Source organism: Miscanthus floridulus, chromosome 19, assembly GCF_019320115.1.
Source record: "Miscanthus floridulus cultivar M001 chromosome 19, ASM1932011v1, whole genome shotgun sequence".
NCBI classification, from domain to species: domain Eukaryota; kingdom Viridiplantae; phylum Streptophyta; class Magnoliopsida; order Poales; family Poaceae; genus Miscanthus; species Miscanthus floridulus.
In genome coordinates this window covers 91,862,547-91,933,274 of record NC_089598.1, presented here as the reverse complement: position 1 = coordinate 91,933,274, position 70,728 = coordinate 91,862,547, and the positions used below count along the sequence as shown (strand labels likewise).

The 70,728-nt window shown below is 45.4% G+C and overlaps 5 protein-coding genes and 1 pseudogene across 6 annotated transcripts; 3 read left to right on the top strand and 3 right to left on the bottom strand.

Annotated features, from left to right (window-relative positions):
• Positions 1 to 18,144: 18,144 nt before the first annotated feature.
• Positions 18,145 to 20,217, bottom strand: LOC136529966 (uncharacterized; annotated as a pseudogene).
• Positions 20,218 to 20,414: 197 nt separating this feature from the next.
• LOC136526359 (uncharacterized) lies at positions 20,415 to 21,740 on the top strand. The gene has a single exon (XM_066519051.1). It carries the CDS (start codon positions 20,415 to 20,417, stop codon positions 21,738 to 21,740), a length of 1,326 nt encoding a protein of 441 aa, XP_066375148.1.
• A 20,891-nt stretch (positions 21,741 to 42,631) lies between these two features.
• On the bottom strand, positions 42,632 to 55,251 carry LOC136526789 (DNA-directed RNA polymerase 3, chloroplastic-like). Of its 2 annotated transcripts, XM_066519382.1 has the most exons (19): positions 54,422 to 55,251; positions 53,443 to 53,640; positions 53,220 to 53,353; positions 53,005 to 53,071; positions 52,713 to 52,771; positions 52,451 to 52,568; positions 52,024 to 52,137; positions 51,773 to 51,904; positions 51,245 to 51,661; positions 50,936 to 50,986; positions 50,234 to 50,304; positions 49,541 to 49,625; positions 49,273 to 49,425; positions 49,091 to 49,165; positions 48,852 to 48,941; positions 44,418 to 44,465; positions 44,231 to 44,345; positions 43,462 to 43,565; positions 42,632 to 43,337 (listed from the first exon to the last, which is right to left on the bottom strand). In XM_066519382.1, the coding sequence occupies exons 1-19, from the start codon at positions 55,118 to 55,120 to the stop codon at positions 43,227 to 43,229; spliced, it is 2,841 nt and encodes a 946-aa protein (XP_066375479.1). In that variant the 5' UTR covers positions 55,121 to 55,251; the 3' UTR covers positions 42,632 to 43,226. The 2 variants fall into 2 exon arrangements, 1 of the variants encoding a protein (XP_066375479.1); XR_010776582.1 differs by lacking the exons at positions 42,632 to 43,337; positions 43,462 to 43,565; positions 44,231 to 44,345 and adding an exon at positions 44,568 to 45,061 and having other exon boundaries at positions 44,442 to 44,465.
• Positions 55,252 to 55,612: 361 nt separating this feature from the next.
• LOC136526791 (uncharacterized) lies at positions 55,613 to 58,842 on the top strand. Its single transcript, XM_066519384.1, has 3 exons — positions 55,613 to 55,694; positions 57,640 to 57,973; positions 58,078 to 58,842. Exons 2-3 carry the CDS (start codon positions 57,644 to 57,646, stop codon positions 58,630 to 58,632), a joined length of 885 nt encoding a protein of 294 aa, XP_066375481.1. The 5' UTR covers positions 55,613 to 55,694; positions 57,640 to 57,643; the 3' UTR covers positions 58,633 to 58,842.
• LOC136526790 (protein ALP1-like) lies at positions 55,820 to 57,455 on the top strand. Its single transcript, XM_066519383.1, has 3 exons — positions 55,820 to 56,611; positions 56,700 to 56,925; positions 57,016 to 57,455. Exons 1-3 carry the CDS (start codon positions 56,102 to 56,104, stop codon positions 57,453 to 57,455), a joined length of 1,176 nt encoding a protein of 391 aa, XP_066375480.1. The 5' UTR covers positions 55,820 to 56,101.
• Positions 58,843 to 61,338: 2,496 nt separating the features above from the next.
• On the bottom strand, positions 61,339 to 62,248 carry LOC136529384 (salt stress-induced hydrophobic peptide ESI3-like). The gene is made up of 2 exons (XM_066522458.1): positions 61,999 to 62,248; positions 61,339 to 61,902 (listed from the first exon to the last, which is right to left on the bottom strand). Exons 1-2 carry the CDS (start codon positions 62,089 to 62,091, stop codon positions 61,765 to 61,767), a joined length of 231 nt encoding a protein of 76 aa, XP_066378555.1. The 5' UTR covers positions 62,092 to 62,248; the 3' UTR covers positions 61,339 to 61,764.
• Between the last annotated feature and the right edge of the window lie 8,480 nt (positions 62,249 to 70,728).

Below are 70,728 nucleotides of genomic sequence, written 5' to 3'. Positions count from 1 at the left end.
TGAGTGGGCTCTTTTGTCACATGTCCTTAGGGCTGCTGTCTGGAGGAGGTCTCGGAGCTGTTCCTATTTTTCATTGGGAAGTGATGTCGCTCCGAGTTCTTCTAGTGCTTCTCGGATCCTACTATAGGGTGTATTCATCGCGCGTCTTTCTTTGACTTCTTGTTCTGATTTTCTTCTGCCGTACTCAGCCAGATCTGACTCATATTTAATCCAAGCTTCCTTGCGCTGCCTAGCACGGCGCTGGCATCCTTGCTTCAATTTGTTTCTTCTTTCTCTGGCTTGCTTCTGACTCTCAGTCTCACCATCATGCTCCTGGATAAAGGGTGATATGTTGGACTCAGATTCGTCCGATGACCTGATGTCGGGTGCTTCTAGGGGGACCAGAGGTGATCGAGGACGGCGAACCATGAATACTTCTCGTGTGTGAATTATTCTGTTGTTGGTGTTGGTTCCCACACTGTCGGAGTTGTTGATGATTTTAGTAGAGGCTTCAAGGTCGCAGATCGAGTCTCCTTCTTGGTAGGGTAGAATTGTTGTAACCGCCGTGTCGTCTAGTTGGGTACCGCTATCTTCAGGAATAGAACCTAGCTAGTCGACGATGTAGTCTTGAGATGTTATAGTTAGTATGAGACCTTCCTGAGCTCCTTTTAGTGGCCTTCTTAGCATCGGATCGAGGGATCCTTCGGGCCGTGCCTGATATGATTTTGCCATGTTGTGGAGTCCGAATAGAAAAGGCCCTGACTTCTTGAAAGAATTCTGAGTATACTCCGAGTTGTATTCTTGATAGGCCGAGGCCACATTCTGGAGCCCTGTCGGCAAAGAACTCGGTTTCCCGAAAGAACTTGGGTAAGATTCCATCTCGGATGCGGAGCCTGAATTTGAGTCGGATGTGCAAAGCCATGAAATCTGAGTTGGATAGGACATCACGAGCTGCGCGAATCTTCCGGTGAGTTGATCTATCGTAGTTGCTGAAATAAAAAGGTCTTTATGGTGATTCGAATCTTCGAGGAGACGGCTTTGGAGCTTGCCATCGTCGCCTACCTCGTAGATCCATGAACCGAAGATGAAGGTTGATCCTGTTGAGAAGATTATGTTGTCGAGGTCCGTCGAGCTCTCGGATGCAAATTCACCGAAAGCCCCTACCTAGCGCGCCAGCTGTCGATGTTTCACCACAGATAGCCTACCACGAGGGTACCCGGGGCAGTATGTTCGGGCTTCGGCGTATGCAGAACTCGACGGTAAACGCAAGAGACTGTCGATTTATCCTGGTTCGGGCCCTCGACTATGATCGAGTAATAGCCCTACGTCCAGTCAACGTTAACCTTTGCGTTGGATTGATTGTAAAGTGTTGTGTTGCATTGTTTGTTATCTCTGTCTAGGAACTCCGCCCTCCTTTATATAGTCAGGAGGCCAAAGTCCTAGTCGATTTACAATGTAGAGTCATAGTAGGATTACAGGGTAGTATTACTACTAGGATTATATGGGAGGAATCTTAATCAAACTAGATCTCCTCTCTTCCTTGCGGTGTATCCTGTGGGTCCCGCATCGACAGTACTGTTTGTGCTTGGGGTACAAGCGAGGCGTGTGTTTCGAGGTATCCAGCTGGGATACATTGGTTCGCGAACCGCTGTGTAATACGATACGACTTGTCTACGATCTAGCACCGTAGTAAGAACCGAAAGATGAAAGATAGTGAAATGGATCTGATTGCTCAACTCTTGCTTGAAAGTAGAGCATGTGCTTACATAGAATGGTTAGCTAATGAACTAATCATGACTGCTACAAAAACATACATAAGGATTCACTATTAGTAATGCTTTACGCAAAAAGAAAACCTAGCAAACCATAAAGCTTATCATATCCTTTGGAGTCGGGAAATTATTCCCACTAGTCGGGTAAGTCTTGCGAGTACATTGTGTACTCAGGGTTTATTTACCCCTGTTGCAGGTGCAGCTTGAGGAATGGTTGTTGTGTGGAGGATTCTTCTGGTCGACACAGACAGATCCTTGTATCATATTGTTAGATGTTTATTTTAATTCTGCTGTTAAATTCCGCGCTCTGAACTTGGTATTGTAATAATGTATTTTCGAGAACTCTTGTTGTATGAAATGGTCTAAGTATTGTAAACTCGTTCTTATTATTGGATCTTGGATGAAAAACATGGATTGTTCGAGTTTTCCCTTGGGGTGTGCTCGACGAAACCGTCCGATGTAGCCAACTTTCGGGGTGCTTAGTGTCTGGTGGAAGACGAGCACCTCCGAAAGCGTTCTATTTCGGGTGGTTCTACCACAATCAACTCCGCTTCCTTCTCCTTTCTTGAGGTCAAAAGCACATCTATCTACACTTTGGTGTTGACATTTTCTCCAATTGCTGGAGATGCTCTTAGGATCTATTTAGATCACTAAGACTGTTGTTTGTCTAGTAGTTGCTAGACCTAATTGTTGTTGGGTGGTCAAAATTTAGCCAACTAAAATTTGACCCTGTGCGATACATGGACCAAGAGAGCTATTATAAACCACTTTAGCTTTCTCTTGCCAGCTAGTGAAAAAATATTAGTTGAGGTGTGAACTAATTAAAGAATTAGTCCATGCATTAGTCTATCTATATTTGATTGGGCAAAAATTAAACTTTAAATATATCATGAAACTAAGAACCCTTAAGAACGGTGTACTCCCTCCGTACTGTAATATAGTGCATTCTAAATATTTTAAGACAACTTTAGAAAACACTCAAATGACGTATATACCCATAGACTATTCCAATTAAGGAGTTTTTCTCCTGAATCATGGTTTCCTATATAGAGTCACTATATAGAGTATACTATATTTTAATATAAATTTTAAAAGTCACGATGTATATTTCTAGACCAAGGGAGTAGTAGCGAAACGGAGCTGAGTACACAAACTATTTATGGCGTGCTGTTCATCGACGATGATGGGCACAATCCAGGGTGGCTCACTTACAGTACTGATTATATAGTAATGCTAAGGGCACTCCACTATAGTTGTTATATCCATTTTTTTGGACGAAATCTGTTGTTATCCAACCGACAGTCCATTCGATTCAACTTGCACTCACTCTCGATCCTTGTTTCGTGGGTTCGCTCATGTGCTCACTAAGTCACGATGCTCTGCGCACTACTTTTTTCAATTTTTTTACAAGAAGCCACAACGTTCTCAACTGGATTCCTGATTTATTGCTCGCTAAAAGATAAAAAGCGGGCAAAATGCAAACGACACTGCTAGCGTCCGAACGTTTGGACGGGCGCCCATGTCAGGACGCCCACTACTGCAGTTCGTTTTCGTGCCTCCATTTTGCGTGTCCATGAGGGGGCCGTGCTTCCTAGACATCGCCCGCCCGTACCTACGTTTCGCACGCCCACACAGGGCTCGCGCCGCTCGGGCATCGCCTGCGCGGGGACCGCTTGCACCCCCTTCCACTTTCCACGCGCATCCCACATGCAACACCCAATCTACTTTTGAAACATCCAGCTGCAACACTTGTAACATTCAATAGAAGACAAATGAAACACTTGAAATATGGGTTTGAAACACTTGCAAAAACACCTGAAAACACTTGAAAACCATTACAAACATACGCAACATCCAGATAAAACACTTGCAATATATGTGTGACACATGCAACATCCAGATAAGCACACCTGCAACATACGTGTGAAAAACAGATGAAACATTGGCAACAAAAGCTTGCAACATATGTGTATAACCATTTCAACATATGCAACATCTCGATCTACTTTTACAACATCCGTATGAAACACTTGCAACATCTCTAAAACATCTGAAACACTTGAAACATACGCATGCAACATACACTTTCAGCGCAACATTTTCTTGTTACTTGAGAGAATGGAGGCTCGTCAGCGTGTGGAGTTTACCCGAGGCAGCGGCCAGGCGGTGGCGGCTCCATGACGCGGCGGGGAGGCAGTGGTCGTACGACTAGGAGAGGGCAGCCGCGCGCCGTGCCTGGCAGGGCTAGCAGCCCAGTGCCGTGACTCTGAGAGCGGCTGCGCGTCGTGCCTGGTAGGGACGACGGCCGAGCGCTGCACCTCGGAGGCGGCAGGCCACGCCGCTCCGCGCCTGGGTGGTGGAGGACGCTACGGGTGCCTCGCGCCTAGCCCTCGCGGTGGTCATTGCCCCTAGAGCAGTTAGGAGCGATTGGATGAGAGGATTTTTCTTTTTGAGAAACTCCCGAGCGGATACGAGGTGGTAGTTGGGCTGGTATCGCGGCCCAGCAACGGAGCCTCCGGGCGGGCGGACGGGCGCCCGCTTCCCAACATTACCGAAATGCAAAGCAAAATATAGAAGAATTATTCAGAGACAAAGAGATATAGAAAATGATTTTATTATTAAATGACTCTCCAAATAAGAATTTAAAAAGTGCATTTAAAAAGAATTGTTCAAGATGCTCTTGCACCTTTTCATCCTTTTTTATTCCCATGTCTTAATCTAAAGTAAATGGCTTTATTATTAGTATTTATTGTAACCAGCGGCATCAGCGTTTATGTGGGCCCAACCTGTCCAATGACTCGTAGCCTTCTGTACAATTCCCTTCTATATCTCGAATTTCATATTAGTATGGTCCGTAGATGTTTCTAATCATCACCAAATGTCAATTTCTCATTAGCACTGGTCTTACTCAGTTACGTAGTTGACATTATCAGCTCTTAACGTTTAAACCTTATCCATGATTATCTTTTAAACTCTCCTATTAAACTATATATGTTTATTTAGTATTAAACAAAATTTATACGGCAATTTTCAATCGCCTTTTTCAAGATAAGACTTAATCACTTAGCCAACGTAAAGAAGAGATTTTGTTAACAAGGCATGTGTTGGTAATAGACAAATAGATACAATAAGAGCATTCTAGGTTATTTTTGCATAATGGCAATGTTGTGTAATATATCATCTGTAGAGGGGATACTTATTTTATTTTCTCTGGTTAACATTGTAATTTATAAATCATGAGACTTAACATGCATGAAGGTTTTTTTTACCAAAATACTAAGGTAACAGAAGATGTATCCAAGTGTGCACCTACTATATATTTCATAATAACAGAGACTTTAATTTATAGGGAAAGATGGACCCATGTTGTTGATAAGTTTAGGGCTTGAGGCTGGTTCTAACCAATTGATATGCTAGCTTCTCCGAGAACGCAGCTGGTGCTCACGCGCTAAGATGCATGGTGGTTTGTTAGGTTGACAGCGATAGAAGTGCTAGCAGCCTTCATGATGGTTCTTACGGAGTACAGTGTTTCTAATCTAACAAACTTCTATATAAGAAACAATCATATAGCAACAATATTAGTTAGGTTTCCTACTATGAAAATTGCCACAAGTTAATAACTTTCCAACTCAGCATAGTAACTTGTATTTTTGGCAAATATAATAGTAATTATTATTGAGTTTGTCAACTCCGATCCACACACGGTTGAAAATCTTTTCTCCCACATCTAATTTTTTGAGTAAAAGCTAAACTTCACTCCAGTGATTCATGGCTTCCTCACCTCTCACTCAGATTTTTTTCCCAATCCAAGGATGCCACATTGTTTTCTTCCCCAATTCCACCAAGGTCAGGGTTAGGGTCTAGGGGTTCAGGAGCTTAGAAGGGTTGCCGAGGGGAGAAGGTCGGCCCAGCACCGGTGACAGGTGTGGGGCGAGGCGACAGTGACACCGCCATCCGAGTAGTGGAAGAAGGAGGGGTGGGGGCACGACGGTGATAGCCTAGCGTCCTCCACCGGATAGCATGGCGCTGCGGTCGTAAGCAGTGGTGGAGGCGGTCAAGCGCCGCTGAAACTTGACAGGAGGCGGTGCTAGCGGGGTAGCTCAACTGAGATAAAGAAGATGGCAAGGAAGAGGCACATTTGATGGACTTTAGAGCTGTACCGTGGTGGACGACAGAGCGACGGGGGCGACCGATGTGTCGGGGAGTCGGGGACTCATGGTCACACACTTGCATCCGTGTGGGTACAAGTCTCACCTTGCTCTCTATATATACCCAAATATTCTCTATAGGCCCACGTAGGGCCTCGTTGGCTTATTTCCATTAGATTAGTCTGTATCTAGATTTACATAGTGCAGTTTTTCCGTATTTTATTGTGCACATTGGCTCTTACGTAGCTTTGCACAGTGCTCAAAGTATGTCTAATATACCATTTACTAGTATGCCAAATTTGATCATATTATGTAATGCAGATTTGCACAGAGTAATGATGAACACACAATAAATATTCTAACATCCCATGCCTCTACATGGAGTTAACTACATGAAACACAACGTAAAGCTACCATAGTTTCTATGGACATTAATTGTACTGCCACCTAAAAGTTTTGCTGATGTGGTAAGGTAGTTATTGAAGAGAGAGAGCAAAAATCATAGAAACCGGGTCTAAGTTAAAAACCATGTCTACACGAGAATCGAGACATGAAGGGACATGATTGGTAGAGAATGGAGAGAGAATATATGTGATTGGATAAAAAATTATTCTGTAGAAACTATTTATTAGGACCATAGTTTCTATATGTAATGTTTATGTAAATTAATAGATGAATAGTTTCTAGCATTGGAACTGCCCTAAGCAATGCAACCAGACAGTAGTTTTGTGCTACATAAGATTGAATGCTAAGACCAATGCAAACAACCAATCACAAATATGTGTGTGTGTGTTGTGTATTGAGCTGCCATATCCACAAAAGTTCATTTTTATTACTTGATGTTTTCACACATCAAAAACCTTATTCAAGCAATTCGGAGATCAAAGTCTGAGGAAAATTCAGAGAGAAAAAATATATGACCAATCTAAGAAAAACTAGATGGATCTTCATAAATATAAAAATCAGTACATAAATTCGAGTACGAAGAGAATTTTAAACTGGACGCATGGTTAGGTGCCCAGGCCACACCTCTAGAATCTTAGATGATGTAACGAACATGCAGAGATCATAATACACTCCACCCCAACCCTCCGGGTTGTTATTCCTCTTCACTTTCAGGTGAGGCCCTCTTCGGGTGATGTCCAGACTGACTGATGGCATGCAAGTTCTTGGGTACCGGCCAGTTGGTAATCATTAGGGCCGTGTTTAGTTGCACGGAATCGGTGCGCCGAGAATACTGTAGCGTTTTGTTTTTATTTGGTAATAATTGTCCCATCGTTGACTAATTAGGCTCAAAACGTTCGTCTCGTAAAGTACAGCCAAACTGTGTAATTAGTTTTTGATTTCGTCAACATTTAATACTCCATGCATGTACCGCAAATTTGATGTGACGGGAAATCTTCTTTTTTATAGCGTCAAAGTTGGGAATTTGGTGGAACTAAACATGGCCTAGGTCTAATCTATTTGCATTGGACAGCTCATGCACACGACGCAAGGAGAGGTGCATGGGTGTCCATTTGAGCTTTGCATTGCAGGGTTTGGCTGGAAGGAATCCATCGGACGCATGTTCCACTAAAAGAACATGCCCGCCATGCTTTCCTTCGTTTTAGCCCAATCTGTATCATGGTTCCTAATTGAGCCGAACACAAGAAACAAGGCCCTCGTCACATCCACCTCACCGGCCGCCGTTGCATCCGCCGACGGCCGACGGCCATCTCTGCATGCGCGGCACGTGTGCGGTGTGCCCACTCCCATCTTGGCTTGCCGCGCCTCTCCCTTCCGTGTGCGTGTGCCGTTTGTGCACGTTGTTGCTGTACTGTACGTGCTGCTGCCCCTGGTGTGCCACTTTCGGCCGATCCCACCTGCTACGTGACGCACGCACATCGAGTGGACCGTGCGACGACACCTGTCCCTACGCCGCGCCGCCCGAACGCCCGGCGCACCTAGTCGCGACTCGCGTGCCTCTGTGGTCTCGGTTCCTGTATCCCTGTTCCTTTATTTGCTGCAAGGTGTCACCTGGGCCACACACACCAGACCAGACGGGGCAGTGGGGCCAATTCTAGTTCACGGTGTCCGGGGTCAACAAGCCCCTTCGTCGTCCCACATGTTGACCCCTCCCATCAGCCAAACAGCATTAGTCGTAGAAACCATTGTCCGAATATTTTTCTCTCACACCAAATCAGCCAACAATAATAATCCACGATCGTATACGATCGTTTCAGCCCCAGCCGAACAGGCTGACAGCCATACAGGCGCCATATCCTTGAGTTCTTGACAATGGATCTTCACGTAGTAGGATGCAATCGAGTAGTTTGTATAAGATGCAAACATCTCAAATAGGCCAATCTGCATTCTAGCAAAGCAAACATAATTATGCCTCTGTTGACCCCAAAAAAAAAAAGGATTTGCAAAGTCTGTGCACTATTCGACTTTGCGTGCGCCATGCGGCCATAAGATTGGAATGCCATGAGATTTGCGTCGCCAATTCATGGACAGAGCACAGATGGGCTATGTGCTAGCCCATTAATGGGTTTTTTTTTATAATTCGACGGGAGGGGAGAGAATCCCCCGCCTGATTGATATATTACTTGATTTGGCTCTCAAATAACCAGAGGTTTACAACATTCTGCATTTGCATTTGCAGTTTGCTAATTATTATTACATAGCGTCAGCCCAAACGGTGCACCAGATTGATCCAATAGCTGCGTCTTCTCGCGGCAGCCGAGCAGACCATAGTTGTGCTTCGGACTTGCAGGCAGCCAGGGCGCCCACCAGAGTAGTTCTTTCGCTTCTGAAGACCACATTGTTGCGCCTCTTCCAGATATGCCAGCAGCACAATAACAGGAAGGTGCCGAAATGCTTGTTTGGCATATGATTCGGCGACTGAATTTCTTTGATAGCCTGAACCTGCCACTGTTGGCTTGTTGGAATCTGCAGTGCGTTCCAGAATTGTGCAGCATGAGGATAGCCAAACAGTATATGTGCCGGGGTCTCGTCCGACGCGTTGCACACATCACAAATCGAGTTCTCCACTATACCTTTCCTCTGCAAGTTTGGTTTGCATTGTATCCGACCCTGGGACAATAACCAGGCGAAAAATTTGACACGCGGTGGTGACTTGTTGCTCCATACAAATTTTGCCCAGGCATTAGGGCTGGAGTTCGCCGTTTTGAGGGCTCTGTAAATTAGCGAACTATCCAAGTCTCCATTCTTTTTGAGAAACATACTCCTCCGCTGGTCATTTCCTGGGTTTAGTGTGTGCTGTCCCATAATCTCAGTTACCTGAAGGAGTTGTGCATGGGCCACTGCTGATCGACGCCCTACCAACGATCTCTCCAGGATCTGATCATACACTTGCCTCACTGTCAGTTCATTTCTGGTGCAGTGGACGTAAAGCTCCGGAAATCTTTCAGCTAGGGAGTCATCACCATCCCACACATCATGCCAGAAGGAAGTTGATTTCCCACACATCATACTTTAGCCGAGTGATTTGTCACCTGAACTCCTTCCACAGCAATGCTCCCGATGTTGTTTCTGTTAGATTGATCTCTAATCCTAACTGGACCTAACGGCACAGTTAGGCCTTTGATTCGCGCCCTGATCGGGGGCGCCCAGCCCACCATGGCTGGAGGGCCTCTGTCATACTGCGCTATATAAAGAGGTGGGGGCCGGCGGCTCTTATTACGAGGTTGACCTGAGCCGATCTCCCCACTGACAAACCCTAATCCGATCTAGAGGGCGCGCAGCCAGTGACGGAAGCCACCAGCTGCGCCGCCACTAGACTCCACTGCCTTCACCGTCGGTCGCCACCGCGTATCACCGACAACCTCTTCCCCGATCGTCGCTGCCCATGCGCAGACTTCACCAACGAACCCGATGACGGCCTCTGGATCATCCCCATCCGCGGTGTCAGGTTCGTCAGCCCTCATTTATCCTCTCTGTGTCTCTCTCTCAGTCTAGAACGTGTTCTAGGATTCATGATTCTATTCAATACCGAGTACCCGGCTAGATCTATGATCCTAGTGGTCCTACAACGCTAACAATGGTACCAGAGCCATCGGTTTCTAGGGTTTTTAGATCTGGAATGGGTAAACCGATTAGAAAAGGAAGTAGAAGGTTAGATCCAGTGCGGGTCTAACAAGAACAGAGGGTTCAGTTGAACCCTAACCCTAACTGGGTTAAGGAAAGGAGGAGAAGAAGAGGGTTTTGGCCTTAAGAACGTAAGAGCCGAACCCTAAACCCGTGAAGACATCACGGGGAAGATAAACAGTGAAACCCTAAAAAGAAAAGAAACCCTAACCCTAACTATCCCCAATCGGTTGAATCCGAGAACAGAAAAGAGAAGCAAATAAGAGGGGGATGTTAGGGAAGGGGAGGCCTACCTCGCCGCTGAGCAGCGCTACTGCCTCGCCGACGCGCGGGGAAAAGAAGGCCGAGCCGGGGGTGCTGCTCGCCGGGCTCTGGCCAAAGGGGCGCCGTAGCCAGGCTGCTCGACGGCGGCGCGCTCACCCGCTAGGTAGCGCGCACGCCAGCGAGGGGGGCGGCGACAGCGCCATCGCTCCACCGTTTCGCCCGCTCGACTCGCTCGGTTGCTGCTGTTGCTGCGCTGAGGAGAGAAATGAGAGCGGCGAAGAGAGAGAGAGAGAGAGAGAGAGAGAGCAAAGAACCGAATGGTCTAGGGTTTCAGGGTCAGCCACGGCCAGGGGGTTTTGATCCTGCGCCATCGACGCTCGGCCGTCGGATCGGAACGGACGATGCCGGTTGATTGGGCTACCTTTCGGCCCAAGCGGGCGAGGGCGCGAGGCTGAATTCCTGGCCCAGGCCTAGGTTGCGGCCTGGGCGCGGGGGAGAGCGTGGGAAGCGCTCTGGTGGTCGTGGGCCGTGGGCCGCTTCTACTGCTATAGGCCAAAATGGCCAAACACAGTGAAATATAATATTTTTTCGTTTTATTTTTTTTAGAAACTTTTTGATACATATTTGATGAATTTCAATTGAATTTTGATGTCCAACTCTGTACAATTTTGGTTCCAACGACAATTTTGTTTAGAGAAAAGTAAGTTCTATAAAGTTTCTGGAAAAATAATAATGAGAATATTTACGCTTTCCGCTGCGTATTTAAAGATGTTATTTTTTATTAAATTTGAACCAACGGGAGAATTTAATTTTGAAAATGAATATGTTTTAATTGATTATAATATTGTTATTATTCTGACCAACGTTGATTAATGGCAATATTATGATGTTTTGTCATGTATTAATTCTATTTCTGCCCAATGATAATATAGAATTAATGTAGAGGACAATTATATGTTTTAATTTTGACCAACGTTGGAACTAAGGCATGCAATTGTTATTGTTATTATTTATGTTCTCACTCTATATGAATTGTGTTTTCTGGCGGATACAACTTGATGGGTTGTATCAAAGAGATCCCCACTCTCAAAGGTGATAACTACACGGAGTGGAAGAAAAAGATTGACCTGGCCTTCATCTTGGCTGAGGTGGACTGGGTAGTCACCACACCATGTCCCACAGAGCCTGTGGCACCGGTGAGGGAGACAAACGAGGCTGATGCCGCTTGGACAACAAAAGAGAGGGATTTTGCATCCCAAAGGATGTCCTATGACCTTGAGCATAGGAAGTGGGTCACTGCCAACAAGAAATGTTTGACTATGATAAAGAACACGATTGAGCCTGCAATTGTGGGCTCAATTCTAGAGTGTGACACCATCACCAAGTACCTCGAAAGAATAAAGAGTCAGTTTACTGACTCTTCAAAGACATATGCTACCTAGGTGATAAAGCATCTAGTGACAGAGAGGTACTCTGGTAATGGTGGCATAAGAGAGCACATACTAAGGATGAGCAATTTAGCATCCAAGCTAAAACCAATGGATTTGGCTCTCAAGGATGAGTTCCTTATCCATCTGATTTTTGCTTCCTTGCTAAAAGAGTTTGACACTTTTGTTGTCAACTACAACATACAGCCCGAGAAGTGAGACATGGAGAGGCTCATGGCTATGTGTGTACAAGAGGAGAGAATGAAAGCTGCCAATGGTGGCACTACCAATTATCTGAAAGACAATAAGAAAAAGAATACTAATGCTAACTTCTCCTCAAAGTCAAAGGAAAAGGGACACATGCTATATTAGCCTCAGCAGAACAAGTTCACAGTAGAGAAAGACCAGTGTCTCTATCGTAAGAAGACGGAACATTATAAGAAAGATTGTCCCGATTACTTAAAAATGATCATGGCAAAGAAATGTGAGAACATTATTACGTTCATAAATGAATCCCTGTATGTACAGTATTTGAAATCTACTTGGTGGATGGACTCAGGTGCAACTGTTCATGTTGCTAATTCTTTACAGGGATTCCGTTCGACGAGGACTACGCAAAGAAGCGAAAGACACGTTAAAGTTGCAAATGGAGTCCGAGCAGAAGTTAAAGCCGTTGGCGATCTTTCTCTAGAGCTTGCTGATGGTTTCAAACTTATACTTAGAGATGTTCTTTATGTTCCCTCATTACAGAGGAACTTGATTAGTGTTTCATGTTTGGACAATGATGGATATGACTGCCATTTTAGAATGGCAAATGTAAAATAACATTTAATAATGCATGTGTTGGTCTTGCTATCTTACAAAATGAGCTTTATTTGTTATCACTTCGTGGTGATGTGAATGTTGTATGCGATGATGGGAACGTTGCGTGCGACAATGTGAATGTATCCTCGTCTACGGATGTAAACAGAAAATGAAAGAGAGCTCACGATGCGTTGTCGAAATTATGGCACTGTCGCTTAGACCATATTTCGAGGGGGAGAACAGAAAGACTAGTTAAGAATGATATTCTTTCTCCATTAGAGCTCTCAGATTTAGAACAATGCAGAGATTGCATAAAAGGAAAGTATGTAAAGAAAATTAAGAAAGATGCCAAACGAAGCGTATGAATTCTACAGATTATTCACACAGACATCTGTGATCCGTTTCCTATAAAGAGTGTGGGTGGTTATGATTCATTCATAACATTCACAGATGATTACTCCCGTTATGGCTATATTTATCCAATCAAAGAAAGAATAGAAGCATTAGATAAATTTAAGATATTTAAGGCAGAAGTTAAAAACCAACACAATTTAAAGATTAAGATAGTCAGGTCCGACCATGGGGGGAGTACTACGGTTGGCATACCCCATATGGCCAAGTTCCTAGACCTTTTGCAAGGTTCTTACAGGAGAATGGTATAGTTGTCCAGTATTCAACACCGAACGAACCTCAACAGAATGGAGTAGCTGAAAGACGCAATCGTACCCTGATGGATATAGTGCGCAGTATTATAAGTTACTCCACCTTACCTTTGAGTCTGTGGATGGAGGTGTTAAAACCGCCATTTATATTCTCAATAGAGTATCCAGTAAGTCGATGCCCAAAACACCGTATGAGTTATGGACAGGAAGAGTACCCTCACTAAAGCACTTGCGTGTGTGGGGAAGCCCTGCTGAGGCTAAAGTATTTAACCCAAACATTGGGAAGCTAGATCCCAAAACAGTAAGTTGCCATTTCATTGGCTACCCAGAAAAGTCAAAAGGTTTTCATTTCTACAGTCTAGACATACATACAAAGTTTATGGAAACGAGACATGCAGTCTTCCTAGAGGATGAAATGATGAGGGGGGCATGGTAGCTCGAGAAATTGACTTTGAAGAGAAGCGGGTGTATGCGCCCACTCCGATGATTCATGAGCCATTTTTCTCACTACCTGCTGTCGCTGCACCGACAGTACAGGATACTGTGGTGCCAGCACCTGTTGTTATTCCGTCTGTGGCAACAATGAATGATGATGAGGAACCTGTTCTTCAGGATCCTCCTATTGCCACAAATGAGGGAGAGCAACAACAGCCTCAAACAGAAGATGTGCCAAATATGGAGGCTCCTAGAAGGTCTCAAAGAGTTAGAAAATCAGCTATTCCTGCTGATTATGAAGTGTACAACACTGAGGAATTTCAAATGGAGGATGATCCCACCTTATTTGAAGAAGCCATGAGAAGTAATCATTCATCAAAGTGTCTTGAGGCCATGAAAGATGAAATGAAATCTATGAATGCCAATAAAGTTTGGGATTTGGAGATAATTCCTAAAGGAGCAAAAACAGTAGGTTATAAATGGGTCTACAAAACAAAACTTGACTCTCAAGGGAATATAGAGAGATATAAAGCACGACTTGTGGCAAAAGGCTTTACGCAAAGAGAAGGGGTTGATTACAATGAGACCTTTTCTCCAGTCTCATGTAAGGATTCCTTTAGAATTATAATGGCATTAGTGTCACATTACGATTTAGAATTACATCAGATGGATGTAAAGACGGCATTTCTCAACAGGGACTTGGAGGAAAATATTTACATGGCACAACCGAAAGGTTTTATCATGGAAGGAAAAGAACAAATATGATGCCGCCTAAAGAAATCCATTTATAGATTAAAACAAGCTTCAAGACAGTGGTACTTGAAGTTTGATCAGACAATAAAGAATTTTGGGTTTAAAGAGAATGTAGAGGACAATTATGTCTATACAAAGTTTAAGAATGGAAAGTTTATCTTCCTTGTCCTATATGTGAATGATATCTTACTTGCTAGTAGTGATGTCGGTCTACTACTGTAGACAAAGAAGTTTTTGTCCTCAAAATTTGATATGAAAGATCTTGGTGAAGCTTCATTCGTTCTAGGGATCGAGATTCACCGAGATAGAAGTAAAGGGGTATTAGGACTGTCACAAAAGGCATACGTAGAAAAGATCTTAAAGAAATTCAGTATGCACAAATGTAGTCCCTCACCTGCTCCTATAGTCAAGGGCGACAGATATGAGGATTTTCAATGCCCTAGGAACCAATATGAGATCGATCAAATGAAAGCGGTTCCATATGCTTCAGCTGTCGAAAGCTTACAATATGCTCAAGTATGCACGCATCCTGACTTAGCATTTATTATCAGGTTACTTGGCAGATTCCAGAGCAATGCTGTAACAGAACACTGGAAATTAGTAACGAAAGTCTTGCGTTATTTGCAAGGAACGAAAGGCCTCATGATGACGTATAGAAGATCTAATTCACTCCATATAGTGGGATATTCATATTCTGATTATGCGGGAGATGATAAAAAATCCACGTCTGGATATGTATTTACTCTCGTAGGGGAGCTATTTCATGGAAAAGCTCAAAGCAAAACAGCACTACATCGTCCACAATGTATGCCGAGTTTGTAGCGTGTTATGAGGCAACGGGGCAGATGAATTGGCTAAAGAAGTTCATACCCGATTTGAAGGTGGTTGACGACATCTATAGACCACTTAAGTTATACTGCGATAATAATCTGGCAGTACAATATGCTCATAACAATAAGTCAAGTGATGCTGCCAAACACATTGACATAAAGTATTATGTTGTGAAAGATAAAGTCCGGGATCAAATGATAAGTCTTGAGCATATAAGTACCGAAAAGATGTTCGCGGATCCGCTTACAAAAGGCTTACCACCCAACGTGTTCAGAGAACATGTAGCCGACATGGGTTTAAGGGAAAGCCTATAATTCCTGGACAAAAGAAGGCCTAAAGATAAGTATCTATTTCAGAACAGAGTGGTGTGTTGTAACTGTTAAATCTATCGATAATGGACCGTGACGATGAGACATGCTCTATGCGCTAATCTGTAATGGAGTGAACAAAGTAAATGATATGAAAGTAAAAGATGGAAAGAGATCAAGTGGGAGATTGTTAGATTGATCTCTAACCTTAACTGGACCCAACGGCCCAGTTGGGCATTTGATTCACGCTCTGATCGGGGGCGCCTAGCCCACCAGGCTAGAGGGCTCCTATCACACTGCGCTATATAAAGAGGTGGGGCCGGCGGCTCTTATCACGAGGTTGACCTGAGCCGAGCTCCCCACCGACAAACCCTAATTCGATCTAGAGGGCGTGTAGCCAGTGACGGGAAGCCACCAGCCGCGCCGCCACCAGACTCCACTGCCTTCACCGCCGGTCGCCACCGCGCATCACCGACAACCTCTTCCCCGATCGTCGCTGCCCGTGCGCAGACTTCACCAACGACCCCGATGGCGGCCTCTGGATCATCCCCATCCCCGATGTCAGATTCATCAGCCCTCATCTATCCTCTCTCAGTCTAGAACGTGTTCTAGGATTTATGATTCTATTTGATACCGAGTACCCGGCTAGGTCCTACAGCGCTAACAGTTTCTTCTCATTCTGGCAGTCGCATGAGCATGGAAGAAGGCTGTGTTGCTGTCCCCTTCACGAACGGCCTGGAATTTGGCGCGTTGTTTCCAGTATGCAGCTCGCTGGTTGAGTTCTAGTGCCAATCTGTCAGAGGCGCTGTGCCTGACCTGTATTTCATCCAAAGAGAGAGGGCGATCCTCTTCCAGTGTGGCCCATTAATGGTTGAACGAGAAGCCCCAGGTGAAGCCGAATAATCGTTCGCCGGTTGCCACCAGCCCAATACTCAACACATCTTCTTCCTCCTTTCTCCGACCGTTTGGAAGAGCTCCACCAAGCAGCCAAGCACAGCATCTTTTGCTCAAAAAAAAAAAAGAAAAAGAAAAACACAACATCGATTTCTCCATTTCGCTAATTTCTACATTTCACTACCTTAAGTGTTTTGCTTGAAATTGAGCTGCTAGATTTCTACAACCCTATACAACTCATGGATTTTTGCATCGTTTATGTCAGTCTGGAATTCTGAATAAGCATTGCAGCACTGAACATAGTATACCTATACCAACTACCAAGTTCTCTCACAAAAGTCATCAGCTTCTCTATAGTTCAGCCTCCAAAATGTTTCTTTCTTGGAACATCTCCTGATCTATATAACCCCAGAAACCTCCCAGTGTCAATTTCTTCGATTTTCTTCAAAAGCACTTCTCTTTGCCTCTTGCATCCCCCTCTAGTATTATTTCCTCACCCCTAAGGAATTTCCTCAAAGTATTCTTTCTTTGTAAACTGGCTACCCCAGTGACTCATTCAAGTAGAGTTAAACCTTTGTAAAAAAACTTAAACATCTCTATTGATTTCATTAAAAGCAAGATTAAACCTTTGTGTCAATAGAAAAACAGAGAAAATACAGAATGCAGACATAAGCAGTCATCATATATTGAACAAAGACAACGTTCTACCTAGAAAACCCAAAATGACTTATATTCTTGTAAGAGATGGAGTAGTGTTTATTTCTCCCTTATTTTGAAGTATTAATTAGCAAACATGCCCCTGTCTTGCAACCGAATGTACAAGTTGTTGCGCTGTTACTTGCATGATTTACGACTTAGAGATTTATGCAACAATCGTATTGTCAATTCTAATACGTCTTGGAATCGCCATACTACTCTTATATGGGGTATGGGAGGCTTAGAAATTTATCAATGATCGAAATTTATCAATGATCACCCCTCTCTTCTAACTTATACCAACACATGAGAGAGTTGCGGACTATGGAAACACTTTGTATTTTAATTTGTTTTCTATTTATACAACCATACTCCTTCCCGTGCTTTGACAAGCTAACTCATACGATGCTCTTCTCCTATTTGTGATAAGCTCGGCAATGAGAACATGAGGTGGGCACGGTTGTTTTTCTGTATTACTTGTGTGTAAGAGGGTTGCGGTGGATTAGTAGTCAGAGCTTTTGTGTTCTTAGGGGGGGGGGGGGGGGGGTCTGTGCGTCGGTAAGGTATTTAGGCCTAGTTTTTTCTTGAAAACTAGGCCAACTCTATTCTAGTTAATTAAAATGCAGAGCTGTTGCTATTACGTTAAAAAAACTCATACGAACACAGAAAATGATTGAATTCGTCGGATCCCCCATTAGATGATTGTGAGCGATAAAGGACCAAGAAACCTAGCTCATAATGTTTATTTCTCCCTTTGGATTATTAATTCATTTGGATATTTTTAAATTCTCCCAATGAAGGACAATATAGTGTATGCAGAGTAGTATCCAGAGTAGTATATATACACAGTGTATATAATACACTGATACACATGAATGCACAAGCTCTGTTTCTAGCTTGCAGCAGAACAGGCAGATCGAAGGAATTAGAAGTCATAAAGAACACAGTACGGTTTCAGCACGAAATCAACTGTAGAAGCATAAGAGTTCATTCAATTTCCAAACAGTTCACATTGTGTCTACTCAAGAGGAAGACATAAGACGAGATACAATTATTTTCTTTTAGAGAGGCAAGTAGTACTTAGAACGAGAGCAAAAAACCAGAAACCATATTAAAAGTAGCTACACTTTAGACGATCAATCGAAGACGACGAGCTTCTGGTACTCCGGCCCGGAGATGGCCTTGTCCATGATGTCCCTCGGCGTCACGATTCCGTCGCCATCAAGGAACAACTTCACCATGTTCTTGGAGAAGCCGCTCACCAGCGCCACGCCCCCTTCTGCAATGCTGTCACAGGCACAGAATCGGAGTCCCTCATGTTCCAGAAGACAACCTCCGGCACCACCGCACCGTACCCGGCCTCCGTGAACTTCCTCGTGATCGTCTCGTAGTCTGTCTCCCACGGCCTCGACGATGCGATGTCGAACTCCATGTCGCTGAACACGAAGACCCTCTTCACCATCTGCTCCGGGGTAAGCTTGCCAGCGACCGCAATGTGGAGGAGCTTGTCGAACACGGCCTGGAAGTCTGTGTTCATGTTCCACTCCATGCAACGGATGAAGTTGGTCTTCTCCATCAGGGTCCCGTCAGGGATCTGGTGCAGCTGAGGCCGCGAGCTGAAGGTGATGACGCGGTGGTGCCACGGCTCGCTGCTGAGCTCGGTGACGAGGAGGCCGAGCGAGACGCAGACGTCCATGGGGAGGCCGTCCATGCTGCCCGACACGTCGCACACGGCGATGCAATTGTTGAGCTTGCCAAGCGCCCGCAGGTCGGTGACCATGCGCTCCCACTGCAGGTCGGCGACGCCGTCGCTGTCGATGGACGCCAGGATCTCGTGGGGTAGCAGTGCGCCCGCCGCGATCTTCGCCTTGCCGGACTTGACGTCGGCAAAGTAGCTCTCGAAGCGCTCCTTGTCGCGTTTGACGAAGAGGTCCTTATAGTTCTTCATGGCCACGGACGCCACGCGCTTGTAGACCACGTCCCCCCACGCCTTCGCCGAGATGAAGATCTCGGGGAGCTTGAGGGCACGGCGAAGGGGCACGAGCACCTTGTGGAGACGTTCGCGCACTCGGTAGGCGTAGTACGCGTCCTCCAAGTCCTCGGGGAGGTCAGGCGCCGAACCCTTGGGGAAGAGGCGGCGCGCGATGGCCTCGCAGAGGAGCGTGGAGCGGTCGTAGCAGCTATCTAGCGACGGGCACCACTTCGCGGCAAGCGAGATGTCGCTGAGCTTGCCGTCGGCGAGCTTCTTCAAGTCCTCGGCGAGGAGCTTGGCGAACAGATCCGCCATGCAGTCGTGCAGGAGCCGGTACTTGGGGTCACGGGCGTACCGGTCGACGGCTCTTGCCGCGGCCTCCGCGCGCCTCTTCCTGTGCTCAACGGCCGCGTCGGCTGAAAGCTTGCGGTCGCACTCGTTGGCGGCAGCGATGCACGCCTCCCTTGTCTCGGCGCCGCGTGGCGCGTTCCCCTTGCGCCGTGGCCTCCTCTCTTGGCGGTTGTGGACGAAACGACGACGGCTGCCGTCGCAGTTACGGACGACGAAGCCTCCCAGGGCGGCGAGACAGGCCTTCTTCCCGGGGTTCCTCGTGGAGACACCACCGTGTATGACGCGGTGCAGGATCTCGGGGAGGTCCTTGAGGTAGCCGAACTCGGCGACGGGGCCCGCGTTGAGGGCGAGCGTCGTGGGGTGGCAGCCGTGCATCCAGAGCGCCGAGGCGTAGAACCCCTCGCGGTCCGACTTGCCGGTGCCGCGCACGCCGCGGAGGTTGCACGCGAGGCGGAGCGCCGTGTTGGGCTCGGTAGCCCACGCGTCGGCGAGGAGCGAGGCGACGGACGCGGCCGGAGTGCCCGGGACGACGTGGAAGAAGAAGTCGAGGCAGGGGGTCCCCCGAGGAGACGAACGTTGGCAACGCGTTCTCCGTGCGCGCCTTCTTCGGCGCGGGCGTCGGCTTCGGAGTCGGCTTGTTGAACTCGGCGTCCATCAGGTCCAGGAACGCGTCGCCGGTGGTGGGTATGACTGCGGCCGCCTTCGCCGCACTCGCTGCCGCGGCGCGGAGGCTCTCCGCTGGTGGGCCGAGGAGGGTGTAGGACACGGCATTCCGGCACGCCGGCGTCGCCATTGGGTGGTTGGCTGGTAGCTAGGGTTTGGGCACTGGGTGTTGGAAGATTTTCTTTTGGTCGATGACGGTACTCGTGATTTTCGTGATGATACGTTATATTGGAAGGGAAGGGGATGTATTTAAGCTATCTGCCTTAGTGTTAAGCTCAAGCTTTGTTCGTTGTTCTGTGTTTTTTCTCTTAAAACCACCTTTCATGTAACTATTGATCTGCTACTTGGGTGTTATCTGTTTCTGAAATGAGTCTTCTGAACTCTGGATCAAATCGTTCCCTCTCCGTTTTGTCGTGGAATGTGCGCGGCCTAGGCGACCCGGATAAATGCAATGTTGTACGTGATGCAATTTCTTCTGCTAACCCAACTGTTATGTGCGTCCAAGAATCAAAATTGCACAGCATCGATCAGTTCAAAATCAAAACCTTCCTACCCCCTCAACTTGCCTGCAGCTACAAATACATACCAGCCGTCGGGTCCAGGGGTGGCATTGTCACTGCTTGGAGCCAATCTTACTGGTCCTGCTCCGACTTCACTCTCAAAAACCACTCGCTCACTACTCTTCTCGTCAGCACGCTGTCTGACCACTCACTCACTGTCACAAATGTCTACGGTCCGTCAGACCATCGTCACTCTAGCGACTTTCTTCATGAACTTCATGACCTATCCTCCAATATCAATGGCCCCTGGGTCATCATCAGAGATTTCAATCTTATTCGGTCGGGGGATGAGAAAAACAACGTCAATGTCAACATCCCTCTTATGAACACCTTCAATGACACCATCAACTCCTTGGGGGTGATGGAAATCCCACTGCTTGGACGTAACTTCACCTGGTCCAACGGCCAGGAACCTCCAATCCTAGCCAAGCTTGATCGAGCACTGGTCAACCTCGCCCACACTACTACCTTCCCTGATACTTCACTCTCACCTAGGGCAAAGCCAACATCCGACCACACCCCGTTGTTTCTTTCCATGTCCACCTCCATTCCGAAATCCAGTGTTTTCCGCTTCAAGAATGCTTGGCTGCCCCGTCAAAATTTCCTACAAACTGTCCTTCCAGCGTGGGCTGAAGCACGTGTATGCAGCGATGCGGCGGGTCAGCTTGCAGCTTGTCTCAAGTCGGCTAGAGCCACGACAAAGGTTTGGGCACGGCGTTTTAGGGCGCCTCGCCAAATAATTTCCAACTGCAAATTTATTATCCTCTTACTTGATTCCTTTGAGGAGGAGCGGGCTCTTTCTTTTGATGAGTTACAGGCACGCAAGACTTGTATTGACTGCCTCGCCCAAGCAATCAAAGAGAAAGCAGCTTACTGGAAGCAACGTAGTAAGTTCCGGGCAATCAGGGAAGGCGATGCAAACACTGCCTTTCATCATGCCCAGGCCACCGTCCATCTACGAAACAACACCATCCGATGGGTTGAAGTGCACGGCTCGGTGATTGCCAACCATGACGGGAAAATACAAGCTCTCACCAACTTTTTCAGCTCCATCATCGACGAACCAGGGACCTCAGCCTGGAACTTTGATGTGCATGCTCTCTTCCATGACAAACAGCGGACCGTCCAGTGAGCTCATCGCTCCTTTCTCTGAATTGGAAGCCTTCGAAGCTCTGAAATCCATGGACAGATCAAGTGCACCGGGCCCCGACGGTTTTGGACCTTCTTTTTACAGGGCGGCCTGGAGCAGTATAAAGTCGTAGGTCATGGCCTTCCTGCAAGCCTTCCAACAGAGGCAAGTGCAGCTAGAGAGGATCAACCTTCTTACATGGTGCTTATCCCAAAGAAGCCTGGAGCTGTAGCTGTGGACGCATTCAGACCAATATGCCTACAAAATTGCTCCATCAAGATACTTAGCAAAATGCTCACAACAAGACTGCAGAAAGAGATTGGGAACTTGATTGACCTACACCAAACAGGCTTCTTAAAGGGTCGCTCTATCTCTGAAACTTTCGTCTTTGCAGCTGAACTGATTCAGACTTGCAACAAAAGGAGACTGCCGACCTTGGTGCTTAAGTTAGACTTTGCGAAGGCCTTTGACACAGTGATTTGGGAGAGCTTTGGACACTATTCTAAAGGCCAGGGGGTTTCATGACAGATGGTGTGCTTGGATGCGGGATATCCTATCCTCATCGAAATCGGCGGTGCTTGTTAATGGCTGCCCGGGCCCTTGGATTACATGCAAACAGGGGCCTGCGACAAGGTGATCCGTTGTCGCCCTACCTCTTTCTTCTGGTGGCTGACTCTCTTCAGGCTATGATCCGGTCAGCAGCGACAGTCAGGAGTCCGGTGGACAGTGACAGCCCCTGCGCGGTTCTTCAGTATGCGGACGATACTCTGCTGGTTCTACGGGGTGATGTTGCTGATGTCCAAGCTTTGAAGAATATCCTGCAAGCTTTCTCAGAGGCCACAGGTCTAAAAATCAACTACAGCAAGAGCACCTTAGTCCCCATTCACATGGACGCTGGCTTGGCAGCAGACTGTGTCACCATCATGGGGTGTGCCCAGCAGTCTTTCCCTCAAAACTACCTAGGCCTCCCTCTATCGGCCTCGAAACTGCCAGTCTCAGCTTTCTCAACGTATGTCGACAGGACCGACAAATTCCTCTCCTCCTGGCAAGCTTCCCTACTCAATACCATGGGCCGAGTCGTTTTGATCAACTCGGTCCTAGATGCACAGCTGGTGTACATCATGTCAGCAATGTAGATTCCTCAAGGAAACCATCTCCCAGATAGACAAACTGCCGCCGCTCCTTTCTTTGGGCCGGCAACAAAGAATTTTCAGGCGGCAAATGTCTTGTGGCCTGGACCAACGTTTGCACGACAAAAGAACTTGGGGGGCTTGGAATCAGGGACTTTGCACTCACAACATCTGCCTGCTGCTTAACCTTGTCCACCGCCTCCACTGCGCTGATGCATTGGCATGGGCACAGTGGATCAGGGGTAAGGCTGATATTGCAAACATGAAAGGGGAAAATCTTGGACATCACTGGGAGCTACTTCAGGTCACTGCTACCACTTTACCAAGCACTGACAACGGTGGAATTGGGGGATGGCCGATCAACTCTTCTCTGGACGGATGTCTGGAATGGCGACGAGGTGTTGGAAGATCGTCTTCCACGGCTCTTCTCCCATTGCACCAGGAAAGATTCAACGGTGCAGCAAGCTATTAACTACAACCTTCATGGCTGCTTTGTAAATCGAATGTCAACGCAGGCAAATGATGAGTTGCAGCAGCTTAAGGTTATCCTCCAACAAACCCAATTGACGGATCAACCGGACACACGGCTGTCGGCATTCAGTCGGACGAAGGACAAGCTCGACACCTCGGCCATCTACAGGCTACTCAAAGCCCAAGGACATCAAGATGACCCCTCTTCGGCTTTTATCTGGAAGAACGCGGCGCCACCTCGGGTTCAGATGTTCTTCTGGCTACTCCTCAGAGGCAAATCCAATGCAGGGCAAACCTATACCGCAAGAACATCGTGGACCTACCAAACTGCCTGATCTGCGGAATGGACGATGAGACGCCTGATCACCTAATCTTTGAATGCCCAATCGGTGCACAGTTCTGGTGGGTGCTCGGAATACAGCCTGATGGCCTACATTGCAGAAACTGGCACCATATTCAGAGAGTGTCTGGAATCCCCGATGACCAATATAGTGCCTTCATCATGATGTGCTGCTGGGTGCTTTGGAAACGCCGAAATGCGTTTGTTTTCAGAGATGAAGTGATCCCTATCAGAACCATTTTTCTACAATGCAAATCTGAATCAGCAAACTAGAAAGCTCAGTATGCCAAAGAGAAGCAAGCGAGTTGCTGAGGATTGGAGCACGGTTCTCCAAATGGCAATCAACTCGGTCCCTATGTAATATGTCTTATGCAATCTGTCTAGATGCTCTGAAATCCTAGCGAAAACCCCCTGTACAAAGTCCATGTAATCATGTTACTTGAGCTTTACTCAATAAATCAGGTGTGGATCAATCCCCCCGTTGAAGTGTTCAAAAAAAAATATAGTAAACTATAGCCGTCTATTTGGATAGATCGGATAGCTGTCAAATAAGAAGGCAGTGCAGAGGAACTTAAGTCAGTCTGGAACTTGAAACATGTGGTTCGGAACCAAACATATATGAGCAAAGAATTATTTTTAAAATAAATTTAAAGGGTAGAACAGTACTTTCGCTGCCCATCCCTGTTCAATCTCTATCTCCGCTAAATACGCGCTCCGCGCCGGCCGGCCTTCCACTCGCCGCAACGCGCCGCCCACCGCCCAGGGAGTTGAGCCGTCCTGCACTCGTGGCCGCCGCCGGAGGATCTGAGCCGTCCTGTGCCCGCAGCCCAGCACAGACGCCAGGACGCTGTCCAACAGTGCCGACCTCGGAACACCGTCGTCCGTCGAGGAGCACTGCACAGACCTGCATCCTCCGTAGAGACTCCGTGGAGCTTTGCAGCTGCAGGCTGCAGCACGTCATCAAGGAGAGCGACCCTCGGAGTTGCCTCACCAACTTGCAACAGGTTCAAAACAGAACCCTTCCTAGCTTCCTTTCAGATTGTGGCGACGCGCGAGAGAGCTTGGCGCGGGAGGCCTATGGCGGCGCGACGTGATGCGAGATTCTGGCCGCGGTGTGACATTGGAGGCCGACGGAGGTTCGTCGTTGTTGCAGGCCCTATCACCCTACGGAGGCGCGTGGTGGTACGTGAGGGCGGCGACCACGCGATTGGCGCCAACCCAGAGAGGCAGCAAGGCGTGCGACGAGGTGGTGAGGCGGCGAGCCGGTGACCTGGAGGCAGCGACACACAGAGCAGCGAGATCCCGCGACGCAGGCAGCAGCGACTCCATCCCGTTCGTGGAATTGGGTTAGGGAGTCAAGTACTAAACTACCCTTAAGTACAAATAATTAATTTTCTTAATTAATAGGTGCGGTAGATAATTTCCAAGTGAGGAATCACCGGTTTCTCCCAAGCACTGTAATAAAGCTCTTTATTTAGAGGTCAGGTGAGTCGGTGGATTGAGGGCCAAGTCGGTGCTTTGAACCGACTCTGTTGTTCCGGCTTCCATGTATGCTATTTTTCCTTATTTCAATTCATCATCAACTGATTAGTACCGACTCTATTGTTCGGTTGTTCCGGCTTCCATGTATGCTATTTTTCCTTATTTCATTCAACTCATCATCAACTGACTTGGTACCGACTCTAGCTTGCAAAGTTGCAATGTGCCTATATAAAGGTGTTTAAAGTTGCAAATAATCAATTTCTAGTATCACCTTTAGTTAAACTAAATTAAGTTTGAGAAACTTCGTAATAAAATGTAACAATATCCGTGAGACCAAATATGTATATTGCAAAAATATATTTCATGATAATGTGATGATACTACTTTTGTGTCATAAATATTGATGCTCTTTTCTATTTCTATAAATTTAGTCACACTTTAGATAGTTTGACTTAGGACAGCAAAAAGAAGAAAAAAACTCTAGGCCTCACCCTATGTGAGGACAAATTTGCTATTAAAAATTCGTCGAACTCTTGACAGTCAAATGTATAAGTGGCATGGTTTTTTCTTCTCTCTACCTTGTCATTTGATCATCCTCAGCGCGTCGTACATGGTGGGTGTGATTTTATTTTTATGAAGCCACAACTAGAGAGAGTTAAAAGTTAAGATTCGTACCTATTTTGTTCAATTGATATAATTATTGATTTAGCGAGTCGTTTTTCTACCATTTTTCAGTGATGAACCTGACAGGAACACTGTTAAGCATGATAGTCGTTTTCCTAGTTTCCAGACTAATCAGCAACGCACAGACATTTTGTAATTACTGTAAAAAGAAAAAAAAAATACCAATGTAATTTGCTCCACTTCGAACAAAGACAAAAAGGAAAGAACACTACCAGTATGTGATTACTCCATATTTATGACAGGGCGATCCTGCAAAATAGTGTGATATGCTATGTCCCTCTACTGTACAACAAACAGTCAAACACCAATTAATAATCTTAAAAACGTCAAAAGTTTACATGTGTTATTCTGTACTTTATGAAATTATTATTATTCCAACAAATATAATATAATATAATATAATATAATATAATATAATATAATATAATATAATATAATATAATATAATATAATATAATATAATATAATATAATATAATATTAGATTTGTGTTTCAGTACTAATTTTCTAGCTATAAGTGATGGTGAAAAATAATGGTCAAAATATAATGTTTCAGAAACAGAATTGGATAACAATTTCAAAATGCACAGCAACGAAGTCATTTTTTTTAGCATAACAGCAACGAAGTCATAGCAGGAAGATAATACGCACAATGCTCTTCTTACAGAATTACAGAGGACAAACTTAACTACTTGAAATTTCTGAATCAATATAGAGAACACAAGTTCCAGCACGAAATCAATAAAAACTCCATTTCCAAACAGTCCATAGTTTCTCCAATTTTATTGTACGTACCACTGACTAAAACCAAGAGACACAAACTAGAGAAAACTGGACGTAGGACTGACTAAAACCAAGAGCTTTCAGTGAGGTAGCAGCAAGTTCATATAGAACGACACAAAGAACAAAAACTTGCAACCCTTCAGCCCATCAATCGAAGACGACGAGCTTCTCGTACTCCGGCCAAGAGATGGCCTTATCCATCACTTCCCTCGGTGTCAGGATCTTGTGCGGCACGACCTCCTCACCATACCTCGGTGTCAAGATCTTGTCTGGCACGACCTCCTCACCATCCAGGAACAGCTTAACCATGTTCTTAGAGTAGCCGCTCACCAGCGCCACCCCCTTCTGCTCTGAGGTCACAGGCACGGACCTTGAGTTGCGCAGGTTCCAGAACACTATCTGCGGGATTGCTGCGCCGTACCCGGCCTCCGTGAACTTCCTCGTGATCGCCTCGTAGTCTGTCTCCCACGGCCTCAACGACGCTTGATCGAACTCCATGTCGCTGAACACGAACACCTTCTTCACCATCTGCTCCGGAGACAGCTTGCCAGCGACAGCAACGCTGAGGAGTTTGTCGAACACGGCCTGGAAGTCGGTGTTCATGTTCCAGTCCATCTGACGGATAAACTGTGTCTTCTCGAAGAGGGACTCGCCGGTGACCTGGTGAAGCTGAGGCCACCTGCTGAAGGTGATGAGCCGGTGGTGCCAAGGCTCGTCGCTTAGCTCGGAGATGAGGAGGCCGAGTGCGATTCTGACGCCCATGGGGAGGCCAGACATGCTGCCCGACACGTCGCTGATGGCTATGCAGTTGTTGAGCTTGCCGAGTGCCGCATATCAGACACCATGCTGCCCGGGATGCATGCAAGGAAGGGTGGAGGGTGAAGCTAGATTTTTCCAACTTCTCAGTCTCGTTTGGTCGAGCTCGTACCGGCTCCAGCTTCTCTGACACACGTATTGTTCACATGTTCATAGGAGCTCCTTTTCTCTCTCCTCTTTCCTTCTCTCACAGATCCGGTGACGAGATCCTAGCATATAGGTATGTTAAGCCTCGGGATCTATGGTTCCCGATCAAAAAGACCCATGGCCGATCCCTACAGGATCGCCCGGGGGCTCGGGGGCTATACACATCGGGTACGCTCGTGCGCACCCTCAGACTAAGGAACTTGCCCGAGCCCGAGCACGTCAGGGCCTCTGCTTAGGGCTCGGGGGCTCACCTGAGCCTCAGGCTCCCGATCGATGGGAAAACCTGAGCCCGGCCCTCGGCTGCTGCCCGGTCTATGACGCCAGCCAAGGCCTGGGCACAAGAAGACATGCCCTGAGACATCGAGCCTCGGGGGCTCCTCGACGCAGCACCTTGAGCGCGGCCTTGCCGGCCGCTCCCCCGACAGGGTCACGCTCGTGGGCTCCTGGGCACGCGCATCAGCCCCTGAAGCCGACCTCTTTTGCCACCAAGAAGACTCCAGAAGGTCCACCTGGGGAGGCCAGTCCAAGCCGACGGAGCCTGACACGCAGAGTGTCAGAACAGAGCAGCTAGACGACGTCCAAGGCTTCTTCGGCTCCACGACATCGCCACGGTCTACATAGCGCCGCTGCAAGACCTTCCTGGACTCCGGCACATGTAGACCATAGGCTCAACCCCCAAACCGACATGTACCCAACATATCTCGATATATAAGTGGTAAGGTCGGATCCTAGAGGGGGAAGGACGATCCCAGACAGATCATTCCGTTCCTCATCCATCCGCTCCTGCTCGGCACCGAGAGCAGAGCAACCTAGAGAGAGGGGTACCGAGAGCTCCTCCACCGCACCCATCGTCTTCCTCCTTTCCGACGAGGGGAAGACTCCACCGACAGCGAGGCAACCTCAGGATTAGCACCGAGCTAACCCCCTACCAAATCTCTTCCTTCCTCCTGTACACTTTGTTGTAACCCCCGATTTTGGGTGCTCTTGAATATAAGGATCATCAGCTGCTAGACGTAGGGCATCGATCGGCCCGAACCAGGATAAACCGTTGCGTCCTCTCTGCGATTCTTGTGTTCTTGAGTCCACCGGAGACACACACTCTGACACCAACACAAACAACAATGCTTGTCGCAGTTCCGACCCCACGGCAGTCGGTGCGTCAGAGAAGCTAGAGCTGGCAGAAGGTCTACCAAAGATGCTGGAGCCGGTGCCTTCCTCTCCTCCCTGCCGCTCTAGTCAACGCAATTCAAGGAGCTCTGGACGTAGAGTTGTTTCCACCAAATTAGTATCACTAGATACATAATAATAAATAGGATTAAGTCCACTTTTGGCCCCTTAACTATTGGGTTCATCTAAATTTGACCCTCAACTACAAAACCGTCTAATGCTAGTACCCCAACTATCAAAACCGTTCACTTTTAGCACCTGGGCGCGGGTGAGGCTGTTTTGTCCATTGTGGAGCGGTTTTGACCATCTCAATGACCTATGGGGCCCACGCATCATCGACTCAACCCCTCCCTCTCCATCCTCACGGCCACTCCCCCGACGCCTCCTCTCTCTACGTGCGGTAGGGCGGGCGATACTCCCTCGCATGGTGGGTGTGCAGCACCCCGGCGAGCACGACAGCAAAGGGAGCTCTTCCCGCTGGCCCCGCCGTGCGAGCTCACTGCGGTTGGGAGGAGGAACTGCCATGCGAGCCCACCCTTCGGCTACGCTGGGAGGAGGAACTGCCGAGCACGGCGAGCACAACAGCATGGCACCTCGGCGAGCTCGGCAGCACGGCTTCACCTTCGACAGCGATGCGACATTGAAAGTGCATCTAGCCCTTTAGTGGGTTTTGGATGATTGAATGACAACATGATTAAAGGTCTAACCCGTTTGCTAAGTGTGAACAGGTAATAGGTTATCTCACAGATACTTAATGAAAAGCCAAAATGATGTGTTGTTGTATAAACAATCTAGTTCAAGCACAAGACAACAATGCAAATGAAACTCATACAAAGGCTTATCTATTGTGGGATTCCATGTACTATGTGAAAGAAAGCTCGTTAGGATTAATTAATGAGACATGAGGGATTGCATATGGAATGGTCTCTTAAGTGAAGCTTGCTAAATTGAAATGAAAAAGATGACAATACATGAATGGATGATTCAACACAAGATGTGACTTGATGGCTTGAGATGGTGAAGATAGCAAGGAAAGGCTTTGAGGTACTAAGCAAGGGTGAAGGGCAAGCGACGGCTTGGCGGCAGAAGAACCTAGCTAGGGTGAAGAAGGAAGTACTTGCATTTAGTTGAGGTACTAATCAAGCTATGATGGCCATGTTTATGTGGAGGATCAAATCACTATTGGAATGTTTGATGGAAGTGACTTGATACATTTTGGAGTTATTCATATTTGATGAATGGAATCAAGTCACGTGCTCAAGATGGCTATGCTCAAGTGACAAGATCAATATTGACATGTTGGCACCCTCACTTGATGAAGATTGAAAGACACGGCATCAATTTTCAAGAAGATCAACTCAAAAGGTTTAATTTCGTATCTTTTGATCTTGAGTTAATAGGTATGCCGTACTATTAAGAGGGATGCAAGTTTCGGTGGTCTGAGGAAGATAGAGTGCTCAAGCATAATAATTAAATTCAAAGAGAGACACTCTAGCACTTCACGAGCACATAGAATAATTTTTCTGTGACTGTCGGTGTCGGAAGTCCCGACGTAAGCCGGAACTCCCGACAGTCGGAAGTCTTGACTCTTGCCGGAAGCGCTGACTCCCAGTCACAGCCTGCGCGGTGACTGTGGACGTCGGAAGTCCCGACGTGAGTCGGAACTCCCGACAGTCGGAAGTCCCGACCCAAGCTGGGAGTCCCGGCATCGATGGTTCTACTGACCTGCTGTCTGTGCCCGTCGGATGTCCCAACGATCGTCGGAAGTCCCGACGTTTGTCGGGAGTTCCGACACTGACTTGCACCCGTGGACTTTTGACCTCGTGTGAACAGTGTTTTCTTCATACGTCGGAAGTCCCGAGATCTGCGTTGGAACTACCGACGTAGATCTGAACGGTTAGATTTTGCCTTGGGGTATAAATACCCGTCTCCTCCATTCTAACCGTTGCCCACTCATTTCATTACGATGAACACTCGGCCAAAATAGCCCCCAAGCATTCTAGGCTCCCCTCTCTTCACTCCTTTGCTTCCAACTTCGATTCCCAAAGGGTTTGAGTGATTGGAGAGTGGATTGAGTGAGAAAAACACTTTAAGCAAGCTTGAGCACTTGATTTCTTCGTCAAGCCGGTTTGATTTGCATTTGTTACTCTTGGGGATTTTCCCCTAGCCGGCTAGGCGTCGCCCAAGAGCTTCCATCTTGTGGAAGAGCCTTGGGAAGTTTGTATTACCCTTGTTTTCTAGTGAAGAAACTCAAGTGACCTTTGTGGTATCCTTGAGTGAGGAAAGGAGGTGGAAAAGACTCCGACCTAAGTGGTCACCTCAACAACGAGGACGTAGGAGCTCCTTTGTGGGGCTGCCGAACCTCGGGATAAATTCTTGTCTCCCGCGTGCTTGTTGTTGTGATTTGCTCGAAATTACTTGTATTTGGTTGTCTCCCTCTCTCTAGCTATTTCTTAGGGTTTGGGACTCGATTTACGGAGTGGTGGCTTATCAACGTCAAGAGAGTGACCCAACACCTTACCTTACCACTAGGAAGTGGGTTTGTAAGTTATCGGCATCACAAAGTTCATTTTAGCACTTGCAGTTCATTTCCCATAGGGGTCGGAAGTGCTGACAGTTTGCGTCGGAAGTTCTGACCCAAACTGTCGGGACTTCTGACACGTCGGAACTTCCGACCCAAACGTCGGGACTTCCGACATTAACTGACTAGTGCATTTTGATTTAACTCTTTGGTTGTAACTATTTGGCTCCCTAGGTTTATCTAGTATCTTTATATACTTTGTGGCTAACTTGTGAGGGGTGGTATTATTCTGATTTGGAGTTTCCATTTTGGAAACTCCTTTTACTAATCGTTTCCGTTTTTAAAGGTGTTGATTTTTCAGAAACGCCTATTCACCCCCCCTCTAGGCGGCATCCTAGGTCCTTTCAATTGGTATCAGAGCAAGGTTCTCACCTAAAGCTTCACCGCCGTGAGAAAAGGATGTCGACGCCTATTGAGTTGGAGCTGATGCTTCTCCAAAATGATGGTTCAAACTTTCTACCTTGGTCAATTCATGTACTCAATGCTTTTAGAGATATTAGTCCTCTTGTTGAGCATATTGTGTTTGCAAGCATACCTCTTCCTATAGTTGATTGGAGCAACTATAAGAATTTATCAAAAGAGGAAGAGATATGCGTGCAACTCAATGCTCAAGCTATTAATATCATTTTGAGTACATTGAGTGCAGAGGTTCAAGATGAGGCAATATTCAATGGACAACCACCTCCGGAGAGTGCTCATCTCATTTGGACCAAACTCGTTGAGTTATATGGGAAATCCAAATGCGATGATGCACTTGAGGTCGAGTCAATGGAAAACATGTCCATTATGTCTTCATGCAGCGAAGAAGCCTCACAAGACCTCAAGAGCGCTGAGCCGGAGCAAGAGGTGCAAGCCGAGGCGACTGCGCTGTCTACAAGCACATACCTAACGTGTCCGGTATCCCTGCCAGACGTGTCCGGTATGGCTGAGGCAGCCGGACAGCAGGTAGTCTGTGATGATGAGGCTCAAGCCCGGTGGCGGCCAAGTGATGAGTCAACCTCAGTATCTCATGATACTCATCACTTGTGTCTCATGACCAAGAAAAGCAAGAAGAAGGCTAGCAAGAAAGATCAAGCCAAGGAGATAGCACGAGTAGATGATCAAGAAGAGAGTGATATTGAAATTGAAGATAGCTACACTCTTGATCATTTAAGCAACAAAGACAAGCTCATTCTCATGAAGCTAGTTGAGAAGAATGATGAGCTAGAGGAAGAGAATGAGAAACAAGAGCAATCACTTTAAAATCAAGAAAAGTTTCTCATCTCCAAATTGCAAGAGCTAAAGACCATAAATGAGAGGTATGAAAAATTATCAATTGAGCATGCTTTAGTTACTAACTCCTCTTCTAGTGTTTCACAACTAGAGAAGGAAAACTTTGAGCTCAAGACAAAATTAGATGAACTCTCAAGCAAATATAATGTGCTACAAGCAAACTATGTTCATCTCAAGTGCTCTCATGAAGAATTAGTAGAATCAAGCATCATGCTTGAGGTGGCTCATGAGGTTGTGATTACAACGGTAAAATCATCTCAACCTCCCACTCACACACTCACTTGTACACAATCTAAATTGAATATTTCTTGTACTAATGAGTGTGCTTCTCAAGCAAGCCAATCTTCGATTGAGCAAAAATTTATAGAAAATGTAGAGCTTAAGGAAGAAGTGGAAAGGCTAAGAAATGATGTGATTCGATTGAAGGGTAAGGAGAGAGCACAACCTTCTCAAGATAACCGTGTTAACATGGTGAAGAAGCTTGAGAAGGGTTCAAACCTTGCTTCCTCTAAATCCCAACAAAAGAATCACATTTCAAGCAAGGCCAACACAACCAAGAGCAAGAAACATGAAAAAAGACTATGCTATGGTTGTGGAGTGAATGGACATGAGATTACCATGTGTCCACACAAGAGTTGGGCCGACAAGTGTGAAGTGGCCGATCAAATGGCCTTAAACAAGTTGGCCAACCAAAGGAAAAGTGATGGACAAAGCACTTGTCTCATGTGGAAGAAGTTGTGGCATCCAACCAAGAAATGCCCAATGTACAAGGAGGCAAGAAAGGAAGCCCAAGTTGCAACAAGAAGATGCTATGGATGCAATGAGATGGGCCACAAGGTTGATGGATGTCCATACAAGCAAAACAAGCATAGAGCAAACAAAGGTCGCATATGCTATGCTTGTGGAAGAAAGGGGCATCTAAGCTATGATTGCCCAAATGGTAACATCCCTAAGCTGAACACATTTGTTTATGATAATATGCTTAGGAAGACCATAAATGGAATTAGAACTAGCAAGGTGATGTGTTCACCACAAACTAGTACTAAGGCCATTTGGGTGCCTAAGCACTTGTTGACTAACCCAAAAGGACCCAACAAGAGTTGGGTACCAAAATGTGCTTAGGTTGATAATGTAGGTACTTGGTGGTGAGATGAAAGCTTCGGGGTGGTTGAGCAAGCAAATTGAAAATATTCACTCAATCTATCAATCAATTCTTATCATAATCTCATATATGGTTGACCCGAAGATAAATCAATGACCATATCGTTTACTTCATCTCTACCATTGGTAACAAGTACCTAAAGACCTTATAGGATAGCCACTTTGTATTTAGTGCTCAATGGCTCACAAATAAGCATATTTGTGAAATAATTGGAAGTGACTAATTAGTTTTATTTAATCATTATCATATTTGCCATGTGATGCTTTTAATGGCTCCCTAGTAGAGCAATGCATTTGTTCAGATGCAGGCATACAAGAAGTACTAGAGCTAAAACGAAGAATCACAAGCAGCGCTTCAATTGTTTCTAGCCTGCGCCTACTAGACATGTCCGGTATGGCTAGGGCAGAAAGGAAAAGTGTTTATGTTCTTCACATGCCGGACGTGTTCGGTATGTCTACAGGACGTGTCTGGTATGGCAGGAACCAGAGCACTAATTGGAATGCAATTGAGGTTTGATCCATATGATTTCATATATCCTTAATTTGCTCAGAAGCTTGTGATCTATCAAACCTAAGTGGGTTGTGAGTATGTCTCAACGAAATTTAAATATGGCAAATTACTTTGTGTTGGTCAAAATAGAAAATTGACTCCCAAATTCTTAAAAGAATAAAGTGCTTGTTGAAAGTCATTCAAATTACTTGTGGTACTTATTTAGGGGGAGCTCAGTTTCTATTTTGCACCATTGTGGACTAACAAATTTATCTAGTATTATTTGTAGTCCTTTGGATGAAAATTGATTTCATATATGGTATGATTATTTGACAAGTGAGGTCAACATGATGTTGTCATGCCATGTATTATCTCAGTGGTGATATTGTGGGCTCAAGACAAAGGTATATATTTACATACATGCATTGTAAGTGCATCTAAGGCCCTTTATATGCTAGTGTGTGCATTTGTGTGATATAGGATAGATGTTTTACAAAATCCCTAACTAGCATGTGTAGGTGGTGTGGTTTTTGAAAATCATGTGGTTTTTGGGTCTTTGTGACCTAGTCATGTCATTTTGTGATTGTTGCTACCCTTGGTTGATTATTTGCCTAATCACATGTGACATGGTTCTCTCAAGTCTATAAATATCCCTATGTCCCACTAAAATCTCTCTCAAGTTTTGAAAATCATAAATTTGCCAAATATTCGAAAAAGAGAAAATCAATTCTTGGCTAATTGATGTCCCCTAAGTGAGAATCCTAAGCCTATTTCAATTGATGCAAATATTATGCCTAGGAAGGTTTGTTATGGTACCCTCTTGGTTAGTATTGCAAAAATATTCCGCTATTCATACTAAGGCTATGCCTAAGTATGTTGCGTCTAACATGGGAGGACCCAAACTAGTTTGGGTACCATAAAAAAGTGGATGATCGTTTGTAGGTACCATGGCATTGGAGACTTGATTCAATGGAATTCTTATTGTTCATCTTATGTTGAGTCAAGTATTGAAGCCTAGTGCAATTCTATCCCAATGCCAAGTCAAAATTGAGTGAAGTCCATATGCTATCAACATACAAGTGTCATATTCAAGTTGTGGGAATTTATTGATATATTTGAAGGCATGCAAATAAGTGGAGTTGAAGCTTGCAAAGATGATCATAAGCTATCAAGGTATATCTCTTGTTGATCAAAGTTTATTTGGATGCATATGAGTTAATTGAATTGGATATATATGCATATGTTGCTTGCTATGAGATGTTTGAATGGATTAAATGCTTAAGTAATCAAGTTTGAAGTTGGTTTGATTGGATATGTTCATAAGATTTCTTCTAGTAAGTGGTTTGAATGGACATATGTCTTGTGAGAGTATTCAAACAAGTTGATTTCAAGTTTGGTTCAATTTGGAGAAAAATGGCTCAATTATTGAAATCTGTCCAATATTGAAAATCTGAGCTAGCAGTGATCATAGACATGTTTGAGTAATCAAATCTATTTGTATTGGCTTAAAATTTGGTCTGCATGCTCTACACTTATGGTATTAGTTGCTGTGCAAATTTCATGAGATTTGGATAAGTGATACTTTGGATTTGGAGTAGATCTTGTCAGCTATAGTGCAGCAGTTTTCAGCATGTACCTGTGTGGAAAGATATGAAATCTAGTAGCAATATAGAAGTCCAAAGAAGCTCAAATTTTTACAGCTACTAGAAGACTTAGTGTGTCACATCTTCACTAAATTTCGTGGTTTTTGGATATGTACTTTGGGAGATATGATTTATTCTTTGAAGAGTACAGAATCTACCAGGAAAGTGACAATTATCGGATTGATCAAAAGTCGCTTAGATTCAAAGGTCCGCAAATTAGAATCATATCTATAAGTGATTGAGGTACCTATGTTTTGGTTTTGGTTTGAGATAGAAGCATGACAAATAATGAGTACAAGACAATTTATTTGAAGAGTGTATCTAGTACACATTTGGTACTCAAGCTAGAGATCAAGACCAAGATCAAGATGAAGATGGAGTTTAAATTCTAGTGATAATTGGAGATCTTTTGATAGAAAGAAAAGGACTTAAACAAGTAGAAAGAAAAGGACTTAAAGAATGATTTAAAGTTATTCATCAAATTAAGTCCAACAATATGGATCAATCAAACAAAATCTTTCAAGTGGATCAAGTGATTTTCTTTCAAGTTATTTCAAGTGAGTATCAAGGATGGTTCTTTGGAGAGAGGTCACTTCGCTCTAGGCTTGGATGGCTAAAATCTAAGTGGTAATCTAAAGGGACATTTGAGGTACTTGGTTGAAAAAAAATCAAGAGATTGGTCTAAAAAGCAAGCAACACCCAAAAGAAAACAAGTCATAAAATTTCAAGTGGTATCATGAAATTTCAAGTGGTATTACAAGTGGTGCATCTTTCAGTTCTCTCAAGCAAGCAATGATCAAAGAAGAAGCAAGCCAACCACAACAAGAAAAGTGCACTTGATCATTAGTGATTCTCAATTCATATGGGTGAAGAATAGGAATTCATAGAATTGGTATCTATTGGTCTTCACCAAGCTTATAATTGGACTTTATGGTGCTATTGGAGAAATGAATTGAAATCTATATGACTATCTTCCTCTCCAACATAGCAAAGGTATCATTGTATTGTGCATGATCATTTTTCATCCCTTACTAGTATGCGGTTAGTGCATATAGTACATGCTTATAGGATCATGTATTACAAATGAAAATTTTTAGATTCATAGACTACCACTATTGCTTGAATGATTATATAATCTAGTGGTTAGTGTATGAGTTTGTTCATGAGCTAGTAAACCCATGTACTTGATCTATTTTGAATTGCAAACAAGTGACAAGTAAAACCTCTTTAAGATCACAAAGGGGGAGAGTTTAATACAAAGGGAGAGATTTGTACAAAGTTTGAACCTTAAGCACCCTTTGTGCTTTGTGTGACAGCTTGTAGCCCTTTGTCCTTAGTATGTCATTGTTGGACCTTTGTGGTGATAGATGACAAAGGGGGAGAGATATGATTAAAGCTTAAGGAGGAGAGAGATGAAAGCTTAAGGGGGAGAGATATGTTTAAAGCTTCAAGAGTGCAACCTTGTGTCTAGCTATGAAAGGGGAGAGTAGCTATGATAAAGGGAGAGATATGACTTGAGAAATTTGTGTAATGAGTGCTATGTGTGACATACATGTGTTATATTTATTTTCATAAGGACTCTACATGCTAGAATGAAAATACTTGATGTGATGCCTTTATATTTATTCTTGTGTGATATATCTTGTCATATGCATCACGGTTTTACTTTGTCACACACACATGCACCCCACGGATGCAATGATTTAGGGGGAGTCTCCTATATGTTTTAGTATGTGCAATTGACATTTGAGGTCATTTTGTGAATTCTAATCATAAGCACATATTAAGGGGGAGCCTCTCATAAATCATTGAACCCAAAAGTTTAACTGTTTATATCATTTTGTAAGCTTTAATCAAGTTGTCATCAATCACCAAAAAGGGGGAGATTGAAAGTGCATCTAGCCCTTTAGTGGGTTTTGGATGATTGAATGACAACATGATTAAAGGTCTAACCCGTTTGCTAAGTGTGAACAGGTAATAGGTTATCTCACAGATACTTAATGAAAAGCCAAAATGATGTGTTGTTGTATAAACAATCTAGTTCAAGCACAAGACAACAATGCAAATGAAACTCATACAAAGGCTTATCTATTGTGGGATTCCATGTACTATGTGAAAGAAAGCTCGTTAGGATTAATTAATGAGACATGAGGGATTGCATATGGAATGGTCTCTTAAGTGAAGCTTGCTAAATTGAAATGAAAAAGATGACAATACATGAATGGATGATTCAACACAAGATGTGACTTGATGGCTTGAGATGGTGAAGATAGCAAGGAAAGGCTTTGAGGTACTAAGCAAGGGTGAAGGGCAAGCGACGGCTTGGCGGCCGAAGAACCTAGCTAGGGTGAAGAAGGAAGTACTTGCATTTAGTTGAGGTACTAATCAAGCTATGATGGCCATGTTTATGTGGAGGATCAAATCACTATTGGAATGTTTGATGGAAGTGACTTGATACATTTTGGAGTTATTCATATTTGATGAATGGAATCAAGTCACGTGCTCAAGATGGCTATGCTCAAGTGACAAGATCAATATTGACATGTTGGCACCCTCACTTGATGAAGATTGAAAGACACGGCATCAATTTTCAAGAAGATCAACTCAAAAGGTTTAATTTCGTATCTTTTGATCTTGAGTTAATAGGTATGCCGTACTATTAAGAGGGATGCAAGTTTCGGTGGTCTGAGGAAGATAGAGTGCTCAAGCATAATAATTAAATTCAAAGAGAGACACTCTAGCACTTCACGAGCACATAGAATAATTTTTCTGTGACTGTCGGTGTCGGAAGTCCCGACGTAAGCCGGAACTCCCGACAGTCGGAAGTCTTGACTCTTGCCGGAAGCGCTGACTCCCAGTCACAGCCTGCGCGGTGACTGTGGACGTCGGAAGTCCCGACGTGAGTCGGAACTCCCGACAGTCGGAAGTCCCGACCCAAGCCGGGAGTCCCGGCATCGATGGTTCTACTGACCTGCTGTCTGTGCCCGTCGGATGTCCCAACGATCGTCGGAAGTCCCGACGTTTGTCGGGAGTTCCGACACTGACTTGCACCCGTGGACTTTTGACCTCGTGTGAACAGTGTTTTCTTCATACGTCGGAAGTCCCGAGATCTGCGTCGGAACTCCCGACGTAGATCTGAACGGTTAGATTTTGCCTTGGGGTATAAATACACGTCTCCTCCATTCTAACCGTTGCCCACTCATTTCATTGCGACGAACACTCGGCCAAAACAGCCCCCAAGCATTCTAGGCTCCCCTCTCTTCACTCCTTTGCTTCCAACTTCGATTCCCAAAGGGTTTGAGTGATTGGAGAGTGGATTGAGTGAGAAAAACACTTTGAGCAAGCTTGAGCACTTGATTTCTTCGTCAAGCCGGTTTGATTTGCATTTGTTACTCTTGGGGATTTTCCCCTAGCCGGCTAGGCGTCGCCCAAGAGCTTCCATCTTGTGGAAGAGCCTTGGGAAGTTTGTATTACCCTTGTTTTCTAGTGAAGAAACTCAAGTGACCTTTGTGGTATCCTTGAGTGAGGAAAGGAGGTGGAAAAGACTCCGACCTAAGTGGTCACCTCAACAACGAGGACGTAGGAGCTCCTTTGTGGGGCTGCCGAACCTCGGGATAAATTCTTGTCTCCCGCGTGCTTGTTGTTGTGATTTGCTCGAAATTACTTGTATTTGGTTGTCTCCCTCTCTCTAGCTATTTCTTAGGGTTTGGGACTCGATTTACGGAGTGGTGGCTTATCAACGTCAAGAGAGTGACCCAACACCTTACCTTACCACTAGGAAGTGGGTTTGTAAGTTATCGGCATCACAAAGTTCATTTTAGCACTTGCAGTTCATTTCCCGTAGGGGTCGGAAGTGCTGACAGTTTGCGTCGGAAGTTCTGACCCAAACTGTCGGGACTTCTGACACGTCGGAACTTCCGACCCAAACGTCGGGACTTCCGACATTAACTGACTAGTGCATTTTGATTTAACTCTTTGGTTGTAGCTATTTGGCTCCCTAGGTTTATCCAGTATCTTTATATACTTTGTGGCTAACTTGTGAGGGGTGGTATTATTCTGATTTGGAGTTTCCATTTTGGAAACTCCTTTTACTAATCGTTTCCATTTTTAAAGGTGTTGATTTTTCAGAAACGCCTATTCACCCCCCCTCTAGGCGGCATCCTAGGTCCTTTCAATCCATGCCAGGAGGCCCTATGCGGACCAGCAGGACATCAGCGAGCACCTTAGCGGGCACCCCAACGAGCACGATGAGCTCCTCAGCGGGCACCCCAACGATCAGGGCGAGCACCTCGGCGGGCACCCCAACGAGCACGGCAAGCTCCTCAGCGGGCACCCCCAACGATCACGGCAAGCACCTCGGCGGGCACCCCAACGAGCACGGCGAGCACCTCGGCGAGCACCTCAACTAGCACGCGCGAACCGCTCCTCCGCGATGCGCATGCCACGCCCTGCGCCGCTCCAGCCCACCGATAGCCATCAGGAGGCCGCGGGCACCAGCGGGAGTAGCAGCGGCAACGGCGGGGCCAGGGATTGGCTCCGGCTTGGTTCATCTCGATTCCATGCTGTCCGGCGCCGAGGTGGCATGGTCCGCTGTCCGCTGCTGCTACGGGCGCAACCACGAATTCGCCCGCACGCGAGCACGAGGTGGAAGAAGGGAGTGGGCGCGAGCACGAGGTGGGTCGCCGGAGACGGTGTGGGGACGATCGCTGGGGAGGGCCGTCGGAGACAACGCTCGTCCCCGGCCCGCGTCGACGGGAGCTCAATGATGAACTGGCGCAGCAGGAGGGGCTGCTGCTGCGCGTCTGCGCCTGGCACGGCCGTCTCGAACACGCCCTGCGCCGGGGATGGCGACTGCGATGTCGGCGCCCGGGAGGCACACCTCCGGCACACGTACGGTGGTCTTGCGCAGAACTCCGGCCGCTGCACCACCACCTTGCAGCTCGCCAGCAGGAAACCGCCGTGCGCACGCGCACAGCTCCGCCAGATGCCAGCAGCGCCATGGCCAGCTCCGTCACCTTCCGTCCACGCACAGCTCGTGCACATGGCTATCGGCGACCAGCGCTGGAGCACATCGACGTACGAAAGACAACTGCTCGCCGCTGACAAGCTCGGGCAGGAACATGTCCCTGTCGTCCAGCACTGCCACGGCAGCGTCACAAGCCGCCGCGGGCGTTCAGGCACCGTCCAGCTGCGTGACTGCTGGCACGGGCGCGAGCTTGGTCCGCGCCGCGTCAAAGCCTATGAGCCCGCCGGGTGTTGCGGCTGCGGTTCCGTGTACGCGGCCTGCGTCAAAACCGCTCCACAAAACATCCTCGCCCGCGTCGAGGTGTTAAAAGTGAACGGTTTTGATAGTTAGGGTACTAGCATTAGACGGTTTTATAGTTGAAGGTCAAAATTAGACGAACCCAATAGTGGAGGGGCCAAAAGTAGACTTAATCCTAATAAATATGCTTTTATAATATACTATTTGAATAGATTTTGTCACTATTTTCTATAAAATTTATAAAACTTGAAATAGTTTTGACTCGCGGGATAGAGAAATTGCTGTCTTGAGGACAGTCTAGCCTTCTTGGCGTCAGGAGCACCGTCAATGAATGTTGAGGACTACTGATGCGCCTTCTTGGGGTCAGTAATGGCAACTTAGGGCGCGTTTGCCACCCTGCAGCCTGGCTCCCAGGAAACGACTAGGGGGTTCGTTTCTTGGCGGCCCGGCTCGGCGGAGCGAGACGGAGCACATGGTGCGCGAGCTCGTCACCTCCCGGCCTCACCTCCTCTCTTCTCCGTTCGCCTCTCCTTCACCGTCGCGCGGCTTCCTCCTTTCGCCTGCCGGTGACGTGCCCACCGCCCCACCACACACCTCCTCTTCTGTGCCGCCGTCCTCACGGCCTCCCCAGAGTACCTCGACGCGGACTCCTCGGCGGCGCCGCGGCAGCAGCAGCAGCTGGAAGAGGTGGTGGGATGCCATGCGATGGGGCCAAGGACGCGAACCAATTCGAGCGGCTCCACGACGCGGTGCTGCTCGTCGTCCTCAACCGCGAGGCCGGTAAGGAGGACCTGAGCGCGCGGCCGGCAAGGAGGACCTGGGTGTCGGAGCTCGTGGCCGCCGCTCTGCCTCGTCCAAGCAGACCCGCAGTGTGTTCGATGAAATGACTACAAGGATAGAGAAGGGAAGGATTGTGTGGTAATGCTACCACTTCTTGGATGCAAGGTGAGCATAACACGTGGTACAGGGAAACAAACACAATCCCTGTTTGGCCTGGCTCATTTGATTCAATGGAGCAAACAAGAGTGCTTGCACCATGTCAGCCGGGCCTAGGCTGGCCACGACCAGGCCAGCCGGCCATGCCGGGCAGAGACAGGTGAGCAAACACGCCCTTACTGACGCCTGGCGTGTAATGTTTAACGTATAACGACAACTTACTGACATCTGGCGTGGAATGTTTAACGCCGGTCGCCGATTGACATCACCGGTGTGCCGTTGCCAACCTTTCAAAGCAAATGCAATTTACAGCTCCGATGTATTTCAAATAGCATGCTATTCGCAACAAATAAACATGGAAACTAGAACGTCGTCCTAAATGGATAATCCAAAACTATTAGTTTATAGGATTAGAAAATCTCAACAATTAGCAAGACCAAAATAAGGGAAAGGTACTACGATTATTTCAGGAAGAGATCAGAACAGGTGTAGTCTGTCTGATTCATGTGCCTCTTTTCAAAACTTGCTGTCAACAGCAACTGCAGTTCTCGTATACATTTCTCTTTGACTATTGTGTATTTTACACATTTATTACAGGGCGATGCCGCAACATTATGCGATCATCAACTACAAAGTCCTAAGACAACAAAACATGATGGTACAACGTACACGTATATACAGCGGAACTTTGTGTTCCTCTGTCGTCTATGATCAATGAGGTCAGCACGATCAGGACTACTACCAGTCAGTATTCAGAAGTTGGTTCTGGCATGTCATAATTTACCTTTGCACTCCAGGGCGGACGGAGTATACCATGAGTTCTCATGGCAACCAATGACCAACCTGAACATCCAAGTAGATTCTGCATCAACCTAAAAATTCAGCAGGAACTACTTTAGGCTTGTTCATTTCAAATTCCTTGGAACCACTTGGCTTGGTCTGGAGCGCAGGTCATTGATTGACTCTTGTTTCTTGCTTATGCTAAAAGCCCTCCGAGAATTAGTTCGGTATCAACTCCTATATATGGCTCAAGCATAGAATGATTTCACGATCTGGCTACTCCAAACATCCAAGGACACTGAACTTCTCACCGTGTTTCATGTGCAGAACTTCCCATGTTAAGCTTAGTTAAAGAAGTATGTCGAAGTCAGAACTTCCCTCACGTCAAAGTTACCTTGCGGTGGGCAGGGTGGAAATTCTAGTGTCGGGAATGCCGTTTGGAACTCCTCCAGCAGCTGAATCACCAAACATATGCAAAATGCATATAAATAAAACATTAAGCATAGGCAATTATTGTTGTACAGTTGTAGAATGAAGTAACTTTAAGAATATGTGGAGACAATAGTTCCGGTGGCATACATTTTCAAGAATCGGCATGCTGTAAAGCTCCACAAATTGTTGTCTCAATATCTGATTCATTTGATCAACATCACACGCATGCACCCAAAATGAGTCATGAACCCCTGCATCCGAAGTATGTTGACAAAACACAATATTAGTAACAAAATTGAACATAAATCGAAGATAGAAAATGCAAATATGTTTCTACTTCATACAGGAAGCCAGATGTAGATACGAGCTCTTAAGGAAAAGGAAGAGATGCTTGTGGACAATTGGGCAAACATCAGAAAAAGCAATGGCTCTCAAGTCAGAATTCAGAATAGATTCAACATGAGACCTTTTCAATTGGTCATTTGGCAATGCAGGACTGCCCAGGATTCATTGCACATGAAAGCTACATAAAACGAACAACTAATAGTGAAATTTGCAGCTTCACTGCTTCAGAGCCATCAGGTTTTGACAGTAAGTTGTTTCAAGACTTCATGCTATGGGGAAATCTAACAAGCATTAAAAAACAACTCCATCTGAAATTTAGGGCCTAAAACAGTTTCAGCAGTTTTTGGCGGTTCTAAGAACTATGCTCCTGCTCTCGTCTACCCCGTGCTAAATGCAGCAGCAGAGCTAGCGCCTAACACAGCAGAAGTGTGACATCAAGAACACAAGGTAATCTTTTGATTGATATCAAGCCAGATGATTAGTCGAACCATATAATGGACTTCTGATGCAGCGTACTGCTCATTATATGTGCCTTGCAACAAGAGCTAGTCGATCCAACTAAGAAACGAACCTGCAAAATGAAGACCAGCCTCCTTGCAAGCAATCGCTGTCATCATCATATGTGAACTATCCAGTGAGTGCACAAAATTCGGTGGAAAAGCTGCCTTTTGCCTTTGGATTGCAATCTGAAATTATCTCAATTAATTAGCTATAAGAATGAAAAAACAGGAAAAAGTTATTGAAATAGCTTAACTCACCGCATCACCCTCCCGCCGTAAAGCCAGACATTGCAAAGAAGTTCGTATCTGTATCATAGTTGAAGCAAATAGTGTTCAAAAAATGAAAATGTATTAACTAAAAAGATAGCTGTGGTTAGAGGGGAAAGGTTAAATCTAGTGTCCCCAAACCTTGTCAAACTATAATAATATCAAATCATGTACTCCCTCTGCCCCAAAAAGAATGCCATTCTCAGTTTACAAGGAGTCGATCCATCTCAGTTTTGACCAATTATATACAAAGAGAAGTATTAATATATATTTTTCTTAAACACGCAATAGAGTTGTGTATCATTATATTAAGATGAAAGAGGGCGGGGGGTAAGAACACCACACATACCTCCAACACACTTAGGTTCCTAACTAAAACATGTGCGCCACAAAAACACATAGACCGACCACAACCTCTAACACCAACAAATTAACTTTCAGGAAGCGCTAGGGCAAGGAGGTGAGTAATACCTCGCGCCCCAGCCAAATCCCAAAAGTGTAACTCCCCTACAGCTAACATCAACGCATGAGCAACACTAGGAGAAAAGAAGTATTAATATTTATAATGCGTAATAAGTATTAACTCCGCCTATGGTGGGGCGTCTTTGGTGTCCCAGCATAGCAGGTCCCAAGCCCTGGTAAAGGAGGAGGGTTGTGTTAGGGGCGACCAGCCAATGTAAAAACTTAGCCACTTTAATGGAGATGAAACCCAAAAGAATCCCGTTGGGGCGTAACCCTCTTAGCGACGCGCCATGTCGGAACCCGGGTATGGTGTTAAATGAGCAAGGCCGGGTTGTCACCCCCGTGACGCGTCGTGTCGCGATCTGGACACGGTGTCAAGTGAGCAAGGATCGGGTCGTTGCATCCTTAGTGGCGCGCCACATCGGCGCCCGGGTGTGGTGCAAAATGAGCAAGGGTCTTCACACCTACCTCGGCGGGTGCGAAGGGTAAGGAAGCTAGTCGAGCCAATTAGGATCCGTTTAGGTAGCTAGAATGTAGGGTCCCTTACAGGTAAGTTAAGAGAGTTAGTGGACACAGTGGTTATGAGACGTGTAAATATCTTATGCGTCCAAGAGACTAAATGGAAGGGGCAGAAGGCGAAGGAGGTGGACAATACCGGCTTCAAGCTCTAGTACACAGGGACAACTTCAAATAAAAATGGAGTAGGAGTTTTGATTGATAAGAGCCTCAAGGATGGTGTGGTGGAGGTGAGAAGGCAAGGGGATAGAATCATCTTAGTTAAACTTGTCATTAGTGATATGGTCTTAAACGTAATTAGTGCGTATGCCCCCCAAGTAGGCCATGATGAGAGTGCTAAGCGGCTTTTCTGGGAAGACTTAGACCGCTTGGTTAGAGTTGTTCTTAGTAGCGAGAATCTCTTTATAGGAGGTGATCTTAATGGCCATGTAGGTACATCAAGTGCAGGTTTCGAGGCGGTTCATGGGGGTTTCTGATATGGTAGTAGGAACCAGGAGGGAGAGGAAGTCTTAGACTTCGCCATAGCTTTTGATCTGATGATAGCTAACACTTTCTTCCATAAGAGACAGCCCCATTTAGTGACCTTTAGTAGCGGCCAGTACTTTAGTCAAATCCATTTTGTCCTTACAAGGAAGGATAAACGAACATGCGTGGACTGTAAGGTGATACCTGGAGAATGTGTGGTCGCTCAACACAAGCTGGTGGTGGCTGACTTCCGCTTTCTGGTGCAAGCTCGTGGGAACAAACAAGCTAGGGTTGCTAAAATGAAGTGGTGGAAATTAGAAGAGGAGGCATCAAAGGTCTTTAAGGAAAAGGTCATTGAAGAGGGCCCTTGGAATGATGAAGGCGATGCAAACAGCATGTAGGAGAAGATGGCAACATGCGTTCGGAAGGTTGCTTCAGAGGTGCTTGGAGTGACCAAAGGGAGCGGATGCGACTCGAAAGACACTTGGTGGTGAAATGAAGATGTGCAAAAGGCTATTAAGGAAAATGAGTGCTATTAGCGCTTGTATCATGACAGGTGTGCAAACAACATAGAGAAGTACAAGGTGGCAAAAAAGACTGCAAAACGAGCAGTGAGGTAAAGGGGCAGGCCTATGAGGACCTTTTACCGACGTTTGAGTACGAAGGAAGGAGAGACGGACATTTATAGGATGGCTAGGGCTCGCGATAGGAAAAAAGGGACTTCAACCAAGTCAAGTGCATAAAGGATGAGAGGGAGCAGCTCTTGGTGAAGGAGGATGAGATCAAACATAGATGACAAGTGTAAAAGGGGCGTATCCAGTGCAGAGAGCTCCCGCTCTGTGCGGGGTCTGGGAAAGGGTGTTAGTGGCAAACCTTACCCTCGCCTGTGCAATGCGAGGAGACCGCGACTCGAACCCGGGACCTTTCGGTCACAGGCGGTAAGACTCTACCACTTGCACCAGGCCCGTCCTTCCTAGATGGCAAGTGTATTTTGATAAATTGTTTAATGGTGAGAACGAGAACACCACCGTTCAGCTGAACGACTCGTTTAATGACACTAACAGGCGCTTTGCGCGGAGGATTCAAGAATCGAAGGTCAGAGAAGGCTTGAAAAGGATGAAAGGGGGCAAAGCGATGGGCCCTGATGGTATCCCAATCAAGATGTGGAGATGTCTCGGGGATATAGTTATAGTATGGCTAACCAAGATGTTCAACAATATCTTTCGATCGAACAAGATACCTGAGAAGTGGAGAAGAAGCATATTGGTACCAATCTACAAGAACAAGAGAGATATCCAAAGGTGTACTAATTATCGGGGAATTAAGTTGATGAGCCACACTATGAAGTTATGGGAGAGAGTCATCGAGCAGCGTCTACGAGGAACAACGCAGATATCAACAAACCAATTTGATTTCGTGCCCGGAAGGTCAACCACATAAGCAATCTTCTTAATAAGACTGGTTATGGAGCGGTTTAGAAAGCAGAAGGACCTCCACTTGGTTTTCATTAACTTGGAGAAGGCTATGACAAGATACCAAGAAATGTTATGTGGTGGTCTTTGGACAAACATAAAGTCTCATCAAAGTACGTGACCCTCATCAAGGACATGTACAACAATGTTGTGACTGGTGTTCGAACAAACGATGGTAACACAGATTACTTCCCGATTAAAATTGGACTTCATCAACGGTCAGCCTGAAGCTCGTATCTCTTTGCCTTGGTAATGGATGAGGTTACCAGGAACATACAAGGGGATATCCCTTGGTGTATGTTGTTCGCTGAAGATGTAGTGTTAGTGGACGAAAGCCAGGCGGGAGTAAATAGAAAACTAGAGTTATGGCGGCAGACCCTTGAGTCTAAAGGTTTTAGATTGAGCAGAACTAAAACCGAATACATGAGATGCGACTTTGGCAGAGTTGTACAGGAGAAGGGAGATGTGAGTTTGGAAGGTCAAGTAGTGCCTAAGAAGGATACATTTCGGTATCTAGGATCGATGCTACAGAGGGATAGAGATATTGATGCGGACGTTAGCCATAGAATCAAGGCAGGGTGGATCAAGTGGCGACAAGCTTCTAGCATTCTCTGTGACAAGAGGGTACCACAAAAGCTAAAAGGCAAGTTCTATAGAACGGCGATTAGACCGGTTATGTTGTATGGAGCAGAATGTTGGCCTACAAAGATTCGACATGTTCAACAACTGAGTATTGCAGAAATGCGTATGTTGCGATGGATTTGCGGTCACACAAGAATGGACCGAGTTCGGAACGATGATATACGTGATCGCCTAGAGGTAGCACCAATTGAAGAAAAGCTTGTTCAACATCGGTTGAGGTGGTTTGGCCATGTCCAAAGAAGACCTCCAGAGGCACCAGTGCATTGTGGAGTTCTAAGCCAAGCTAATAATACGAGGAGAGGTAGAGGAACACCGAAATTGACATGGGGGGAGGCAATAAAAAGAGATTTAAAAGCTTGGGATATAATTAGAGATCTATGTTTGAATAGGAGTACTTGGAAAGCAGCTGTTGAAGTGCCTGAACCGTGACTTTGGGCTCTTGGTGGGTTTCAACTCTAGCCTACCCTAACTTGCTTGAGACTGAAAGGCTATGTTGTTGTTGTAATGCGTAATAAGTATCATTATTACATATATAATGAAATACATTTTTATAGTAGACTTCTTTGGAGGTACAAATGTTGATACTACTTTTTATAAACATAGTCAAACTTAAGAAAGTGTGACTTAGTCCAAAATCTAGAATGACATTCTTTTTGGGACGGAGGGAGTAATGATTAATCAGGTTGTTCATAAGGTATTAAAAGGAATGGAACCGATCACAGAATATTTTTTCACTAATTCTCAAACACAGCTCGGGCGTCCTTATGCTGGGTACAACTTTTCGAAAGGAATATGATGCATCATGGTGTTGCAAAAATCCAGGTAATACTGCAAATTTAAAGAACAAAAAGACTGCTGAGTAGCTGACCATATAATTCTTATATTTCTTGTAGGGCTGAACAACTGGGAGACCAACAGGACTTGTCCACTTGACTGGTTGATTTTTTGAAGCAATCATCTGTACGGAATTGAATGCAATTATCAAATGCTCAACAACCAAAAATTGCTGTGCCACAAGTGTCAAAAACTGGATGTCCATGTCAAGAACTTCTATAAACAAAAACAAATGGAATCACTTCATATATATGAGAAAAGCTGGGAGTGTACCTTCGCACAATCACCAAGCCAGGCCATTATACCACGGGCAGATTGGAACATTTGTCCCAGTGCATCCAAAGTTACCTTCATCAGAAATTCAGAGTCATATCATGCCTTTGCCTCTCTAAAGGTGTCAACCTGAAATCACAGATACACCATAATACACTAAATACTACAAGTAAATCACTTACTCGAGTAGCGTAACACGATACATCATACAGCAATTTATCATCTGTGATCAGCCCTTTCTCTTGCAGTCTCTTTGTAATCTGCTGACGAGCACCAATGTATGTAACACCATAGACTGATGTCATGACTGTCTGCTTGACAAGCTTCCTATCCACCTGTAAGCTACCAATGCCCATGTCCTCAACTGTTTTGTTTGATGACATAGAGTGTGCAAGAATATTTCTTACTAGAATTTAGGAATGCAAAGGAAGGATGGGAGAGAAGGCTAACCTGATCAACTAAAACGCTTGCTAATGAAGCAGTTGGGTTAGTAGCAGGATCCTTCATCGAGTCTTCATGTACAGCATTCAGTACCCTTCAGTCGATTTCACCAAAAATTATTATTAATTCATATAGTGGATACCTGCTGGAGTGAACCTAACACTAGGATAATATTTGTATAAAATTGATCATCTATAACTACAGAGTTGATCACCCAATAAAGAAGGTACACAGTTGACAAGTTGGACGTTTTGGACAAATTCTGAACACAAGCTATGCTGTTCCACCAATCAATGCATGAACATCAAGCTACTTAACTTTTTAAAGAGACACATATGTAAATTCAGGTATCCTTCCTTCTACAAAGTTAGCCAGAATGTATGTACAGAAAAAATTATTTTGGTATCTGCTCTTTAGAAAGATAACTTTGTGTGAATTATGAAATGTAAATTGTTCACTTTCACATGTGAATCATGTTTGTGAGCAGTTAATTTTTTTTAAAAAAAATCCAGATAAGATACAGTAAGTTAAATACATTCAGTACAGAACTGAAATAAGAACAAAAATGTTTTGTAAGTTGTACATACTCAAAGTACATCAATAACCAATAAACAGGCGAAATTAACAAGCAACCACCCTGGACTGTAGTGCTTACAAGAGATGTGATAGGAGCAACAAGGGAACCAGCAAGAAGAAACCCACCTAGCAGCTATTTCTGAGTAGATATCTGCAGGTTTCTCTCCGGGAACAAGGTTGACAGCAACCGCGCCCATCTATAGCAGAGCATATATTAGTGTAAGAAACAACTTATCCATAGTGTATAACTGCATATCTGGGTAATTGCACTTTAGATTCTAGAATTTCATGAAATCGCAAGAAAATGATAGCTTTGTAAGCTGAGGTTTCAAAGGTACAATCCAGAAAGTGTTTTCTGTTGCACATAGCAAGAACCAAGATATGATCATACTGGGGAAATGGATCGACACACTTCAAGGCTGACTCTAGCATATTGAATATCATCATCAATATATCAACCATGCACATATGAGGATTTTAAGGCAGTCGGTATGCTAATCAACTAACAGGATGACAACAACTTAGTGCTCTCACTTGAACAATGCTTGCGGAAATCCGACTACTTACTGCTTTCAAGAATTCTTAAAAGTTAACAGAAGATTCAATGCAATGCAACTATTTATAACTAAGAAAAATAAAGCCAAACTAATAGTGAAACTAAAAGTTAAGTCATTTTTACTCCGATGATTTTCAGGATGCTGTTGGGGTAATCAGACTGTACGGCAATAGATAAGCACCAAGTGCTAATTCTACTCAAACCACATCATGAGGTGCGTAATAATAAAAGGATCAAAGGCTGAACAGAATTCTAAAGTTGAACACACTTACATAGTCCCTTCCAAGAGCGGCATAGTGTTGTAAACCATTGCATGAACCATCCTGACAACAAAAACAATGATAACTGACAAATTAGCAGTTTCATGGAAATGTAGGCTATGCAGAATGCTCAGAGTATCAACAAATGTGCTTTCTAGGCATATGACATTAACTATAAAATAGACTAGGGTATCCTTCGACTTATCCACATAAGTGATTAATTAATACCAAAATCCTAGATTGTGTGTCTCACTTCCGAAGCCAAGAAAAATAATAATATTGTGAAAGGCTAGTCCAAGAACATACAAAACAAATCAATACCTGATGAATAGGCAGGTGAGAGACAGCACGGCAAGGTGATGGACTTTTTAAGGCATCAGAAAGGTCCATGCATGCAGCTAAACACTGAAAAGGATCCTCAGCATTTGTCCACCAGCAGTTCCCATCAACAGGATTTGCTGCTGAATCAAATATATCAAGCAGTTGGTTCTCCACAAAAGCTAGCTTGCCCTCATGAGAAAGCTTTTCAACGCCTCCACCATATTTGTTAGCCAAATGTATCTTCAACCAGCACAACCCGGACTTTCCTAGTGGCCGCCCTTCAGCATACTCTAGAACACCCCGACAAAGATCTGAACCTAGGTGACTCAAATGAGGATGCATAGGGTATGCACGACCACGAAAATCTAAATTGTGAGCGTAATAAAATCCATCCTCCTCTCTCATTTTACGAGCAACCTGTTTACAGAAAAGGAATAAGTATAGTTCCAGCAATGCGATAGACGATAGCATGTAAACTGCACCACAGTATCTCAGCAAGAATGACCAGTAATTATTTATACTGCATACCGAGAGTTTGAGCTCAGTGTCACATCTCTCAGCATGCAGTTCACGGTTAGTTTTCTTTGCCTTCTTTAAACTCCACTTCCATTTCTGGATTTCATCTGGGTCCTCTGATTCTGGTCTTTCAGGCAGAGGAATCTATAAACAAAAGAGAAGAATAAATAGACAGTAAGCGAGGAGAATGAACAGAATGGGAAAGAAAACAAAGTACAAATAATTTCAAGATCCAGAAATATTAATCATACGCATGAACTCACATTTGCCTTGTCCACCAGCCCTGCAATGCCTCCACCTCGACTCCAGATAGTCTCAACAACATCATGAACTCTTCTATTCACCCTCCATTTAGTACTCCCAAGGATATCTAATGCCTGGCAACATGCTAATACTTAAGCAAGCATGAAAAAATAATGGTCAAAGGGATATGATCATGTCAAATATCATGTGAAGCATGGAGTGCATCTATAGACCTGATGGTTTTATCTTTTGAACAAAATTAAAAAGGGTTTGGTAAAGGTAACTATGGTTATCGTGGTTTAAATTAAAAGTTAAAACACCTCATATTATCAGGCTTATATTCAGTAGAGCAACAGAAAACCCATGTGAAGTATTTTTTTTATGCCAAGGACAACAACAATAAGAAATATAAATGCACATTGTGGCATAGATGGGAGATCAGTAAACCTCAAATACTTTTCGCAGCTGTTTTCTAGGAACACTATTAATGGCATCCTTTTGGTCCTTCACACCATGTGTCCTCATAATGTATGAGGGCAGAAAAAGGTGACCACCTTTATTATAACTGCAGCAAATTATGGTCGGCGTATTCAAATCACCAGCAACAAGAAGCAGTAAGTTCTATGAATCAATACAATCATACACAGTCTCAATAAGTCAATATATAATGAACTTGCTGGAAAGGTACAAAAATTGAACACCAACATACCCTTTCCATTTCTTCGGAGGTACCAGCATAGGAAGGTAGGGTATATCAACATGCCTAGCCTGCAAGTTAGAATTAAAATAATCCTAAAACTCCCTTTATGCAAACAAATAAAAGGTGTCGAGCAGAAAAAGAAATTTGCAATTTGTCATCCCCACTTTTGACGTGTGAGACAATGCCCACAGAAAGGAAGGTGAGTAGAATTGTTCTCCATTTAATATTTTGGTTGTCATGATCAACAAAAATATTTTATATCAGAAAAACTGATGTGGTTGGCAGTGCAAAATAAACTTACAGTGCTTTCAAACCCCTCATGCACAAGATGGTCACACTCTATCACCCAATGTTTCTTCTTTAGCCTCCTGCAGGTTGAAGAGAAATATCACAAAAAAACTCTTCATACATCAGCACATGCCTAAACAAGCATAGGATGGTGATGTAACAAGGCATGCTAGTGCAACCACACATGGAACAGTGCAACACGATTGTAAAGAAAAAACACAGCCCTACCCATTTTCTATTATTGGCTGCCGTAGCACATGCTTAAATGCAGGTCGAATATCTGGAGAACTATCTGGTGTTTGATCAGCTGGTGGCTGCACAAATGCTGAATCCAGTAATAACTCAATCAGGCGACTTCCCAACTGTATACATGAAATGAGTGTTAGGATTAGAAATTTAGAATGTGAGTGACAAGGCTCGTGTTTCTGTTTGCACGGTACAAAAAACGAACCTTCACTTGGGCTTCTGTGCCCCATTCCTCCAATTCCAACTCCTGTTGAACTAGCTTCTGTGCTTCACTCATCTTCTGCCTCTTAACTAAACTCTTAACACGTTTACGGCATTTAGCTTGCTCCTTCTCCAATGTTGGATCATTTTCACCTTGGTCTTTCTTCTTCCTACTTTTCTGAAAGAATGACTGGACTTTGAACTGTAAAGAAAGGAAGGGGAAACACCAGCTTTCAGTGGACTACCAAATCAATTTCCAACGGGGAACACTAAAAGGAATCAGAATGAGCTGAAAAGTAAGGAACCAAAAATAGCATTAAGTTACTTCCAAATTTGATGTAATCAAATTTCAGAACTCTACAAAAAAAAAGTACGGAAGCTGCACTCTAGTGCACAAGATGGGTAACTGATTCTACAAGAAGACAAATTTTAAATCTCACTTTAATAGTTCCAAACTTGTAACTCTCCACTGCTTTGTGATGTACAGACACATATAATGTCAAGTAAGCTATAAAATTGCCATTATCATTCAGTGATCAAATTACAGGCTACAGGGCATGTATGCAGGTTTTTTATGGATAAGTAGGTCAAAATCTCAGATCATTACAACACAATTATAAGATTATATCATTGCACAGTTGAAATCTAAACTGCAGATCTTGCCTAATGCCTTCATCAGTTCCTACAACTTCAATTAGCTCTCCAAGCCTGATTAACCCTCTTGTTTGACTTTGGCACTTAGCAGAACTGTAATCTAAACAGATGGAATCATGTCCACTACCACCAAACATTGCAATCCATCTAGTGTTAGGTTCTCTGAGACTACGAATAATCATTCATCAACCAAAGATATTGTTTGCAGACAATGAGACAATGGCAAGTCCCACATTGCTGTCCACAAGCAGCTCAGGAGTCCTGATCGGCATCAAAATGGTCGAGTATTGCTCCAAACCTCCTAAAATAGCAGCGAACAAGCAACTCACCTCGCGCTCAACAGCCTCGCCGATGCAGTGCGCGGCCTGGACAACGCGGACACTGCCAGTACCGTCCTTGCTGGACATGAGCAGGCCCATCATCTTGTGCATGACGATGACGGCCACCTTGTCAGCGGGGAGCAGAAGCAGGTACTTGGCGTAGACGTGCTTGACCCTCTTCCGTCGCTGCACGTCCTGGTCCCTGGCGATGGCGTCCCGCAGCGGCTCGAACCAACCCACGAAGAGCGACTTGACGTAGGGCAGCGCGGGAGCGAGCCTGCGGTCGAGCATCTCGCGCTCGATCTCGCGGTACTCCTCGGCGGCGCGCGCCCAGGCCTCCGTCTCCGCCTTGACCTGCCGCTGCCGCAGCCGCCGGTGCTGCGCCCTCCGCGCCCGCTCCCGCTGCCTCTCCAGCTCCAGCTCCAGCCCCGCCTCCCGCTCCTCCTCCTCCTCGTCCTGCGGCTGCGGGGGGATCTGGTGGTAGGTGTCGGCGGGGGAGTTGAGGAACGCGAATAGGTCGAGCCAGTGGAAGTCGTCCGTGGGCGGGGGCGGGAGAGCCGGAAGGTCGAGCGTTCCCACCGAGGGAAGTATGCGGACGGCGGGAGGCGGCGGAGCGACGGCCGCCATGGGCGGCGGCGGCGACAGGCGGCGGAGCAGCGCCCGCGGCGGCGGCACGCACGCGGAGAAGGGGTAGAGGAGGAGCGGCATGCGCGTCTAGGGTCCCGCTTCGGGTTCCGGCTCCAGTGGCGAGGGCCGGATTGGATTGAAGGTGTTGAGGGGGGAGAGGTGTGGGTAGGAGATAGGAGGGGGAGCGAGGAGGCGAGAAACCTCGGCAAAACCTTGCCGTCTGTTTGGTTGGAGTGCTGGAGCCAACCCGAATGGGTTCGACCCATTTTCTGGTTGTTTGGATGGAGGTTTGGGATGGGTTGGGTTCGATCCCAGGAGAATATTCTTTCAATATGCGGGTTCGATTGTTCCGTCGAAATCTGGCGGACGGAGCCGCTCCGCTCGGGTTGAGAACCCCAAACCTTATCCCTTCACCTCCCCTCCACTCGACCGCTCCATCAGACCACCGCCGCCCAGCGCCGAGCCCCGCATCTCCGCCAGGGTTGCGCAGCGCCGGCCTCGCCCAGCGCCGGCCCCGCCTGGTCCGCCGCGCCCGAGGAGCCGCCCCGCCGCGCCCGAGGTGCCGTCCCGCCCGCCTCCAGGTCCGCCCGAGGAGCCGCCCGCCCGCCGGCCTCTGCCCTGGACCGGCGCCGCCCTCTGCCCCGGATCCCTGCAGGTGAGTACTAGTTTAGTCTGGTTCTGTTGTTACTTTTTCATAGCGATTTCATAGCGATTTCATTGATGCGATTGATGAAATGCCGAGAGCCCTGAAACCCGCGAGGGGGCGTCCCCCCCCTCGACCCCCCGCCCGCTGACCGGCCAGCGGGGCCGCCGTTTGCGTACAACGCCTAGATGGTTAGGAGCACCCTTTTCCTATGAATAGAAACAAACTATGGATGGTCTTTCAGTAGTATATTGTGCTCAGACTTAAATTGTAAGTAACTTTGAATCAAACTACATGAATTTTAAGACCATGTTACCTCTTATATGGAATTGGATGGGGTCTGCTTCTGAATATTTGCTTTTTACCTACCTGATCTATATTGATTGTGCTGCTGTGCTTGATTGTGCTGCTGTATGTAGATGAATAACAGGCTCAAGGCATTTGTTTTTGCTGCTGCTGCACATTGGTTGTTGTGTGTCATGGCAATTGTTGTTCGGTCTAGGAAAAGAAAACGAGTTGCAAGAAGGGAAGGGATTACTTATGCACCAATATATGAAAGGGATAGGAAGAGAATGGAATACCTCAATGACAAAATCTGGAAGGATGACACAACTTGTGTAAACATGCTGAGAATGAACAAAGCACGTTTCTTTAGGTTTTGTAAGTTGTTTAGAGATCGTGGTTTACTTGAAGATACCGTTCATATGTGTGTTGAGGAGCAAGTGGCAATGTTTTTGCATACTGTGGGGCACAATGTTAGGAATAGAGTAATTGCAACCAATTTTGGTAGATCCGGAGAAACGGTCAGTCGTTATTTTAACAAAGTACTTCATGCTATTGGTGAGCTACGAGATGATTATATTAGGCCCCCTTCATTGGACACTCCAGCTAAAATTGAAGGAGACCCAAGGTGGTATCCATACTTTAAGGTGTGAAGCTCAACCTTATGTCATATTCTAAGTTTATTTTTTGCCAAACCTAATTGACCTAATCTTGACTTCTTTGAACATCACGTAGGATTGTATAGGAGCACTTGATGGTACACATATAAGAGCCACTATTCCAAAGGAAATGCAGCATGCTTTTCGTGGTAGATACAAGCATTGTACTCAAAATGTACTGGCAGCCGTAGATTTTGACCAAAAGTTCACCTATGTGTTGGCCGGATGGGAGGGGACAGCACATGACGCACTAGTTTTACGTGATGCTTTAACACGTGAGGGTGGCCTTCGTGTGCCACAAGGTAATACAAGAACCTATGTCTTGTCCATAAATTTGTTCATCAAAATTAATAGATCATTGAGATGTAACCTAACTATGCATCATATGTTAGGTAAATATTACCTAGTTGATGCTGGATATGGAACCAAACCAGGATTTTTACCCCCTTTTCGGGGTGTACGATACCACTTGAATGAATGGGGGAGGAATCCGGTGCAAAATGAGAAGGAATTGTTCAACCGTAGGCACTGCTCATTGAGAATCATAGTAGAGCAAGCATTTGGAGCACTAAAAAGGAGATTCAAAGTACTTGATGATGCCTCTCCTTTTTTTCCTTATGAAACTCAAGTTGATATTGTTGTTGCTTGCTGCATCATTCATAATTGGGTGATTGAAGATGGGAGTGATGAATTCAATATACCAAGTGACAACGATGAGGACACCCAGCACACCACATATGCTGGGACAGCAAGTGAGAATGCCATTATGCTAGCTTTTAGGGAAGGCCTGGCTGCCCAAATGTGGGCAGATCGTCAAAGCCATGGAAACTAGTATCGGTCAATGTAATTTGTGTTGTATTTTTTTCTTGGACAATATAATAATTGTATTTGAGGGCTGAAATTATATTTGAGGACATATTTCTACAGATATTTGATTGCCACGTTGTTTGCTACTTTGTTTGCTACTTTGTTGGCATTATTATTTGAGGACATATATTGCATTGTTTATTTTGTAGGGGAATGGAAGCAGAGGGTAGTGCAGGGACTGGTGGACATGCTACTTGGACTTCAACTTGGTCAGCCTGCATGCTCGAATACCTTGCCAATTTAGTGGTTAATGGCACCAAGACTTCATCCACCTTCAAGATGGTTCACTACAATGGGTGTGCAAAGGCTCTTCAAGAGAAATTTGGCATTGTGCGCAGTGGTGAGCAGGTTAAGAATCACCTTAAGACATGGCAAAAGAAGTTTCGTAAAATATGTGACCTTCGTGGTTTGAGTGCTGCTGGTTGGGATGAAGATACCTTCACTATAACTCTTGATGATGAGCACTACAACAATCATATTAAGGTATTTGCTGAATTATTAGTTCTCACATATAATAATCTAATAATAGTTGCTGAATTATTAGTTGTCACATAATAGTAGTTGCTAAAATTGTACATATATTGCAGGATCACAAGTCTGATGCTGATTTTCTAAACAAGCCTATTCAACACTTTGAGGAGATGCACACAATATTTGGAAGTACCATGGCTACAGGCAAGTTTGCAAAGGACTCGGGTGTGCCTCTAGGTACACAGGAAGACAGTACAGATGACTGGGACAATGAGGTACAGAGGATGGAGGTACAGAGTGATAGGAATGCAAATGAAGACAACAATGCGGCAACTTCATCGGCTACCAAGGCCACCAATCCTAAGAAGAGGGACAAGGGCAAGAAGAGGGCCATGACTGACCAAGATCCATTGGTTGCTGCAATTAAATGGGGAAGTACCAAGTTAGCCAAGGCGATAAAGGAAGCGGGGAAACCTGACAATGATGTGCCGGATGATTTGTATGACAACTTGATGGCTATGAGTGGTAGTTTCAATTCGACTCACTTATCCTTCTACCATTCCTACTTGGTCCAACATCCTCACATAGCTAGAGCTTTCAACTCCTTGCCTTTTGAACATAAATTCAATTGGGTTGCAAAGCACATTGCTGACAACTACCCTGGGCAGTAAGGGTAAGTTGTAGTCATGGGATGGTTCTTTTGTTAGTACCATATAGAACTTTATATTTGTGGTCTAAGTAAGCTTGTGTCTTGCTATGTGGAAGCCTTGAACTTGCTATATATTGTGTAAGGCTTGAACTTGATGCATCGTGCAAGCATCAGACTTGATATTAGTGTGTAATGTGCCTATGGATATGGCCTAAGACTTTTATTTGTAATATGGCCAAGACTTTTATATGTGCCTGTTATATTATTTTGTGTGCTGATCTTTGATGCATGGTGCAAGCATATGAAATATTGCTATGTGTTGAGCACAAATATTGCTATGTGTTGCATAAATTGAGGAGGGTAACCTCACCATTTCAGTGCAAAGGTGACCATATGCAGGTTCTGTTTGAATCCATCCAACCAAACAGAAAATGGGATGGATCCGACCCCATCTCAATCCTCCAACCAAACAGAAGACGGATCGAACCCATTCTCGCAACCAAACAAAACAAGGGTTGGAGCCGTCCCCAAAACATGGGTTGGAGCCACTCCAACCCACTGATCCCACAACCAAACAGACGGTTGGAGAGCCGGAGCACACGAGCGAGGCGGAGCCGCGGAGGCGAAGGCGATAAGGGGGAAGGAAAAAAAAATTCCGTTCACGTACTCTTAAATCTGACTTAATTCGTTTTTTTATTTAAAATAGTATTTTTTTTCTTATAAATTCTTCTAAATTTATTTAGATTTTTTTAAATTTCTCCAGAATTTCTTCGAACGAACTGGGCTAATATCGGAGGTAGGACACCGTTTCTCCAGACCGCGGCCGTTGGATCGCCTTCGCGTGCTCATATCGGACGGTGAGGCTTCGTGTCAACGAGCTGGCGCTGGGTCAGGCGGTCAGGCCACGAGGCCACAAGGTTCCTTCCATTCCAAATTACGTTGTCTAAGTTTTAGTCCCTAGCTTGAGTTTTGAAAAAATATATGAATATTTGGAATGTAGAGTGGCTTCGGTTGACAACTTACGTTGTCTAAGATCCTGTTTAGTTTCGCCCTAAAATGTCAAATTTTTTAAGATTTTTCGTCACATCGAATCTTTGGACGCATGCATGAAGCATTAAATATAGATAAAAAATAAAACTAATTACACAGTTTAGACGAAATTCACGAGACGAATCTTTTAAGCCTAATTAGACCATGATTGGACACTAATTGCCAAGTAACAGCGAAAATGCTACAGTGTCATTTGCAAAAAATTTCGCCATCCAAACTGGCCCTAAGTTTTAGTCACACAAGATTGAGTTAATGGTGTACCGTACCCTGTTTTAGATTTTAGGAACTTCCAAACAAATCATCTCATGACTTTCATATATGCACAAAAGGCCCAGCTGGAAGTCAACAGTGCCACTACAAAATCAAATTTCGTCTTACTCTAAAATAAATAAATAAACAAATTTCGTCGCGCATGCAAGCAGCGTGCAGCGTTGAGCAATGAGCAGCACCTTTCTATGACTCCCGTCCCATGGTTCTTCCATCTGGCAGCTGACTGTTACACAGCAACGAGCTACTCTTCAGTTAGTGTTGAGCGGCTTCAGACTTTCGGAGCCTTCTTTCTTTGAGGGGCAGGACGATCCAGGCAAACATGCCTCGGCAGGCAGCAATCCCATGCGCGACGGCTAGTTTGGTTGACGCCCTGGCAAATCTGCCGGGCACAGGCATGCATCCCAGGCGTTGGTTTTTGGACGCTTGGGGTCGGATGCATGTGCCTAGGTGCAGCTCCCCAGGCCAGGGCTCAAACCAAACAGTCCCTGCCGGATCGACCTGTTTGGGCAAAGCGCCTAAACTGTATAGTACTATTTGGTAATTCAGCAGCTACCGACAAAGCATGCGCGAGCTTGGCTTATCAGTTATGTTACAGGGTTTTTCTCTCACAACAAATTAGCGAACAGTACTTTTCAGTCTAGCTTTTCAGCGATGCGCAGTTTTTTTTTAGGGAAGCCTGCTGCTGCTGAATCTGACATTGAATAGATCGAGTGCAGTTTCAGTGTTTGACTTCCATCCATCCCATATCTGGACGTGGTATTCTGAAACTGCAGTCTCGTTTCAGAAATTCAGAGCAATTGGCGCCCTGATTTCGGACAGCAACACCAAGGAACTGTATGTATCCAGTCTGATCCTCCCTGTTTGCTAGGTTCCATACCGTTCGGCTTGCTGAATTTTGGCTGAAATTGGTTGAAAAACACTGTTCCGACTGAATTGTTGTGAGAGAAAAATACTGTTCCGGCTGAAAAAAGAAGCCGAACAAGCCGGATATGGGTAAGCCGAACGGATAGATGTCAATAAGGGTAATGAAGCTCGATTTGCTTGCTTCTGCAGTTCTGCTCCGTTGTTTTTAGTTATTGTTCATTTTCTGTTGTACCCTACTGCAGAAGCAGAAAAAAGCCCGAGAGCTTGACTATCAGGCTACAATTGTTTCTGCGGATTAGCAAACGGTGAAGGAATTAGTGCACAGTTGGATACATGTGCTCTTTGATATTCTCTGATGAGTTTCTAGCTTGAGTTTTAGCTTCAGTCTCGTGTCATTAGTCTCTTTCTGAAGTAACTTGTGCTCTGCGACTGCAAGCACTCCTCAATTCTATTGAAAAGCCCCAGTCATAGGCCAGTTTGCTAGATGCAAGTTCAAAGTGCAGTTTTCAGACAGTGAAATAAACAGACGATTTGTAATCTCATCACAAACAATAGCTTTCTTTTCCAACCGCATTACTGGTCCGGATTTATACATGAGTACACCCATATATCTTACATCAGTTGCCAATTAGCAACTGTTGCGTCGGCAAACAAATCACCAGCACCCTAGGTGAAGGTGACAAACTGACATCAGATTTCTATGTCGAAAAAAGAATCAGCAAACCAATGACCAATTACACACAGCATGCCACACACCAACCCAAAACAATCATCATCGTCATACGGGACGAGGACACAGAGACGGACGCTACTGGAGAACACAGTCAGGAATGTCCTGAACCAGTGAACCACTACCTGCTACCTACAGCTCATCACAAATGGAGACGAAAAAGTACAGAACTACTGCGAGGTGTGTGTAGTACAGGCCTACCGCCTACGTGTTGGGATTGGGTGGAGTCGTACAAGGCTATCAGGCGAGTATGTCGTAGGGCCGCTCCCCGTCGATGCCCGGCGGCTCCGGCGGCGTCCGGAGGATGACGTAGAGGGAGTACACGATGCCGGGGACGTAGCACAGCACCGTCAGAAGGAGGGAGATGAAGAACTCTGACTGCACACGACAACAACAGCACGGAGAGAGATTTAGATTAATTACGCGCATGCAATGGTGTCGTCGCGGGTGTGTGTGGAGTTGAGAAATGCTTACGCTGCAGCAGCCGTAGCGGAAGAAGACGCCGAGCGGCGGGAGGACGACGGCGAAGATGACCTCGAGGCACGTCGAGCAGCCGCCGGAGCTCATCCTGCCGATGCCAGGACTCCGAGGCCTCAGAAGGCCGGAAGCTTAGCTTAGCTTAGGTAGTGCGCCATCGGCCAGCCGGTGTCTCCGCCAGACTCCGGGTTGGCCGGTGTTAATTTGTATACGAGGGGGCAACTGGGCAAAGGAATGATGCGGAATCCGACGCTGGCTGCCAGGAGAAGATGCCGATGGTAGCGTTGCATCTCAGGACTCAGGAGCTGCTGGGCCAGAGTCGTGAGCGTGCCGCCATACACCACACATCCGACCAGGTCAGCGTGGCTACTCCAGATCTTGGCAGGCGGGCGCGGTAAGCCGGTAACGGGTCAGGATCGGATCCGGCAACCTAACGGTCAGCTCGTTGTGTTTTACTGATTTACTCCTCCTATATTCGAGATTATAAGACCTTTTTATTTTTGTAGATATACTATGTCCGCCTATACGTATAGTAAAAACAATATATCTTGAAAATTATATTGTCTTATGGTTTAGAACATAAAGAGTATTTCGTTTTTTTTCTTGTCTGCAGTCAACATCCCTTCTCGTAGCCTTGGCCTTAGGTTTGTTTAGCTCGGCTCTTTAAGCTTTGGCTTCACACTACAATCTAGAGAAGTCAAAGCAGAGGAGCCACGAACTGTGGCTTCTTCTGGCTCCACATATAGTTATTTTTTTTTGACCCTCAGACAAACTAAAATTCATAGACCTTTAATAAATACTTATAACCAAAACTCGTAATGACTCATAATATTGAATACTTAACCGATAAATAGTCTTTACACTAATAAATAGTGATCTGTTAGAAAATTCACAAGTATCACAGTTTAGATCAACTTGTGTATGGCTTAGGTGGCGTCATAGGGCGTCACAACTTACTTCTTGATTTTTTTTAAACTTTTAGACCATATATATGAAGTGATAGTACTACTAGGATATGTTTGGTAGAGCTTTCGCTCCGGCCAAAATAGCTTGAGTTTGATTTCTCTGGTAATGCGGCTTTTTTTTGCTCTAGCTTATCAGGCTAGAAAAACATTTGGTATAATCTCTCATGGTTATTGAAAATGATGAAATATATATTTTATTTTCTTTTTTTCTTTATTTTTCCCTTCCTTATTTCTCTTCTCTCCACCCTATCCGCCTCCAGCCTCCTCCCATGCCCGTGTCAACCTCCTTCTTTCTCCACGCCGGCCTCTGTCCCTCCTCACGTTGGCCCCCGTTGCCCCTTCCCGCGCCGACCTCCTCTCCTTCAGGGGCAAATTGGGCCATGGATGAGCGTTTTGGGCCCATAAGAGTGAGAAGGGAACCAGATGAAGCTTCTTTTTTCAACTCATCCTCCGGTATATAGCTTCATTTATTATGGTTGGCGATGCTTCTCTAATAAAGCTGTTTTAGATTAGATTTATAAGCGTTTGGTTGAAAAGCCAGTGCCAGAAACACTACCAAACATGACCATGTGCCCCACCCAGCGCCGGCCCTGCCATCTCAAAATCTCAAACCGTGCGGATTTTGCAAGCGGATTAAAGGATTTTTTTTACAACAAGCGGGCTAAAGGGTTGTCGGGGCTCTCCTTATAGTTGGGCATCTTGGTGTTGACCGAGCTGGAGCCATAGCCATGAGCCAATACCATGCTAGCCTTCCACAACAATGCGAATTTCCACTTCAGAATATTCGCAGCTAGTCTTTTCCTGGCCGAGAAGAGAACTCGAGATGCCATCTGTGTTATCCGTTCATCTGTGACTTCCTCCTACCTCATCATATATGAGCCAGCCACCAATAGATGAATCCACATTTATATTATAGGAGTATGAGTATTACACGGCGTTTGTTGGCGGCGTGCACGATTAGTTTTTCTTACGTATATAAGCGTACACGATTAGTTAAACTCCTGGATAATAAACAAACATATTTCTAGTACAATCGCCTATATATGGCAGTGGCCAGTGGCACATAAGTTTGCTTGTTGAGTGTTGACGACCTCACTCACCGAACTGAGCAGCTAGCAAGAGTAGGCGTAACCGACCGACGCCTCGTGACAGAACGTGTGCCATCGCAAGTACAACGTGGTTCTAGGATTTGCATGACTGCATAGTGATTCGGGCGCCGCGCCTAAAACGCATCGAGCTTTGGATCGTGAGGGCGCGCAACACATGTTTTAACTACTCCTATTTATAATACTCCTAGGTCACATGTGAAGCGTGGTGATTTATTAAAACCCTCGTTGGAATTCCACCAGCCTTCCAGGATTCAGATCTGGAGGGAGTTGCGTGCTCGTGGCTCTTAGCTGTGGTGATTGCTTTGCTTCTGAACCTACCGTCACGGATGTCTCAACTACTGACCATGAGCAGCAGATGTTCTTGCCTTCTTGGATTGGGCTTCCAAAGGAACGGATTCCAACCAAGGTACTAAACATGTAGGCCCGGCATCTGTGGCAATATGGGCTTCGTCGTACGGCTGTGTTGCATAGTAGGCCGTAGCTAAGCCACACGCCCGGGCCGTATGGACAAGGCCACTGGGCTTTACAAGAAATAAAGGGTTAGTTGTTCCACCTTCCTAAATAAAAGTAAAAGATGTTTGTTTTATCTCTTTTCCCGTTTTAGATCGAGCATCTCCAAGAGCTTCTAAAACCAACTCTCCCAATCTTTTTTTTTTGGCAAGATTGAAAAAATGCTCTCCAACAATTTCCTATCTCAACTCTCAATCTTTTCGCACTTGGGAAAACCGACTCCATCGCGCAGAAATATACGCGCATGTATGGATTCGCCAATCTGGAGATGGGAAGACATGATGAAGAATAAGAAATAAAATAAGGTTCCCAATACAAATGTATAAGAGAGAAAAAATATATAAAAGTGTCGACAAAATCTGGTCGGCAGTCTACCGAGGGGTATGCCCACGGTAGTAGATGAATCGGTGGAGGTGCGCGTGAGGAAACCGAATGGTGACACAGAACGCAAGAGACAACGATTAGACAGGTTCGGGCCGTCGGCTTGACGTAATACCCTACGTCCTGTGTCTTTATGGATTGTATTGCATATGTTCAGATGAAAACGAGGGCGGTCCCTACTCGTCTTATATAGCTTGAGGGGTAGGGTTACAGATTGGTTGTTTCTATCCTGATTAGTTTAGAAGATAGGAAGTTACAGATATCACGGTAATCTAGCATATCCGAGCAGATTTTGTAGATCGCCGAGGATCATCACGTAGTCTTGCGAGGCACGCTGACTTACGCCGTACTTCACGCGTCGTCGTCTTGCATGCTGGACCTCGACTGGCGGCGCGGCCCCTGCGTGGTCTCGTGGGCTAGGCCTCCCCTAGCAACTTGGTCCATGTGCAGCCCTATGGGTATCGGGAGTTATACCCCCATAGCTAGTCCCCGAGTGCCTTGTATTCGCTGAGCAATGTTGCCTTGAGCTTGTCCAAGCAGTCCAGCTAGTCGTCGGTCGTAAAAAACAAGCGTCCGTCCAGATTGACTGGTAGCCGAGCTGTTGAAACATGTGTTCGAGTTGTTGAATACATCATCTGAGCTGTTGAACATGGTGTCCAAGCTATAGAAACAGATGTCCAAGTGTTTCAATCCAGGAGCCAAGCTCAGCACGCTTGAAGCTTCAAGGTTTGCCGGCAGGATATAAGGAGCGCAAGTAAAAAAATTGAAGTCTCAGTCGGTGAAGTGTACACACTTAAGTGCCTATTGCGATGGCTCTGATGACGTGGTCATCAGGGCAGAGCGGAGGCATCAGATGATAGACTTGACTTAGTCGAAACACCATGGGAAAAACAGTACATACACCGCAAGGTGCATTGTACACAATTTAGTCCCCGAGCCTGCTGAAAGATGATGAAAGAATCTTATAGCAGGGTCAAAGAAAAATATCTAGACCAGGCAATCAGTACATTCACCGCTAGGTGAAGTGTATACACTTAGTCCCTGAGTCTAGCACTAGGTGAAGCAGTCTCGTGGTGCCAGGATCCAAAGAGGTAGTCTGCGGGTGCTGAACTCGTCTTAGCTGAGAGAAACAGTACGGTCCTCACAAGATGATGTGTACACACGTAGTCCCCAAGCCTATTGAAAGATGGTGAAGGAATCTTGTAGAAGGTCAAAAAATATCTTGACTCCATTGAGACGACGCGGTGCATTGGACTCTGTTTCTTCACTCCGCGTTCCACGCAGTTTGACACGGCGGACTATAAGGCCCACTCGATGGCCCAACGACATGCGGAGGTTTCGGGGAGATTACGACGAGGGGGGCACGGTTTCCTAAAAACCCTGGAAGACAAAGGGTCAGGGGTCGAACCGTTATAAGAGCGCCGCAACCCTGGCGCACATTCCCCGCCTTTCCTTCACCACTTCGTCTTCTTCCTTGAGTCCACACCGTATCACTCGGTAACTGCTCTGCCATCAAGGTAACCGCAAGCTCGTAGTCTCCTCTAGGTCATAGATCTGTTAGATGGCGCCCAAAAGACATCGCAGCAGCTCGAGTAGGGCATCGCGCGAGCTCAATCACGTCGAGGAATGGGTGATCTCCATGAGCAACGAGGCGGCGCTCAACCAGTTGGTGGTGGATGGCATGCTGCCTGATAAGGTGACGTTGGGATTGCGTCTGGCTTGTAGTGAGAGCTTTCCTACCCCCCGTGGCAATGAATTAGTGGTTTTTGAAGATTACTTTTATGGTGGATTTGGCGTTCTAATCCATCCATTCCTTCATGGGTTGATAGACTATTATGGGATTAGTCTATGTAATCTTGGCCCAAATTCCATCCTTCATGTCTCTGTCTTTATCCATTTCTGTGAAGCCTATCTTGGCATTCTTCCACATTCTGATCTCTTCCGCCATTTCTTCTATTTGAAAGCTCAAGGGGGATCTAGATCAAGGATAGTAGGTAGCACGTACTTGTAGCTTTGGGATGGGATGGTTGGCCAGTACATCGCTACCCTGTTGAACACGGACATGAAGTATTGGGCGCAGCGGTGGTTCTACATGGCACAGGGGGAACACCATGTGGCGTGTGACATTGATCAGATTCCTATGAGCAATGTTAAGTGGTCAGAGAGACCTGGTGTCAATGGTGTAGGGGACCGTGACGTCTAAGAGGGGGGTGAATTAGGCAACTTAAAAATCTACTTCTGAATTATGGTCTCTTTTTTCAAACCCTAGCAAAATCTATGCAATAGATAAACTATCTAAATGTGCAACTACGGTTTTGCTAGTGTGTTGCTATCTCTACCGCGAAAGGAGTAATACAATCAATATAAATGTAGAAGCTAAAGAGCAAGATAGAGATATGCAAACTCCCGTCGACGACTCCGGTATTTTTACTGAGGTATCAAGAAGTGCGTAAGCTTCCCCCTAGTCCTCGTTGGAGCCCCTCGCAAGGAATCCCTCGCAAGGGTCAAGCTCCAGGTTGGGTAACTCTGTGGATAGCCTCGGGTCTTCCCCACGTGCAAGTGGGTCTCCGACGTGCCTTCTGTCAAGCCTCTCCCGGATACTTCCCGCCATCTTCACTATCAAGCTTCCGGCCGAAACGCCGCGGGACTTGTTCCCTTCGGTACACGGTGGCGGCCACACCACAAATGCGATTGGTGTGATCTTACAAGACTACAAGCCCCTCCGATGTACAACAATGGTGCGCACAAGCATCGAGTGATAAGAGGTATGCAAACCTCACAAAACATTAGGCCTAAACCTAGAGCAAGCGCATAAGTAGTGGTCTAATCAACCTAAGCACTTCGCAAAGCACCTACGCTAATCACCTAATGAAACACTAAGCACTATGCAGGTGGAGATCACTAAAATGGTGTATCAACACCCTTGATATGTTTCCTCAGCTCCACTCCTCTCATTTGGCTGGTTGGGGGTTGTATTTATAAGCCCCACTTAGAAAGTAGCCGTTGGCGACGAAATTCCGCTTTTCTGCTACTGACCGGACACTGATCATGTCCTGACCGAACGCGTCTGATCGTCCCGACCGTTAGAGCTGCGATCAACTAATCGGACACTGCCAGCATCCGATCACATGCTACTGGACGCGTCCGGTCGCAATTTTGTCGCTCTGGAACCTCTCTATACTCGATCGGACGCTGCTGCTCTGTGTCCGGTTGATTTGACGCCAGCGTCCGGTCAATGTTGAATGTGTTGACGTAATGATGAACAGTGCCATCGGTGTGTTCGATCGATTTTAGTACTCAGTGTCCGGTCACTGCTGCTGACGCCTGCTGTTGCTAAGCCTCTTGATCGGAGCATCCGATCACTTTCCTCTAGCGTCTGGTCCAACATCCGGTCACCTCTATGAGCTCGTTTCTTCGTGATCTTGCTTATGGCTTGGTTCCTATCTTCGTGCTTGGACTTTGCTTGATATCTTGGGTCTTCTCTTGTGCTCCTAGGGTCTTGCTTATGGTGTTGATCATCGGATCATCACGTCGCCTTCGTCCAAGTCACGTCTTGCACCCTATTGAACTACAAAACAATCACTTGCAAATTCATTAGTCCAACTTGGCTGTGTTGGTTATCAAACACTAAAATCCAAAGTAAATGGGCCTCGGGTCCATTTTCTTTACAATCTCCCCCTTTTTGGTGATTGATGACAACACGACCAAAGCAAGCAAATAATAGAATTTTGAAATTTAAAAACTACCTACTTGCTAGGATGCAATGCAAGGAGCAAGGTTATATGATGCTAAAAGATACTACTTGTAAAACTAAAGAATACCACATAAAAAACTTATCTTGCCCTTGCAAATGTCCCCTTGTGGCATTATGGATTTAAGCCTTGCTTCCTATAAATTCTCTCCATTACATAGGCTAATCCATAATCCACTATCCTCCCTTTCTTGGACCATTACCACTTGTAGACCATTGCCACTTGTAAATTTTTATGATCTAGATTTTGGTCCTACAAATTAATGCTTGCTTTTGGTCCTCTAAATTCTCCCCCTTTGGAATCAAACACCGAAAAGGAAGACATTAGTAGCACAAGGGAGGGTCAAACTTTGTGATCCTTTGTGTGTAGGGTGGAATAGGTCATAAAATTTGACTCTCACATTATATAGATTAAGCTCCCCCTAAATATATGCATACATATGGTAGAGGGCAAATCATATGCATATTTGGTAAATTATTGTTCAAGGGAATTTAATCTATATAATACATGGAGAAAGCATATAAATATCAAAATGAAATTAACATGATGATATCAGTTTAGAAATACCACATGTGGAAACCAATTTGATTTCTACCACTTGCAATAGGTGGTGGATATTTGAAGTATGATGCTCAACTCCGGGGACTCCATTTTCCTTGCAATGAGACTACTACACACATGATAAGCTTGAAAAGATGTTAGTCTCAAAGCATCCAACTTGTAGAGTAATCTCCCCCTAAATTTGTGCACACAAGTATCAAATACTTGTAGGAAACATGCACATTGATTTTAGAATAAAAAATACCACTTGAAAGAAGACATCACATGAATGTGAGTCATTTTTGAAAGCAATATTCGGGAGAAATTATCTACAATTTGGACTTTGGCACATATTAGATGAATAATCGAAAGACAAGCTATGTGTCGTGCTCCTAAACAATTTTTAACCATGTAGGTTTGCTCCAAGGTTTAAGAATGAAACCAAGCAAGCCTACCATAAGATATACCTAGTGTATGCATGACAAAAGATATAAGGATTGAAATGCAAACCTAGGCATAAAAAGTAACTAGATGCTTAAGGATGCCACTAGTAGGAAATTAAATCTAGTGACACTTGAAGAAAATTGAATCTAGTTACCTAACAAGGGAAGGGGAATTTGGGTCCATAGTATTCACTAACACACTTGGCAATGATTTTATCCATCATGATGCACCCCATGAAATGCATCCATACTTTGCCAAGTCTCCAAATTCCCCGAAGTCCATTGGACTTCCCACTTCCCTTACGGAATCCAAACCTTCTTGGTGCTCTTCATGTTGGAAATGATTTCCTTTAGCACCCAAAAGCGTTTGACCCTATTGTTGGCTTGCTTGTTCACCTTGATGGCCACCACTTTGTCATTTTTCTTCTTCTTTAACAAGTATGGTGTGAAGGCCTTCTTGTCCACCTTGTTGGTGTAGGTGTTGGAGAGCTTGCTTGTTTGCTTCTTCTCTTTCTTCTTTGCTCCTCCCCCATTCTTCACCTTGCACTCATAGGACTTGTGACCTTCCTTGTGGCACACATAGCAAATCATGGTTTGTCCTTCATCAAGCTTCCGGCCAAAACACCGTGCGCCTTGTTCCCTCTGGTACACGGTGGCGGCGACACCACAAACGTGATTGGTGTGATCTCACAAGACTACAAGCCCCTCCGATGTACAACAATGGTGCACGCAAGCACCAAGTGATAAGAGGTATGCAAACCTCACTAAACACTAGGCTGAAACCTAGAGCAAGCGCATAGGTGGTGGTCTAATCAACCTAAGCACTTCGCAAAGCACCTACGCTAATCACCTAATGAAACACTAAGAACTATGCAAGTGGAGATCACTAAAATGGTGTATCAACACTCTTGATATGTTTCCTCAGCTCCACTCCTCTCATTTGGCCAGTTGGGGGTTGTATTTATAAGCCCCACTGAGAAAGTAGCTGTTGGGGATGAAATCCTGCTTTTCTGCAACTGACCGGGCG

Excerpts from the sequence above, each read along its gene's own strand:
- LOC136526359 (XM_066519051.1), top strand. The coding sequence starts at position 20,415 with ATGAGTCTTCTGAACTCTGGATCAAATCGTTCCCTCTCCGTTTTGTCG.
- LOC136526789 (XM_066519382.1), bottom strand. The coding sequence starts at position 55,120 with ATGCCGCTCCTCCTCTACCCCTTCTCCGCGTGCGTGCCGCCGCCGCGG. Across the intron at positions 44,466-48,851 it reads AGAAATATAAGAATTATATG|ATACGAACTTCTTTGCAATG; the intron begins GTCAGCTACTCA and ends ACTATGATACAG. Across the intron at positions 44,346-44,417 it reads TACGGCGGGAGGGTGATGCG|ATTGCAATCCAAAGGCAAAA; the intron begins GTGAGTTAAGCT and ends AGATAATTTCAG.
- LOC136526790 (XM_066519383.1), top strand. The coding sequence starts at position 56,102 with ATGAATAACAGGCTCAAGGCATTTGTTTTTGCTGCTGCTGCACATTGG. Across the intron at positions 56,612-56,699 it reads GGTGGTATCCATACTTTAAG|GATTGTATAGGAGCACTTGA; the intron begins GTGTGAAGCTCA and ends AACATCACGTAG. Across the intron at positions 56,926-57,015 it reads TGGCCTTCGTGTGCCACAAG|GTAAATATTACCTAGTTGAT; the intron begins GTAATACAAGAA and ends ATCATATGTTAG.
- LOC136526791 (XM_066519384.1), top strand. The coding sequence starts at position 57,644 with ATGGAAGCAGAGGGTAGTGCAGGGACTGGTGGACATGCTACTTGGACT. Across the intron at positions 57,974-58,077 it reads ACTACAACAATCATATTAAG|GATCACAAGTCTGATGCTGA; the intron begins GTATTTGCTGAA and ends CATATATTGCAG.
- LOC136529384 (XM_066522458.1), bottom strand. The coding sequence starts at position 62,091 with ATGAGCTCCGGCGGCTGCTCGACGTGCCTCGAGGTCATCTTCGCCGTC. Across the intron at positions 61,903-61,998 it reads TCCGCTACGGCTGCTGCAGC|TCAGAGTTCTTCATCTCCCT; the intron begins GTAAGCATTTCT and ends TGTCGTGTGCAG.